General features: G+C 37.7%; 1 protein-coding gene across 1 annotated transcript; it reads left to right on the forward strand.

The window, feature by feature from the left end:
• Positions 1-28,352: 28,352 nt before the first annotated feature.
• On the forward strand, positions 28,353-53,004 carry NAF1 (nuclear assembly factor 1 ribonucleoprotein). The gene is made up of 8 exons (XM_086890383.1): positions 28,353-34,717; positions 36,358-36,490; positions 38,333-38,426; positions 41,468-41,550; positions 42,475-42,635; positions 46,192-46,243; positions 49,666-49,771; positions 52,284-53,004. The coding sequence occupies exons 1-8, from the start codon at positions 34,029-34,031 to the stop codon at positions 52,715-52,717; spliced, it is 1,752 nt and encodes a 583-aa protein (XP_086746509.1). The 5' UTR covers positions 28,353-34,028; the 3' UTR covers positions 52,718-53,004.
• Positions 53,005-72,089: the final 19,085 nt, after the last annotated feature.

The following is a 72,089-nucleotide window of genomic DNA, read 5'->3' on the forward strand; positions in this document are numbered from 1 at the left end:
CTTTAAACTGGGAGTGATGTGAAATGAAGACCATTGCCAGTAGCCTGTGAGAGAGTGAGGGACAGAGCTGTCTAGCAAAGGCCTAGAGTGGTGTGAGTGAAGGCAAACACAGAAACCACAATAAAGAGCTTAAATGACCTTAAACATTTTCAAGAAGCAAGGAAGTGCCTACAAGACATCCATTTGGGAAAAATTCCCTGATCCTTTCTGGGAAATGACATGTCCAAGTGTCTCTGAAGTGCCTGTACACAAGTGGGTGCAGCATAGGAAATAAATATTAGTAAGCAGAGAAATACATGAGATTGCAGGGCTATGGTCTTGTTGGCACCATGGCAAGGTAGTGGGATGGCTCCCATAACTGCAATAATGCAGTGGAGGGATACAGGTCCTTTAGGAAGGACCCTTCAGGACAGGAAACCAATGGGCTGGAGTTTCCCTTTAGGGGACCCTTTTGGGAGAGAGCAGTTAGAGTATATGGAGCCCTTCTGAAGATGAATGAGGAGCCAGCTGAGAACTTATAGGAGAGGATTAAACAACAAACTAGTATGGATGACACTGCAGGGGGTGTCTGCTACAGGCTGCCTGCTCAGAGAAGCAGGAGATGATGCTAGAAGAAGCCTTGTGTTCACAGACAGGCCCCAATCCTTGTGGTGGACTTTAACCACCTTGATAACTGCAGGGCATGTAGAAATCCAGGAAGTTCCTAGAAAGCACTGATAAAAAATTCCTGATAGAGATGACAGTGAAATCAGTGAGAAGATCTGATAGACCTCATACTTAAAAATAAGGGAGAACTTGTCAGGGATGTGAAGACTGAAGGTTTCAGTGACAGTGGAGCTTAGACACCCAAAAGAATGGAGTGAGGCAAACAGCAAGATCACGGCCATGAACATTAGGAAAGCAGATTTTGGTCTCTTCATGGATCTTCCTGAGAAAGTCCCAGAGGATAAGGCTATGGAAGGAAAAGGGGATCACGCTGGCTGTTTGGTATTCAAAGATCATCTCTTCAAAGCTCAAGAACAGTCCATCCCCATGAGCAGAGGGTTAAGCAACGATACCACAGGGCCTGCATGAATGAACAAGAAGCTCCTAGGAAAACTCAACCATGAAAAGCAAACATACAGAAGGGGGAAAAAGTGATAGGTAACAGGAGAGGAACATAGAAACAATTCTTGAGGATGCAATGATAGGCTTAGGAAGGGCAAAGCTCAACAGTAGCTGAGTCTGGTGAGGGGACAAGGCAACAAGAAAGGCAGCAGGATGGGCTTCTGTAAGTCCATAAGCAGTGAAAGGAAGAGTAGGGAATAGGGGAGTCTGCTGCTAGTGGGGTAGAGGCCCAGTCTCACAGGACATTGAAGATGGTGAGGTATCAAATGCTTTCTTTGTCTTTGTTAGTATGACCAGCCTTCAGAAATCCCAGGACCTGCAAAGAAGAGGGAAAAGCAAGAACAAGACATACCCTTGGCAGAAGAGGATCAGGTTGGGGAATACTTAAACTACTTGAGATAAATAAATCCTATGGATCTGAATGCAGCCTTGCTTCACAGTTATCGAACAACAGATCCTGAAAACTACTGATCTTGAAAACCATTTCCAGGTTCATGAAGGACAGGAAGGTGATGAGGGGTAGTCAGTATGAGTTCTTAAATGGAAAGTCATACTTAACCAACCTGATAGCCTTCTATGATTATGTTACCAAGCAAACTGCTGGCTGGGTATATGAGGAGAGCAGTGGATATTGTCTACCTGGACTTCAGTAAGTTCATATTTAAGTTTGAACAGCAGCCCTGGTCTCTGAAAAAGTGTTTTTACTTTGCAAATGTTTCAATACCAACACATTGTCATGTATTGCTCTTATTAATCCATTAAGATCCAAGTAACCTTTCTTACAGAAGTATTGCCAATTACTGTTGACCCAATTTGGTGTAATAAGCTTTTAGATAGACCTTTTAAGCTATGTTTGAGTTATACAAGCACTGATTATAACAATAGCTTGGTGCAGTTGTACTCTTACAAGTTTGGGGAAGGTTGGGAACTATGCAGGTAAAAACATTTTTATCAATGCCCAAGTAAGGAAAATAATGGAAGAGCCACACTTGCCTACTACGTTTGGCAGCAGCCATCCAGCCACGTTATCAATGCAGAGGGAACAAGTGTGCTCTTAGGTCTGAGCTAGGCAGTGCAACATGGGAAGGAGGACCATGGGCCCCTGCAGTTATGGAACACAACCAAGAGTTGTGGTAATGCACTTTTAGTCTCTATGGAAATATGAGGGGAGAGTTGAGGCAAATTGGGTGGGTTGAAAACAGGCCATGGATACACAGAATCTGAATGTTAACAATTTTGGTATTTAGAATAACCTGTATGATAATTATCAGTTCCTAGGCTAAGTACATGTTTAGTACATGTGTTTGTCAAAGTTTGTGTTTGGGGCATTTTTATTTTTTAAATAAAACAGAATTATTTGAATAGTAAAATCCAGTTTAGCATGGTTCCTGTGTTAGAGAGACAACTTGTATTGAAAGTGCTGACTGTACAAATTATTATTTTTCAGCTCTAAAGCTGGATGAATTTGAAAGAGTTCTATTGCTCTAAAATACTTTGCTTACTAGGTATGATACTTTTTTTAGAAAAAGCCACAAGTGAAGCAATGCTTCTGATGAGGATATATGCCATGCTGCTAGTTTTAAATTAAAGACACAAGTGTTATCCATACATTTTTTTAGCTAAAAATTGTCTTATCACATGTGGTATTACAATTTGATTTCTTGGTTGGTTTTCTTAGAAATGCTTGTACTGTACAAGTACAGTGCAATGCTTGTACTGTACAGTGTGCTGTACTGTTTGTACAATGACTATGATTACAGTTAGGCAAAAAAAAAAAAAAAAAAAGAGCCATACAAAACCTTTATGCCCAAAACATGTATTTTTATATGATTTCTTAAACCATACCCTCTCTCTGTCAAACACCACTCCAACCTGTGTTTACAGTTCAGGGTAGCACAGTTTTGCTGCCTTAAAAATCTCACTGAAAGTTTCTGCCATTAATGACCCAATCTGAAAGCTGTGCTGATTTTTCAGTGCTCTGTGGAAGCAGATCCCTGCTAACAGGAGTATTTAATTATACCTCAAACTATTCTGCTACTGTGCCCTATTAAGTTAGCCAGAGTTAAAGATCAAATGAAGCTGAAGAAGATTAGACAGAAACTGAGAGAAACATGTTCTTTATGCAATGCTATTTAAAAACACCTTTCATACAGTCCTGTTTCCAGAACAACAGGAAGACAAGTTCCAAATGAGCCTGGCTTTAAGGAGCTCAGTCTCTGCCTCCTTTAAGTGATCTGTTTCAGCTCTTTACACTGACCTCCTGTATTTGCATTGTAAGCAGCCACTGCTGGGACCATGACAATGACAATCACACAGACCTCTTGTAGGTATGGTACAGGATTAAGCAATCCCTCTCCCCACCTTTCTCTCTTCCCACACCTACGCATCACAAGCACGCATCAGATCAAAAGGTAAGCTAAGGTGTGGCATAGATCCAGTTTAAGAACAATAAACCTCACAATAAAGAAGGGATTTGAATGGGGGAATTGGTCCCATTTGTCAGCTGGTTACACAAACACTTGTTCTGGTGTGAAGGCAGAGGTTGGGGGAGGAATGAGTGAATGTCTAAAGATGGGAATGCACAGTTCTTGGGCTGGCATGACCATGTAAATATATTAGTCAAACTGCATCCTAACTTTTTAATAGGGAAAATACTTCTTATTGCATCAGTGCTAGCTCTGGCCTGCTATGAGGTCAGCTATTTTGGGTGGCCCCCATTGTGTGAGCTGCTGGATTTGCCAAATAAAAAGGCTTGGTTGGACTTTGTCTAGAGCTCGAGTACTTGATGCTTTAAAGGAGCCTTCTCTTGTTTTAGGATTTAAGCTTTGCATCCTGACAACCATTTTTGCTTTTCCATATAGAAACACCTTTCATGCACACTATGCTGTAGAAGCTATTAACTCTTTTCCAAGAATTATAATAATCATGGAAGTATGCATTCCCTAGTAAACTCTACAACCATGTGCAGTGATCCATGGTGTGAGTCTTTAGATTCCAAAACCTGGTATTTCTGTGTAGTCTTTTTATTTTCTTCACCTGGAAACTGTGTGGAAGAGACAGATTGTTGCAGGGCTACATCCAATGAGAAAAGAAAGAGTTACACAACTGAGTCAAAACCGAATTTGAGAAACTGCTGTGGTCAAGATTCTGTTGATTCTATGTTTCTATGACTAGCAATGTCACTAGCCCTGATATTTGAGCTTTCTCCAAGCATATCCTGATATGCCAGTAGGTTCAAACTGTCTTATTAAAATCAATCACTTTTACGACCAATTACTGTGTTGAATCACTGTGAACTTCAATTTTGAGCTCACTTTCAAAGTTTTAACTTAGAAGGAATTGCCTTGATTCAGCTAAGCTTGATTTATGAAATCATATATGACTCAGCCTGTATCCTCCCTTGTAAAGTGCTCAGAGACTGTGATATGTGATACTCATAAAATGAGAGAGCTTATTTACTGTGTTCACTGAAGCTTGTTTGCGTCAAATATTTACGTTTGAACAGCAGCATTTTTTGAAAGAGAGAAATAGTAACCAAGATCTGAAACGTGAAATTGTTTCAACTGATGTTCAGTCCAGTCCCTAAGATATAGATATGCACTTTCTATTAATATCCAGTCTGGAGATCTTTTAACTGAATGTATTAACAAATAATTGCAAGAACATATATCTGGTTTACACATTACAACTTTTGCATATAAATATGTAATAAATGCATATGAACCCATTCTTAGACATATTGGAAAGATTACTTCAAATAAAGTGACTGAATTAAAAATCTAGAAGTTTTTAGAATACTGTAACTTCTTGACTTTTGCAAACTTTCACAGTAAAACAGAATTTGATTTTGACGTAGTATATTCTGTCACATTTCTAAAAAGAAATGGCTATAGCCTGTTATTTTGACTAACAGCTTTTTTCTCAGTACGTTCACATTCATAAGATGGATATAAAATCTAGGAGATCAAAATGGAGTTACTCTCTGGGCTCCCTATGAATTTTCCAAAGGAAAGGGTAGTAGGAGGTGATGATTTTCCTTTATGTTCCAGGCCTATTGGTATTTTGCTAACACTGGCATATTCCTGGGTGTTCTCATTTTATTCTGTGGAGTTTGTTTCATGATTTTCCTTCTGCTCTGTCCTTTTTTAAAAGTATATTACTCTTTCTGGCCAGCCCTTCAGATGATTTTAGCAGCTCTCTCACTTAAAACATGCAAAGAATTTGATGGCCAGTTTTCTAAAATCTGAGTTTCACTACAGTCATGGAAGGTAACTGTGTCAGAATCATACAGTATATGAAATGAACCAAACATACTATAACATAACTTTTTAATAGAAGAAATTGATTGTCATCACTAGCCATTCATATCATAGTCTTAGGTTTTTCTCTGCTGATCCCCTTTGGCAGCTTGTGGCACTCGGTGCCATGGTCTAGTTGTGGTGTCAGGGCTGGGCTGGACTCAGTGATCTTGGAGGTCTCATCCAACCTTGTGATTCTGTTGAATTCTGCTGTTGAATTTATGATTTGTGATGCTGGGAGTTCTAAATGTAACACGAGGTTACATTTGATCAACTCAGTATTAAATATCAAGGCCCTGCTGCGAGGCCTGTAGAAATCCATAGGAAACAACTTTCATTACAATATAATATGTGAATTCTTTACTGCATTGAACATTCATGGAGCTGCTGCATATGAGCTATGCATTTTCTTGTGTCCTGATTATTTCAGAAAACCTGCTCAGAATTTTGCTACCCCCCCTTCAATGACAATTAGTGCACAGCCCTGCAGACTCCTGGATTCAGGGTTTTGGAAGAAATCTTCGGCTGCCTTCCCCTAGACAAAACTGGGAAGCTGGGAAGGATGAATCTGCTGAGAAAGATAAGAGATAATTCCAACTGCTAAAAAAGCTGCTTAAGCGACTCAAAGGTCTTTCTAACTTGCAGAATTTTATATGTATATTTATATGTGATGTAATGGACAGAACAGTTCTCCAAGGACAGGGTATCTATATAGATAGCCTGCCTTTGAAGTAATGGCTTTTTCAGAAAATCTTTCTTCATGAATCTGAAAGAAATACTTTTATATCCAAGTAAGATGAGTAAGGTCAATCTGCCAGGGTAAGTGCTCAACCCATGAAGTCCCATTACAACAAATCTGTCCAAAGAAGGCAAAAGAAAATCAAAATTTAATGAAGGTGGAAAACAATAAGAAGCTGGTAGAGCACTGATGATAAAAAAAAATTAGCTTTGCCAACAAAGTTACTGATTTAATGCCAATGTTCTTTTTGACTATGGGTTAGAGAGAGAAACAACATTTGCATCTATCTCTCTCCAAGCACCAGATTGCTAAGAGAGGCAACAAAGCTTGCAAATGCTTTGGTAAAGTTCCAGTGTGGTGAATGGATGAGGAAAATGTGTAATAGCTTCACTGAACACTGAAATTAGAGTTGAAATAACAGCATATCTTTTTTTTTTTCAAGATCAAAAAGAGAAGTTAATTCAAGAAAATACATGGTTTGGGCTTTGTAAAAAAAAAAAATGTATGTTGTCCAGGTTTATAAAAAGTTTAAAAACATTTTTTTCTTATACTCTTGATAAAATTTGGTGTAAAATGCTGTTGTGAGATGACAAAATTAGATTCTGCCGTTAAATGTTCAAAATTAGTTGTTTCAGCTTTTTTTCAAATAAAACATAATGTTTTGATGAGACTATGAAATTAAGCACTAAAAAGCATCTAAAAACTGCTCCTCCCCTCTGGGAAAAAACTCCAAAAAACATGTTGGTTGAAAGAAGCCAAATTTTATGAATAACATGGTTCCAAATAAATTATATTTTTGGGGTTTTTTGTACTTTATGAAGATACACTGATAGAACTTCTCCAGTTTTTACATAATCCCATAACATCCTAGATGTTTCATGTGACTTCACAATAAATTACAACCCTCTTTATGTAAATGAACACCATTTTTCTTCTTCCATAATTTTGTAATGTCTCTTTACAATAATTTTACAGAGAATGGGACTGGAGAATTAGAAAAGGATATGTCTGTAACAACTTTTTACCTTGTCTTCCTAAAGAAGGTAGTAACTCAAATGAAAAACTGCATAAATGGAGGCACCACAAAGGAAAAGTAGTAGGGAATCTTTGGAACATAACTTACAGAAGAGATTTGTTTTCAAAACTGTAATAGCATTTGTTGTTTTACAAAGTAAGTTTGCAAATTGCCTAAGATCAATATGACTTCAAAAAAATCAGAAAATATTTCACTTTTTAAAAACATAAGATGAATGTTAGAGAAATTCATTAATCCCTTGCAATTGATACTTCTCTCTTCAGTAAGTTAACTCCTATCTATGTACATTTTTTCCACATTAAGTTCTCACCACACACAGAGGTCACATTCTTTTCTGTTATTTTTCACAAAAACACCAAAGTACAGTATCTACTGTACTTATCCTCTGGTACTATGTGTATTTGAATGTTTATTAGAGGAAGAATAAGCAGAGAGATGTGTGGGTGATAGCTTTGTTATTGTAGAAAGACTAAGCTTGAGAAATAAGCAGTAGTCACTATGGCAATGAACTTAAACTCACCATGTACCGACGTAAGGTTTTTAAAATTCAATTTTTCTTTTTTCCTTTTTTTTTCATTAGATGTAACATACAAACAATGAAGGAACAAGTGAGTGTTAATTCACAGTCCAATTCTTCTAACTACATCAAGCTCAATGCACAGATCCTGGGGTGCTGGAAAATGAAGAAAAAGTGGAACAGAAGGGGCAAGAGAAAAAATTAGATGAAGGAATGAGAAAGAATAAGTGCATAACACTTTATCGGTCTTTCTTAACAATAGTACTGTTAGCTAGGTGTAAGCTTTAAATTAATTATTTTAGCAGATACACAACAACTGACTTTGCAGAAATTAAATGCATTTTTCTACTCATGGCTTAGTTTCAGGCATATGACTAGATGTCATAATTCATCCCCTGAAAGCTGGGACAGTCTGTTCAGACTGTTCATAGGACTGCTGGTAAGCTTTCAGCTATTTAATAGAGAATTCAGTTGGATGAAAGCAACTGACAGGACATACAAGAAACAGGCATGTTCTGTCTTTAAAGCTGAGCTATAGTAATAATGAATTGTTACTGGGAGTAACAATTAATTAATTAATTATATTTTACTAATGGTTAAAATCATTAGTAAAATAAAGGTGATTATATGATTTTATGTATCTGCACGTATGCATTTGTACAAGTGTGTGGATATAGACAGAGATTAGATATAGATATAGGCAGATACACAGACACACAATGCTATAGAAGAGTTTTTCTTGTTTTCTTTTATGTTAATAACCATGAATGCATAACTCTGTAATGCGATGCTGTACACAGATACTCTCTGATTGATTACACTGCCATTGTAAAAATTTCCCAAGATCGATTTCCAAACCATAACAATTCTTATCACTTACTCTTTTAGGAAACTGAATGCACTTAAGATCCAAGGCTCATTGACTGCATCTCATTTAAATTTGACCATACCTATTGCTAGCATTTAGATTTGTTAAACAGTGAAAAAAAATGCAGTATAAGATTCCTAAAAGTGCAGCTTCCCAAGCTGTTTTTCTTTCCTCTTGGCTCTTTTAGGGGCATACAATACTAGAAGAGAACACCTGGGATATCCATTCAAGTCCTCTGCCATAGCAGAGTTGTTCTTTGTTCTACATGTGAGTTTTCCTATTGATTCATAGGAACAAATTTCTGTGGCTGAAATAAATTGAACAGTTTAGGCAGAAGCACTAGAGGTAATCAAAATATCTACAAGATAAAAAATTCCTTCTGTATTACCAACAATTTAATTTCTGTATTGCAGCTGAAAAGGGAAAAAAAAAAAAAACCCCTAGATGAAGCATTGTAGACATTGTAGCTCATTCCAACAAGTGACACAAATCCTCAGTTTTAAAATGCTGGAAGTTCTTCCTCAATTTTTTTAAAGGCGAGAAAGAACCAGACTATGCAGAATATGTATATGTGTGTGGAATGAAATGTAACAGATTGGAGAAAACATGAACTTTTCAGTCCATTCCTGAAATTCTGATGCTGACAAATGGCGATTTGTCTTTGCTCCAAATGCAACTCTTATGACATTCTGCAAGATCAAGCTCTCTAATAAAATATAGCAATTAGCAACCACATTGCCAGTGAGCTGCTGGAAGGCATTTAGATGCCACAGTAATGCTATAATCAGCACCCGGAAAGAACAGCTATAAAGAATGCATAAGTTAGTTAAATTGAGGGAAGTGCATATTTTTATAGTATTACTTTCTGCTTAGACTTAAATGATTATTTATAGAATCAGGACTGTCAGTTACTAAAATAAATAAATGTAGCCAGTCCTTCGTCTCCTTTGTTTCCCTGGCTACTGTGTGTGCAGTGCGTCAGTAAGGACAGTAATATCTGTATGCCCAACCTACTGCTTTCTTCCCTCTTATCTCCTTTATTTGTGGACCCACAGGTGATATTTCCCTTTTTTTTCCCACTGAACTACAGTTTTATCATACTGACAAGATGCCATTAGGTAACAGGGAAGCTGATTGCTGAGTGTGGTGAAAATGATTTGTTACGAGTCCATTGGTCCCCTTTAGGGGAATAATTGTGATTTCTCTGCTTACCTGCAGAATTCAAGCGGCCAATATTTAGGCACTCAATTTTTAAAATTGAAAATAAATTATTGATCTGATTATGATCACCAGGAACTTTTCTGAATTAAAACCCCCCAAGTCAATATTTTGCAGCAGTTATGAGAGAATGATGCAGTTTTTAAAAATCTAAGTAAAATAGCCATTGCTTTCTTTAAAGCTTACAATTCCTGTTTCTTATTGTGTACTATAATGACTTGACTTCCTCACAAATCTTTTATTGCTTAAAGGTACCCACACATCCACAAAGCCCTTTGAACTGAAAGCAACAGGAGCTTCATTGCAGGCTGAGTAACATGAATCCTTTATTGATGATTGTTTTGGGGCAAATAACTCATGACTGATATGGGAAGTAGCAAACTGATAAGTGATCAGGGTTTAAAGAGAAGTTAAGATTTTGATCTAAAAATGCATAGCTTTTCTGTTTTCCCTAATAAAATTAGATTTAACAGGAATTCCAATTGGTTAGAGTACTCAAATGGTAAATGCAAAATCTTAAACTTTAAAATTCATTAATGTATTAACTAATATTCAGATAGTAAAGATTAGGAAATCATGCTCTCAATAATATAATGTGAAAAAAAAAAAAAAACAACAACAAACCATCCCTCACCTCTTCCATGGGGATTTTTTTCCATTCTATGATTTTTCTGAAAGCTTGAATAACTCATAGGAAAGAGCAAAGCAGAATTTATGGGGATAATGTAACTGTCTCACCTGTCTCTTCATAAATAGATTGCATTCATCTTACCTTCCCTCTCCTTGATTACATTTCATATTTGAAATGTTTATTATCCTAAATTATTTCCTGTTTGAAATACAGATTTTTCAATCCAGTCTGGCATGCATCTCACTGAGGTGCCTAATTGCCTTTATACTGGAAGAAATTACTTGAAAAACTTTTGCTTTCTAAACCCAGACTGATTCATACCTAAGGAAACATCTAGACAAGATCATTTTTCAGCATGCAGCACAAGTATGAAAGTGGTACAAGATCTGAAGACTATAGAAACGAAATCCCTCAGCACCTAAAAATCTCATGTTAATCCTGTAGGAAAAGGCTTCTATATCAGGATCTATATCAAAGTATTCAATATTTCAGAAGAAAAAGTAAAGATTTTAGGTGCTCAAAGACTGTGTTTTGCCTGATCAGCCCAACTGGGACTGTAACCAATGCACCTGAAGAGCCCACTGGACAGCAGTCCAAGGAAGTCTGAATAGGAGCTACATGGAAAGGATCACCCTTTGCATGTTCCTATTTTGTGAATAAAAACAAGACTTTGGTCCAGAGCTAAAATACTTTTCAAACCCTTAATTCTTTTACTACTTTCACTCTTCTTCCTATTGCTGAAAACCAACCACTTTCTATTCAAACTAAATATTACAGTAAATCTCAGTACTACTCACTGTCTTTGCTGTTCAGAGCAATCAGTGATAACAGCATAGCAAAATTAAAATATGCAGCACATGCAGCCTTGTCTGTCACGCCCTAGGCTAACATCAGAGAGGGTTAAGGTGCGGCATAAATCAGCCCAGAAGTGGAGTTCTGGAAATTTATGCCTCTGAGGCAACTTTTTTTCTTGTTTCCATATGTGGAAGGATCAAAATAGCCCAAAGGAAAATGAGCCCAGAGCAATACATGTTTGCCTGGCTAAGTCAGTGTATCTCAGAAAAAGAGCAGGCAGCCTTGACACAGATGCATAAGATGCATAATATCCTTGTATTCTCTAGCAAAGTGTCAGTAGTTCCAGGCTCAGTCTTGTGTAAGACCAAGAAAAGTTCTCAGGAAAAATTGCCAAGAAAACTCCAGGTTGTCTTTAACTCCAGTGGGACCTAAATACTTTATTAAACAGTATGTGTTTGTGGAGTCATACAAAACTCCTGATACCTCACTTTTTTTTTAAAAAAAAAAGAAAGGTTTTGTAAGGTTTTGTTTTCTAAGTATGTTTGATTTCCCATCAATAAATATTTTTGCACACTTGCTTTCTTATTAGTGTTTCTACCATCCCAGTGGGAAAAAATACCATAAGATTGTTTTCTTATGCTAAGTTAATAAACTGGTTTTGCAGCCTGGGGGACGTTTTCTCAGCATGGAAACAATTATTCTGAAAACAATGGATTTTTCTTAATGACATCTAAATCTTCCTAAGATACCCAGGGCTTCAAGCCAAACCATCCACAGCATGAGTTTGACTCTCTTTCATCAGTGACTGTGTTGATAACCATGCATTAAAAATGATCCTTATTCTACCAATAGGTGTATAAAGTATAATTAGATGTATCCAAAGGCTAGCACAGTTAGTGTGTTGAAATAAGCCCTCCATGCACAATGCCTGTCTGTGTGCTGGTGGACACGGCATTTCTCAGGGAGAAAGGTTGTGTGGTGCTCTCTTACCTGTTCTAGCAGTTGTGAAGCTTGGCATGGATTAGGGCCGTGTCATCACTTGAACCTTTTTGACTCCATGAGCTGTGCTGTACACCAGGTGAGAAAACAAGTCAGAAATTATCATTCTAGGCAACATGCAACACGTAGCAAAGAGGGACTTTCAATGATTCTTGTCTCAATTTTTGTAAGTGGAAATAAATGATGGAAGTCTGTAATACAGCACTTAGCATTTTCCTGTCTAAGAGCTGCTTTTGATCTCAATCCTGCCTCAGTTATTTAGCTTTAGGATGCTTCAGTGCCATTAACTGAAACGAGATAGGTTACATTAGGCAAAAAGATTGCAGCACTTTTCAGGAAAAAACATGCTAAAATTCCATTAACTTGCCAGAATTGAACTTCTCTGTTGAACTCTAACTCTTGAAAGCTTCCTCTTGATATGCTTTTATAAATGCAAGACTCTGGCTATGGTGTTTTAAATAATACTCATTTAGAGCTTTAGATATAGTTTATAAGTATTTTATTGGGAGTATTTTAATTTATCAGTCATATATTTTGTTGCTTAATATGATTATTTAATTTATTTAATATTTAATTTATTTAAGAGATACTACTGATTATAACTTCTATAAATTCCCTGAACACAGCTGTTTTCATCACTGCTAAAATTCAGTTATTTTTTTACCTCTGAGTTTGATGGCTGTAGCTGCTGGAATTTATGAACAGAAGCAGGAATATTTTAAATCCTAAATTATGACAATCCATTATTGTAAAAACATTTTTCTGTGTGAGATAAGTATTGCATCAATATTTGTTTTCTCAGATCGGGAAAGGTCAGGGAAGAACTTTGGAGACCCTACCTTGCCAGAAGAAATGACTTAATGGTAAAAATAATTTTAATAACAATTCTTATTTTATAGAATCCCAGTGCATTGAACACATCTCCATTTTTATCTACTTTCACCTCCTTAAATAATTCTAATAGATTAGAAAAATGTACTTTTTATTTGGAAAAAAATTAAAAATAACTTTTCATTATTATAAAATTTTACTTGAATTTCCTTATTCTACAAACTTCTGCTTTCTTCACTCAACTCCTTTTTCAAAGAAAGCTCGGGGGACTGTGACTATTAAAAACAGCATATGCAAATCTCTTACTTCAGACTGTATTTTGTGTCAAGACTTTTCTTCAAGTATGGAATTCTATTCTTAAAAGGGTCTAAAGTCAATATTTTGATATTGATATCTCTTAAATGTACTGATTAGTTTATTAAGAAAAAAATTGAGAGTGAGCTAAATTGTTTTTCAGGGGTCTAAATTGCACAAAGAAATCTTATTTAATGTAAAAAATATGTCCTTGAGTACTTTGATTGACAATGCTCAGATAGGAATTGAAGCAGACTATTAATTTAGTTCAGTTTTATGTTATTTTAATCATGCCAAATTGATAAAAAATACAAATAAATTTGAGATTAGTTCTCATTCTTCCATAGTTGCTAAAGTCCACACTTCTCCGATGCAACCAGCACGCAACCAGCACACAGACATGAGATTATTAAGGCATCCAAGTTTTTTTTTTCTTAAATCTGTGAGAGCAAGCTGTTGCTCTTAAAAAAGTTTAGCCTCATAGTTTGTGGAAGTCTGGAGTTTATGTTTAACATGGTTGTGTATCTAGTTAGTTTTGCAAAACTATTTTAACACAGGATGGCATACATTTCTAAGTGGTAGAAAGCAGAAGAGCTTTTAATATTATGTGTAATATATATCTGTATGAAACTGTTAACTGGACTGTACTGATTACTGATTTTATTTCAATGAGGGTTTTTAAGTATCTGTCATCCCTAAAAGTTGTTGATATTCCCGATCCGTGGCTACAGCAAATGAGAATTTTTCAAGACTATGGGATCTTATCCCTTACTCTGCAGTAATTTACTCAAAGAGAATCCACCTTTTAGACCTGGTGAGAAAGTTTGTCTGAAGTCATTTGGAACAGTCTAGGCAAGTGTATACAGCCAAAGGTCCTTAGGAACAGTAATCTCCATACAGAGAAGAACTTTCTGAGATGCAGCTGTCGCATTTCTTGCTGTTCTTTACTCCTATGACAATGATTAAGACACCTCCATGCATATTTCTGCCAAAGTCTAAGTTCCAGATCTGGAACTGATTGTCGCCTATTGAAACTGGTATCTGTCATCCTGTGCCCCAGAAAGTGCCCTCTGTGGTCCTTATCATTATGGTATAAAGTGCAGTAGAAAAACACTGCATATACAATAGAACAACAATTCATAATGTTATCGATATAAAATGTGCGATAAGATCTTTCTCAGGGTTACAAAGTACCCTCTAGACACAGCTTGTGGCTAGCAACATAATTTATCATGCAGAAAAGTTCCTCTTTACCCTTCCTGCCTTTATTCATGTTGTAGATTTTTTCCAAGTTGGGTGTCGGTGTAATATTTGGAAGTATTTGTCTCTTTGTATTACTTTAAATGACTGACAAGTATCGATAGATCCTGGCTGTGGAGGGTTTATTTGTGTGTTTTGTGTTTGTGTTTTATATTTGTTTTGTGTTTTATTTATTTTATGTGGAGGGGAGACCCTGTGGAGGGTTGGGGGGAGGTTGGTTTGTTTGTTTGCTTGCTTGCTTTGCTTTGGTTTGGCTTTTTTCTGTTTTTTATGTATGTTCGTAATTTCACAGCAAGGATGCCTCTGGAAGAGCTGATAATGTACCTGTGGGATTGTGGTCATATAAATCACAAGTGTCAAGCAATGCAATGCTTTTTCTCTAAACAAAACAGAAATGTTGCACGTAGAGTGTTTTCTCCAAACATATCTCTGGGGAGACTCCCCCAGGCTTTGAGATCTTACGTCTCAGCCATACTGAATCCTGTCAAGGAGATCCACTGTGAATGCTAGTGTTTCAAACCTTGCTTGTCCTTACAATATGTCACGCTACTCCTCACAGCACCTGCAGTGCAGCAGTCATCTTCAGCAATTAAAAAATACCCTTGTGTCTGTCTTTTGAGTTCCTCAAGCCTAGAAATTAAAAAGCCTTACTCCATTCTATTTGAAGATAATCAACAGGCTTCAAATCCTGCTTAATTAAGAGATACCACTTTAAATGAGGTTTATCATCTGAAAATAAAAAATATTCTGAAAAGTTATGCTGCTTATGTCTGTCTGGGAAGGGGAACATTTCTCTCCACTAATCCTCCAAAAGGCTTTTCAACTTTGACGCCTGCCGTGTCAAAGTTGCACAAAGATCTCCGCGGGATGCCGCTGATCACCCAGGGATAATGAGACACAAGCTCACTGATATTTGTAAAGTGCTGCTGACTGATCCATGCACAGACTTCTAATAGCTTTATGTGGACACTGTAGGAAAAACTGTCAAAAATAGCTCCAGTTAAGTATCTAAAGATCTGACTTTTGAGGAAGAACAGCTTTTGTCTACCTTTACTTTCAGAAAGGAATGCTGCTGGTCAAACACCACACTGGTATTTCAGCATGCACCTATTCGAAATGTATAATGAATTTCCTTGGTTTTTACTTATTTGCAGGAACAATTGCCATGGTTTGAACTCAGAAACTGAATGATAGGCATTTAATGATTGAATTAAGCATATCTCAGTCTCAAGTATAATGATAAAGGCAGTTTGTGTTAAGATTTATGACACACTGCAAACTTTCCATTGTTAATTATGAAAAAGAACAATTAAATAATTGTAGAACATTTTTATTTGTGTAACAAAGTTCCCATTTTGTCTTTTTAGCATAGCTTTAGAGTGATGATAATTTCTATTCAAAGACTAATTGGATCACATTTAGGTATGGGGGTTTTTTTGTTCAAGCTCTGTGTAAATAATTTTTTGTCATAACACTTGAGACTGATACCACTGATACTGTGAGAAATGGGATAAGATAAAACACATGTCTTTTCATGCAGAAACCTCAAAACTAGGAACATATATTTTAAAGTTTGGTTTTTCTAATTATTGAATTATGGGAAACAATGGTTTCTGCAGAAGTTCCAATATGTCTACATTTATTTAAAATTCAGTTTTAGCTCAGTATTTAATTATCTGAAAAAAACCCAACATTTCCTTCACAGAGTTCTGGTATAAATTTTACAACCCTTGTGAAGAAATAAAATTTTGGATCAGTATTCTCTCAATTTAGGCCATAATAGAACACAGCTTTCTGGAGCAGTTCATGTTATTATTACCATTGGACACAGCCTCATATATCTTCAAAATCTTTTACCCACCTACATTTATTGCCAGCAATTAAAACTGGCAATTTATAAAATATATGTAAGGGAAAAAAACATGCTGCCTTCAAGTATTTCCAAGTCTACAGAAACAAAAAAAGCACAATGGATGACTGCATATACTAAATAGTTGCTAAAACACAATGAAACATTTCTCTAAAAAGTGTTTTACCTTAGCTTAAGTGTATGCAATGTTTCTTTTGTAAAGAAAAGAGCCCCATAATGCTAAATTCTGACATCCATGGCACTCCACAGTCACTTGTCTTTTCCCAGTATCTCTGGTGGCATCCTGCTAGCTTACCTGAATTTTATTTTTCAACCAGAAATAGGACCAGCTGAATAATACAAATCCTGTCACTCCAGTGGAGGCAACAGCCTCCCTCAAGGAGCATGCAGATGAGGAGGACCAGGCCTTCATCTTTTCACAGGTATTTTCACTTTACTACCACATTTCTCTTCCTGATGATAGAAAAAGGTAAAGGGAGCTAGTAAGTGTGCCATGACTTTAAGGGGAACATTGCGAGAAGAAACATCAAGACTATCCTTACTCCTGGCTGTTTGAGCTCCACAATGGGGACAAGGCAGACAGAATATCAGAACAGACAAAAGTCCTTTTCAACCTCATTTTGAAAGAAACTTGAAAATCTGAAAAGTCAAACTAATTAAAGCATTCTGGGAGAGGCTGCTGAACCAACATTTCCAGATATGTTATCATTAGGATCCAATTTAGTTTATGGGTTATAGTATGATACTGTATGCTATATTACAAACTGATACTACAATCTGTCTATATAATATCATATTATTGGATATAATACTTTCCATAAATTTCAGGCTTCACCTAAGTGTTTGAAGTATGACTCCACATCTATGTGTAATTTAGCAATTCATTATGTCCAGTGTCTTCCGCTGACATGAAATATCAGTGTCACCAGTTCTTAGAATAACACATATATCTATGTTTTCAAGGCTTTGTTTAATCATTTGTTTCATTAGAAAAACCAATATTCTCTTTCACAATGCCAAAGATCAGTCATTTTCTCAAGGGCTTTCCACAAGTCATTCTACTCAGGAATAATTTCTCCAGTATCTAAAATGTCACTCATTTCTTCTTATCTCTGATTTGACCATAAGTAAATGACTACAGACTGTCTGTGCACTGTGCAGTGTTAAAAATGTTATCAAAACATTTTTCATCTTGAACAATGTGATTCTCTCAGGACCCAGCTCCATCAGCAAGGTCTGTTTATAGCCTTGGGTGTTCGAAATTTCACAATGAGAGGCAAAGGGCAAGGCTCAGTCGTATGTTGTGGCAACTGCATGGAAACCATCAGGTTATATACTGTTTCCAGGAATGAGAGGAAGGACAGAGAATATGTCAAAATTGTACCAACAGCAATGGATTATTATCTCAGAATTCATGGGACTCTACTTTCCCTTGCACTAATGGAAAACTAGGATGTGAAAACACGTACATGGTGAGGCTTAACTTCTCGAATACAGGCTGACGTACAAGACTGAATTCTAAGTTTCTGTTGATGAGTATTATAGGAACCAAGATATTACTCCCTTTTCATACTCAAAAAAGAGGAGCAGAGCTCTGTCTATCTAAAATGTCTCTAACCTTCCACTTTCCATATTGCTTTAGGCCATTGTATACATCTCTCTTTGCAAATGCACAGTTAAACCAGTGCAAAATGGAAACCTTAGGAGACAAACATCCCCAACTGTTTCAAATTAGACTTTACATGCAAGCTCACCATAGGTGTTTCAAACAGGACACCACCCTTGTGCACCTCCTCCCTTCTACCACTTTCCAAACACCTCCTCTCTCCCTATTAAATAAATTTTAATATCAAAATAAAGAAAAACACACACATTTGATTTTTTAATGATTTGTGCAAAGGCATGAAAGAAACTTTCTGAATGTAAAGCATCTCTTACATAAAGTAAATTAGGACATAAGGGATTACAGTAAGGTTTTCTCAGGTCATGAAAAGGAGGTTTATTCCATTTTCACAGTAGTTCTACAAGAAAAAATGCAGCACACCTGTAAACTTAGAACAAATAATCTCTCTGAATTTGGATTAGCTTCAAATAACATAACAAAAATGAAATACTTTTATTTGCTAATTCACCCTACTTTCTTTTTTCTTTTACTTTTTTTTTCTTTTACTTTTGACAGTTTGTGAAATATACAAGTAGCATGTTTATTCTAGTGAGCTCTAGTCAAGGGAGAATTTGCAATTTTTTAAACAGAAGTTAGGGCTCACAACTGGATTTTTCTGCAATTGCTGTAACTTTATGTATTCATTTAAATTGAAGCTTGCTGAGGTTCACTGTAGTACCTTCAGTTACATGTTGCTCTTCTCAGCCCCTCAGTTAGGCAGAGGAAAAAGGGCTGAAGTTGCTGATAAGATATTAACTGTCTCAGCAACTTCCAAAATTCACACATATTAACTTTCCATATCAGTCAGGTTGCACCATACATCTCAGCTTTGCCCCTATGCTGCTCTCAAGTGTCCTCTACAAAACTCTATGATTTTTACCTGTTCACACTATACTTTGCACATTGCAACTATTTTATATTAAGATGAGCTGTTTAAAATTCTGATAAAAACCACCACTCTTACAGAAATAAACTCCACTGACAGAAAATCCCTGAACAACAACAACAAAAAAATTCCAAAGTTGTGCTAGAAACAAACTACTAACTGGTGACTTCCAAAAGAAGACAAAGAAACCTTAAACCTACAGCAGGCAAAAAATGCTAATAGTGGGGAAAAATTAAATGCAAATGTGAAGTGCAGTTTTGATGGCATGAGTTAAAGGAGAGTTGCAAATTGCTTTGCCATTTGCTGAGGAATGAGTGTTCTTCTTGAAAAAGGTAGGCACAAAGGCCATTTTCCTGTATTTAACATTAATGGCAATCTCTGGTACATCTATTGAATGGGAAATATATATATTGGTTCTTTTAACTTCCAATACTGAAAGAATGAGACAATACAAACAAGGAATTTTAGTTTCAATTTCTATCATGATGAAGGAACCCTGATAAGGGTAGACAGCCAGCCTAGCACAACCAGCCTTTGTACACAGAGGGCTAATGCTGTCCCAAAGTGAGCAGGAACAAGTCTGAATGCTCCTTGGTGCTGGACAGAAGGCACAACTGACCTGCAGGCATACATGAGGTTTGTACTCCAGGCCTGGGATGCCAAACTAATCTATACTGCAGTGATTTTAATAAAAAAAAATCAAACAAAAAACCCACAGACACACCACAGGCAGACTACACTCACAAGTATAAACAAGAGAGGGAATTCCAGGAGATAGAGACCAACCTGGGCAGCCCGAGATGTAGGTCCAAGCCTCCCAGAGAGGCTGATGGAGGCCAGAGTTCTCAACATATTGTCTCAAGAGGCTGCAGCTGGGATAAGTCCTGATTATTGGGCCTATCACACTGGCTATGGGAGGACAGCTGGCAGAAAGCTGGCAGGTGAACAGTGCCCTCCTCTACAGGAACAAGGCCTTGGGGTGAGCTCAGGTTCCCCCTCAAGTGAGAGGAGAGGGACTCTCTCCCTCCTTACAAAGCCATCACTCCCCACATAGCCAAAGGAGCAATGTGGCAAATGGGCCCCCAACCTCAGTCCTCATCTTGTTTTCAGGGAGATCACCCAGGTCTGAGCAAGAAAATTGACCCTTCAAGGGGATGCTCATATAGGACTGAAGCCCTATGCCCAGAGCACCTCTCCTCTTCTGCCCTTCTCCACTCTCTCTTAGCTACTCTTCTTCCCTCACTCTCTTCCCTCAGTCTTCCCAGTCCTTCTTCCTTCTTTTTTCTACTCCACAGCCTGCACCTTTCTTCCCCTGCTTCCTGCACTCCCTTCCTTGGCAGTGACCCCTTTAGGGTCCCACCTCCCTTGAAGACATGAACAGGGACAAGCAGAACCTCTGTGCAGAACTTTGCTAGGGTGTTTCACTATGTAATTTTTTCCCCCACCCAAGGACTGTGTGGGTTTTTGGTTTTGTTTTTTTCATAGTTCCATTAAGATGTAGATTATTTAGTTATCATATGCACTATATATTATATTCCAACAACTTTTCCTGCTTCAAAAATTGTTTAAAATGTAAAAATCCTTATCTTAAGGAATGTGTGACTGTCATTGAATTTTGTTTTTATAACCTATTCCAAACCTGCATTCATGATTCTCCATTGACTTGTATGGCAGCTTTTCATGTTGAGCAAAAATAATTCCTAAAGCAAGGAGTGTTTTCAAGTATTTCCTGCTAAAATAGTCATTTTTTACATCTACTTCAGGATATTGTTGCATAAGATTGTTTCTTCACTTACTATTGTGTGGAAAGACTCACTCCACTCTCTAGCTGGTTCTTATCTCAGCTTTTCCCACCTAATCTCTACTCATTCTTTGTACCTTTCTCTTGTCCTCTTATAGTGAGTCAATCTGCTTTCCCTATGGAACCCCTGAGGATGAAATGAGTCTTTTTGAAGGCTCTTTCAGGGTTTTTTTTTCAGAACACTTCCAATTTCCCAGTAAATTCTCACTCTCCTTGTCACAGTAGCCATCCTGGGAACTCAGCTACATTTCAGTATTAGGTGTTAGCCTACTTCTTTCTTTTTTTTTTTTTTTTAAAAAAAAAATAGTGTACTGATTCCCAAATCAGACTTCTTTCTTGCTGGGAGCAACTGTATATAGGGAACCCTGCCCTTTCCCACCCAAACCCCACTGTTACCACTTCTAAAGTACTTCTACACACCTAACTGAAACCCTTCTATGCCCATATGAGGGTAAACCTCTTTTTGCTCCTGAAATCCTCAAAAGTTCACATCTCAGATACCTCAGCATTTCCCAATAGAAATCTGCTGTCCCTCAGATGAACTTTGATGCATCCAATCTGAGACTTAATAACCTCTCCCATGAATTAACTCATGTTAATTCATTCTTCTTTCTGAGTCACATTATCACTTCTAATCAAATCCTACACTGTTCCTTCAGGTATTTGGGTATGCTTACCCCACTCCTAAATTCCACTCTCTCCTTGGGGCATCTCAGCATTTCCTGTGTGCAGAACTGTTACAAATTCTGAGAAGCACTGGAGGAAAATGTTCCACTGAAGAAACTTAATCTATAAATTACTCTGGAAGAAAATAGACCTATAGATTAACAAAAACCCAAACCAATAAAACCCATCTTCTATTAAGAAATAGCAAACTCATTGTTATGATCTGATCATTATGATTATTAGAGAGATGCCTCTGCCAGAATTAAGGTGCAAATGACTCCAAAGTCAACAGTAAATGTGAGGTAGAGAGAGAGAGAAAGAAATAGAAAAGAGAGTGGGGGGGAGAGATAAAGAGAGTGAGAGAATCACCACCCCTGAGGATCCAGTGGTATCCTGTGAGTTCTCTTCTGATATTATTGGTGGGAGGGGGTCTGTCCCTCAGACCACAGAGTTCAATGGATTCATCCAGGTTCATGTGGGAACCCTGCTGGGGAAGTTTGCTACTGTCTTTTGCAAGAGACTCTAGATCTGTTGCAACACTTGTGGATCATGTGCAGTCCTCTCCTGGAAGGCCTCAAAAATGAGTCTGGGGGAACTTGGAGGGTCTTTGATAGTTTATGACCCTTTGTAAGACATGACAGCTGCCTCTTATGTGACTGTCCTGTGTGAATGTCACCTTCCTGAGGCAGGGGAGTTTTGCAGCTGAGCCAACTGAGTTTGTTGAGTTTGTTAAGGGAGGATTCTCTGCAGGGTCTGCTCCTTATCTGGTCCCTAGCCTCCAGTGATGGGTGTCTGCCCCTTCTGTCTTATGCAAACCAGAGGTTTCACCACCACAGATCCAAAAACTCTCCTCCTCTTTTGTACCTAGTCTCTCCTAGGTTTGTACCTAGTCTCTCCTAGGTTTGTACCTAGTCTCAGCAAATGAGTTGCTGGGCTATGGCCAGCCCCAGCTGGACTCAGCCAGAGAGAACTTTCAGCACAGCTGCTAGGTTTGGCTTTCCTTGTGGCTACATTTTTCTCCTCCAGCTTTATTTACTCCTCCTTAGACTTGAGGTAATTGGACAATATCTTATCTCAAGTTCCTATATCAGGAAGCATATTCATGGGGAGGGAGGTGGTTTCAGTGGTCACAGAAGATCAGTTCTTTCTTTGCACAGTTTCCTACAGTGGGCAAAACCCTTCAGTGATTTTAACAATGTTTCTGAGCCATTAACCGTTTCAGTCTCTCCCACTCCTGAAAGAGAAATTAAGAAGTATGGGGCTAAGCAAGTGCCTTTGATGCATATCAACACTTGTGATGGCAAACAGATCAAAAAACTTATTTATGGAGGTCAAAATGCTGATTGCATTCTTTGAGGGCTCAGAATGTGAAATATTAGAAGTAGATATTAATGTTCTTGGTCTAACCCATTTTCTGGGACATGGCATTGAGGAACATTGAACTTAGAAACAAAATAGTTTCTTACTGTAACACACAGAAAAACTGGTACAGATATCAGTGAATATAACATTTTACTGATCTGTTTCTGTGGAAATTTCTAGTATTGATGTTTAGCCTAAGTATGAGTTTTCTGTAGAAAAACAGATCAATCATTAGGACTAATGAATCCCCCCATGCCAGTGTAGAACATCCAGAAGGATTTGGATCTCCTTTTCATATCAGTGCTCAGGAGGCAACTGAATCTCCAGTCCACAACTGATTGAAAACTCCATGATGGGCTGTAAGCAGACTAGGAATTGCTTGCTAACTTCCTTACTCCTTGGTCTTTTATTTCAGCTGAATGTCAGTGAATATGTGACTGAAGTACATATTTTGATTTAACAGACACTGAGAAGATTCTCGGCAAGCTTTTGTACCTCTCAACAGGAACCACAGTATTAGAAAAATCTGAGAAGTGTATTAATATATAAATAAATCTTAAAAAGGTGGATAACTGGTAAAAATTAGTCTAGGATATATTTAAGATAAATTAAAAACTTTATCTGTGAAATATTTTAATCAGAACAAATAACTGTAATTGGTGGACTTGTCTCCTGAACATGCTTCAGATAGGACTGTACCATCTGGAGTTACCAGCAATTTGATGAAGTGCCAAATTTCTAGTTTTGAATTCACTGATACTACTGTAATCTATTTGATATATTCTTTATTTTGGATTCATGACTAACATCACAATGTGCTTTTTGAAGAACAAAAACTGCCTAACAAAAACACCTAGCTATTTCTATTTCTAGTATTTCTATCTTATGATTATGAAGCATCTAGGAATATCAAGCAGAGTAATCACTGCATTATCTAAACAAACTCTCCTGCAACATGGTATTTTGTTAATATTATTAACAATCTTGGTCAGCATCACAAAGGACACCAGCCCCCAGAAATAGTTTAGTTAACACATAATTCAAATAGACAAACAAGGACAAATCATGGAGTAGTTGTACTATGTTGTGTAACAACAGGTGAAAAGTAAGGAATTGAGTGAAGATTATATGAAAAATATGTAAAAATAAAGTATTTTACTTTATGTAAAAATAAAGTAGTAAAGCAAAGAAAAGGCATATTTTTTTGGTTTAGAAAATGTCTTTCCAAGCACCTTTGTGTTTGATTTTCTTGTTTATGTACAAGTTGCTGAGGAAAAAATAAAAATATATAATGTATATGTGATATAAAAATAGATTTTAATAAGATGAAAAAATAAAAGATAATCACTCAAATAGTCTAGTTGCAAAATTTATGCTTATATTCTTAGTCAAAATTTACTCAGTCTTGTCGGTAGCTTTGATTTTTAAAAATTGTCAATATTATGGCTGTGTGAACCACTAAAAAATATTCTACTACTTGATCATTACCTCCCTAAATACTCTAATATTTCTCCATTCTGCTTCTGTATATTATCTTTTCCCAAATAATTTGTTAGGTAGCTTAAAGTTAGTTTGTCCAAAAATTGGAGTTTCATGTATCCTTGTGACATACATCATAATGTCATGGTATAAATTCCCTTCCCTTTCACAATTACTGCTTCTCTTTCAGCCTTTACCAGTAGCAAGATTTTCCCCTTGTTTCCATGGGCACTGTCTTGTTCTGCTCTTTGATGTCCTAGAATCCCAAGTCCAATGTTTTTCTCTATGGATGTAATTGCCCTTTCACTCTCCCCTTTATCACAATAATTTTAGGTAGAAGATACAAGGAAGCAAGTGAGGAAATGGCTTCATTTATAAACTTCCCATTATGAATTTTCTCTTCTTTTTCATCTGTAACTGAAAATCCTTCCTCTACTCTGACACTGAGCAAACAGGGTGGTTACCTAAGAAGGCTGAAGAGCAGGGACAGGCAGCTGCCTTTCCTCCGTTTATGTCCATATATTTGGTGTATTCAGCTTTGTGGGATTAAGGAGCTAAATCATTCACAATAAAGAGGCAGACCCAGATGATTGGAAGACAATTGAGCACCTGTAGAATGTATTTCCTTAATTGATATTATATCTATAACTATATATCGTACGTATAATGTGGTACATTTTTTATCTATACATATGATATGTAATTGATATTAATATCAATTGAGCTGTGCAGTAGGCAAATCCAGTCTTCTACCAGGAACAGCCATGACTGTTGAAAGTTCTAGAGTGTCACTTTCTGGCCACAAGCTGAAGAAAGTCTTTCTTCCTGGTGCAATTAAGCACTTATTATTTATCAAGGAGTTAATCACAGGGTTTGAAATTATATGTCCTGTCTCTCTAATGTTTTGCTAATATTTTCTTCTTCTACTCCAACTTCTTTTTTTCTTATAACAGTCTGGTTTTGGATCACCTTTTTATTCACTTCTTTTTCTTCTTGATACCAAAGAAAACAGGGAAAAGTGGTCTAGTTTCTAACATCTGTCAAAGAATGATCTTGAAAAGGGCACTGGTTTGCAGTGAGCTCATTGCTTTTGAGTGGGAGGGACTGGACATCTAGTGGAAAGAAAAAGGTGAAGTTTTGGTTCCTTTTCCACACTCACTCAGAATTGTGTTTCTGATGGAAGTATGCTGGCTCGTACAGAGGGTTTTATCCATAAAATAAGGTAATGATAGTACTGACAACCACGTGGAAGACTAAGTCTTAAAACCTCTACAATCACAATAGCAGTTTGATAGAAAACAGAATCTGTAGAAAAAATTGATGGCCTAACCTTCCAGCTGTAGATTTATTGCATAGTAAATGAGGATAAATCTGTTGAGTTGCAACTTTTGCAGCATATGACCTTTTTTCTTAGCTTAATCAATAAAGCAACCAATACTCCAGTTTTCTCTGAATCAATTTTTTAACAGCAAAATCAATTTTTCTATGGCATATCTCCAAAATTCAAAAAGCTTACCTCAGACACCAATTGACAAGTGGAATTTTGAGATAATTCAATCTAAGCAATAATAATAAAAAAATATTATTAAGGGCTATACAATAATTCCTGAAATAAACTTAAATCAATCTGAATGTACAGTATGATGTGTCTTGTAGCACACTTTCTTTTTTTTTTTTTTTTTGGTGAGAATCATCCACTAATTATCATCATCAAAATACACCAGGGAATGAAAATGTTATATTCCTTTCTTCAATAATCTTTTTTTTTGTGCTTTAAGTGCCATACTGACAATAAAAATAGCCTTTTGACTATGAAAAGTAAACAATTTCTTAAAAGGATTAATTTATTTTTATTTTTTAATAAGGTTCCTAAAGGTCTCTCAGGAAAATTCTGCACATAAAAAAGAGTAAACCCGAGCAGATCAGGAAGAGTTCCTGTGAGGCAGCCATTGCTTCAGGAGTCCTGTATGTTAGGATGTCTCAGGAGAATCAGAAACTACTGCTCTGAGAGAACACAAAACCATCTCTGTTTAGAAAAAAGATGCATCTAGGTGAATACCCTGTCTGCAGAAAAAGATGTCAGTGCTCATCTGAAAGAAAAGCATAATTAACAAAGCTAGCGTAGGTGCTCCTAGTCTGCAGCAATCTGTGGGCCAGGAAATTTCTGCAGGCTGTGATGTTATCTTTAAAATTATTAAAACACTTCTGGTATCCAAAACATTCTGTGGGGAGAAGTCCCATAGCTCAATCTTACATGTTGTGTGAAGAACCATCTTTCTTTTCTTTTTTTCTTTTCATTTTGACCTGCCACATGAAGGTTTTAATGGTTTAATGTCATTGTTTTAAGCCTCTTGTCATTGACAAGCGTTGTTTCCTATTCATATTCCTCCTAAATCTTTCTGACAGTACATCTGGATTGTCTTTTAGCAGACTGAAGAAGGCTGTCTGTTTAGTACAGAATCTTCCCCATGTTTGTTCCAGTTCTACTGTATCCGTTCTGACAGAAGGAACTGCATACGGTATTCAAGATACAGAAGCACAGTCAATTTATTCTGCAGCACAATGTTTTTTTTCTGTTTTGTTCTCTGTTTATTTTTCTTTCTTCTCCTGTCTTTGTCTTTCTCTTTTTTCCTTTTTATTTGGATTCTTACTGAGTGCTTAGCTAATGCTTTCATAGACCTATTTATTATAATTGTAAGGTGTTTTTCAAGATCTGTAGTAAACATCTAAGAATCGATTTTAGTATCTGTAAATTTAGGACTGTTGTCTCGTGTGTTTGATTTTATAAATTTTGTTTCTGAAATTTTCCTGCCTTCTATTATCCAACTATTCAATCTTTCAATGTTCATCTGCAATTCTTCACAGTCAGCCTTATGTTTAATACTGTCATTTGTGTAGAGGTTAGCAAATTTTACCACCTTATTGCTTTCCAGATCTCTTGTGACAATAGATAAAACAAAGTTTTCATATAAAGTTTGTCCATGTCCATGTATGTCCATCCTCATTTGAGCCAAGAAGTATCAAAGGCAGAGGAAGGGAAGGGAAGGGAAGGGAAGGGAAGGGAAGGGAAGGGAAGGGAAGGGAAGGGAAGGGAAGGGAAGGGAAGGGAAGGGAAGGGAAGGGAAGGGAAGGGAAGGGAAGGGAAGGGAAGGGAAGGGAAGGGAAGGGAAGGGAAGGGAAGGGAAGGGAAGGGAAGGGAAGGGAAGGGAAGGGAAGGGAAGGGAAGGGAAGGGAAGGGAAGGGAAGGGAAGGGAAGGGAAGGGAAGGGAAGGGAAGGGAAGGGAAGGGAAGGGAAGGGAAGGGAAGGGAAGGGAAGGGAAGGGAAGGGAAGGGAAGGGAAGGGAAGGGAACTCCTGGTACAGATGGAGGGGCAGCACAAGACACTAATTCCCTGAACACTAAACTGGAATGTAGGAGAAAAAGCAGAGGCAAAGAATTTAGAAAAGTCCCGTGCAATATATATATATATATATATATATATATATATATATATATATATATATATATATATATATATATATATATATATATATAAAAAAAAAACTGTATTTACCTTCTCTTTCCACTTTCTTTAGATAATTTTGGCACTTTGGGTACAACTTGTGTATGTGGTGTGAAATGTTCTTGCTTTTTCTGATGACTTTTTCAGAATAATCGCTGAGTAAGTGATTTCAACTGTGTTTGTGCCTTATTTGTGATGTTATGAGAAGATTCCATCTACAAGATTTTCCATTTTGTCTGAAAACATTGAGCTCATAGGTACTGTAATTTCTCTCAAGAATAAGATAATATTTAATCAGACAGGTTTTCAAACTACCTTTTTCTACAGACACAGTTTTACTTGCGAGGTTTGGAACTGACTTGCAGCTCTCATGAGGGACAGCATGATACAGATATTAGTTATCAGTGAAGAATCAGTAACAAGAGTTGAGCACCAAGGCAATGTTCTTTCAGTAGCTATTTTTGCTAGGCAGACATGCTTGCATTTCCTGTAGCATTTTTATTTCTTGCAAGTTTTAGGGGTACTTTTTTTCTTGCTTGATTTTTTGAGAGTATAGAGAATTATAATTAAGCCAAAAGCTTAATTAATTCTCTGTGATTCAGTCTGAATGCAATGGAAAGATGAAACCTGTGTATTTTGTGGAAGGAACTCCCTGAGTACCAAATGCAATATGAAGGCCAAATGAGCATACATAAAATTCTTGAGGACATAATGATTTCCCAAAAGCCATTCAACAAATCTAGATCACAATGTTCTCACCTGCTCATCTCCTGTATCATCTTCTTATCCTATTGGCTATTTTCTTCAAACTCCAAAACTCCAAAGAAGTGCCTGCTTATGGTTTTCCATGCAAACCAGTTTTTGTTTCAAAGGGACTTTTTAGTATTTTTCATTCTTCTGTTATTCTGTTTCTTAACACTTATCTTTCACAAAAAAAAAAAAAAAAATCCAACCCAAACCAACTAATTCTTCCTCATGAGTATGAGGAGGTAAAACTTTCAGTTTTTCTCATGTCTGCAAGGACAGAAATGCTGGCACAATGGAAGAGACAGAAAATGAGAACTGGAAGAAAGAGTAAAACCTCCTGTTTTACTGGCAGTGCCAGTTTATGCTGCACTGAAATTATCCAAATACAACATAAAAAATACAGTCTGAGATGTGAAGTGTGCAGAAATCTACAGCAAAACATCTGAATAAAGCGAGAAATATTTTAGATTCAATTATGACAAAAGTGGATTAAAAATTACAATCTTTAATTTGTTCACTGATTTCATGCTCGATGTCTGTCATATATTGACACTTTAATGAGTGCCTGTCTACCCAAACATTACTGCAAGCATGGAAAGAATGCTAGGCAGTGCAGAGAAGATGAGATGGATTTGTTAAGAGTGTATGTCAGGACAGAAAGAGAGGTCTTCCAGGCTCAGGACTTGGTGAAGTCCTCTGAGAGCTACACAAAAGCTTGTGGAAGACATGCCTGAACCATAATGATCAGATAAAAACTCAGTTCACTGAAACTTTTTCTGTTTCTTATATAGAGGTCATTACAGGGGAGCCACACTCAAATTCACTTGAGTTATTCTCTCCAAATGTGAATCCCTACAAACTCCAATACACTGACTATGCAGACAGTTGAAATTTCTGAGCTGTTTATACATATCAGAATAAATCACATTTATAGATGCAGCTTGGATCCAGTTGGTTTTGTAACTATTCAAATTATGGTTATATTTGTATAATTCAAAATATTGACTGAAACAAAGTAGAAAAAGAATGCAGTAGACTCCAATGATAATCAGATGTCATTGATAAATGAACTGTACAAATTCTTAGAATAAGTGGAAGTGAACTCGTCCTTTGTTCTGTGAAGGGATTTGGAATGTGACTGTTGAAATTGGCTATGGGCAGCTCAGTCATGGAAAGTCAGCAATGGGAAGATTACTGGCTGTTACTGATAAATAAAATTGTATGTTTTTTCCATATTTAAAAATGTATTTTTGGGAAAAATAATTTCCTTAGAAGTTCTATTTTTTTTTCTTTCCATCTAGTTATAAGCTGCAGAACTCTTTATATGAAGAAAGAACTAAGAAATTTGTATAATTTAACTCTGTACAATACTTTAAAGCTTTGAAATGAGTAAAACATTCTGTACTGTAGCTATTTTAATCTCATTTCTGTACTAGATATCTCAGCTGTGCAAGCTACAATATTGATTCATCGGGGTGGAATGAAATGTGACTAGCAACAGGGATACAGAAAATTCTGTTGATCTGATTTCCTTTCCCTGCCACTGCTCCTGACCATGAATACTTAAGCCTCTAATATATTAGCCAAAGTGTGAAAAAAAAAAAGGCTCTGGGATCGGAGCAGTAGCTTCAAAACTGTTTCAAATTTAAGCTCATGGTTTCCCTACTGGGGTGGTACAACTCCCTTTCCTCCTCTATGCCACTCTAGAATCTCACAGAATCACAAAACAACCCAAGTTGGAAGGAACCCACAAACTTCATCAAATCCAACTCCTGGCCCTGCACAGGGCATCCCCAAGAGTCACACCTGTGCCCGAGACCATTGTCTAAATGCTTCTTAAACTCTGCCAGGCTGGTGCTGTGACCACTTCCCTGAGGAGCTTGTTCCAGTGCCCAGCCACCCTCGGGGTGAGGAATCTCTTCCAAACCTAAAATCCAACCTAAACCTGCCCCAACACAGCCCCATGCCATTCCCTTGGGTGCTGTCACTGATCACCAGAGAGAAGAGATCAGTACCTGCTCCTCTGCCTTCTGCTTGTGAGGAAGCTGTAAACCATTATGAGGTCCCCTCTCAGGCTTCTCCAGGCTCAGACCAAGTGACATCAGCTGCTCCTCATACAGCTTCACCTCCAGACTGTCCACCACCTTCGCTGCCCTCCTTTGGATGCGCTCCAGTTGCTTTATATCCTTCCTATATTGTGGCACCCAAAACTGCCCCCAGCACTCCAGGTGAGGCCACCGCAGAGCAGAGCAGAGCAGAGCAGAGCAGAGCAGAGCAGAGCAGAGCAGAGCAGAGCAGAACAATCCCCTCCCTTGCCCAGCTGGCCATGCTGTGCCTGATGCCCCCAGGATACGCTTGGCCCTCCCAGCTGCCAGGGCACAATGACTCATGTTCAGCTTGCCATCAACCCAGACCACTAAATCCCTTTCCACGGTGCTGCCTTCCAGCCTCTTGCTCCCCAGTCTGTACGTACATACAAGGGTTTTCCCATCCCAGGTGCAGAATCCAAAAGTAGTGTTTCTTAAACTTCATACACTTGGTGATTGCCCAGCCCTCTTAGTTTGTCTGTGTCTGTCTGCAGGACCTCTCTGACTATGAGGGACTCTATGGGAGTTCCTCCCATTTTAGTGGGATAAAGTGATATCACTGTATATAGTCATGTATATAGTCATTAGAATATAGAAGCATAAAATATATAAATTATAAACATCTCTGTAAATGGTGTTTCCTTTCATATTTAAAATACATAAACATGACTTCCTTTCTTATTCGTACAAGACATAGTAAGCAGCACACTGAAATCTCCATCCTATTTTCCACATTCAAGTCCAGGAGAGGTATCATGATGAAACTATTATTTTTTTCAACAGACTCCTTTATTGCATCCAAAGAAATTCAATAAAACATTGTAATAATAGTTTGAGTGCCATCACTTTAGCTTTAAAAGTGTGATGGGAACAATTATGCACACCTGTCTTAGCAGCAAGGATGAAGAAATAAATGTAGGAAACAGCACCTCCAGAGAGCTTCATCAAAGACTTGGCAGCAGAAAACAGGGCTCACAGTACCTTTTATCCCAGCCTTGACAGATGACGTCAGATTCCAGTCCCAGCAGTGACATTTCAGACCTTGAAAACATGCGTTGGAACTACTGTGATTCAAGTGCTCATCTCTGAAATGTTTCTTTTCCTAGAACATCTCTGATCATCCTGTTACGTTGCAGATTATTTACTGCACGCCTTCGCTGAGTGGATGACGATGTTTACTCTGCATCAAGCCTTTCAATATCCTCATTCTAAGAGCAATACTATCTTACATGTTAAGGGCTAAGCGGCAGCATTCAGATAAAATAAAGTATCTTTTTTGTTTGAAAGATGCTGCCAGTTCTGCACAAACACAGAAGAAACTGTCATAACACAATCTATGTGCCAGAGTAAAGCTATAAAACACTTACTAAAATACTTTAAAAAGCAGGAAAGACATAGTTCATAAGACAGCTGAAGTATTTTACTTACATAAATGCAACATATAGAGACCTGAGTATCTCTTTACATTTATAAAAGATGTGTGCTTAGCAAACAAAATTAATTTTCATTCAACTATTTTCATCCTACATAATGGCATTAATTATTTTACCATTTATTAGGAAAGGTTTTGGCTAATACAAGGGCTTTGTCTGCTTTGGGGAAATTATTCCCTTCCAGTCACACTGTTCAACGTTTTCACATGAACCCACACATCTTGCATTATTGTCTATTTTAGATACATCTGACAAAATAAATGAATAAATTAAAAAAAAACCACAAAAAAAACCCCAGACTAATAATAAACTGTCCTTGCTTAGTTTTAAATGAAACCTGGTTTTGCAGATTGGATTTTAGCAGGATTCTGCCTCTATTCATTGTTTAATTGGATATATATTTAATTTCTGTCACTTCCTTAGGGATTAAAATATATTTGTCAATGAGATCCAATAGAAAGCCTTTTTACAGTTGCTATTGTTTTATAGTTGTTCAATATTTAATCTCCAAGCAATTGACAACTAATTGTTGTTGACATTTAATTGCATGATTTTCTAAAGATCTCTTTTGTTAAAGAGCTTGCAGTACAGGTCAGTAATGTTCAGAACATGCTTCCCAGGTACACTCATCTTAGGATCCCAATGAAGGTAGAGATGATTCCTACCCTAGGTGTTTTGAGTAATTGTGCAGTGAGAGTTTACTGCTGCTGTTTACACATACAGCCTATACAGGCTCCTTGCTTATGACAGTGCAAAACTATCAAATGTCCATAATGTACCTGTTCTGTTTGACCTATACATAATTGTAGGCAAGTGAATAAAGTACTGATGAATTAAACTATATACAAATTTGGGCACGTATGACTTTCCTACTAAATAAAATTCTGCTGGTTGCATCTGCTGTGTCATACTGGAGAGTGGAACTATCAGGAAATTAATCTTCTGCTTTCAGATGCTCCCTTCAGCCCATGTGGGGTACTAGTGAAGCACTCTTGTGTCAGTGGGTTCAGTCTAGCCTGGATGTTCTGGACAAGAATAAAATTTTTTTGGGTGCCATTTGAGCTGTGGGGCACAGAGTTCTCTCAGAGCTGGAGGGGAAGGTTATTACATGGAAAACATATCATTCTCTGCTCTTATCAGATACTCAAGTACCAGTCCTCTCTGGCACTTCCAGAATTATCACATGCAACTTTTTCAAGTATTTATCTATTTTTCTCTATCCTCCTCAGGCCTATACTCCGTTGCCTGGTAAGGAAGACCATTTGGAATCCTGTCCAAGATAGTGTGATGTGGTCAGGGACACATAGCATTGGCCCAGGAGCAATGGTTAAATGGAGGCTGGGTTAAAGGGACTTGTCACCCTAACAGTGACCTCCGACACCGAGTCTTTGGCACATCATTGTGTTTAAGAGAAAACACAGTGCTTTTCCTGCTATGTTACCTTCGTGAGGAAAAGCTTTATCTGTGTGACACCAGTCACACAGAGGGTGGTCAGGGTGAGCTGGAGTCTGTTCTCCCCTACGGGCCAGGGACACCACACATAACCAGATCCCGGGATGCCGAGAGTGCTCCCCCCACACCACCGAGCTGTGTCTGACACACACCACAAAAACCCTCAAGCTCCAAAACCCTAAGTATATATGGTGATCCCAGAACATAAATAAACATTTCTGTTTAGGAGAGCCTGGCATTATTATACAGTCAGTATCATTATGGGGTCACTACGCCAGAGTACTACAAATTACTATCAGTATAGTAATTTGATATTATACAGCCTTTTCTTTTTATTATTGTTAATTTTAATTACATGATTCTGCGCGCTGTCAGCACATTTATAAAACAGAAAAACTAATCTCTCCCAGCAGGTCCTCAGTAACAGCAGCCGTGAGCTTTAGATTTGTGTTCCAAGCGGGCGCCACAGACACCGAGCCCGGGTGCGATGTTTACACCACCTGAAGCAGCCGGGGCGCCGCGCCGGCCCCTCACCCTCCATGGCCGGACCCTCCCCCGCCATAGCCCCTCCCGCCGCCTTTCGGCGCACGCGCCCGGGGGCGGCTCGGGGCGACCGGAAGTGACGTTCCGGGGGCGGGGCCGGGGGTCGCGTGGCGCGGGAATGGAGGAGCAAGAGGAGGTGGTGAAGCTGCTGCAGAGCATGGGCGTGCGGCCGGGGGGACAGCGGACGGCCGAGCGGGAAAAGGTGCTGGACGGACAGCTGGTGGCTGAGCTCGACAAGGTGCCGGACGGGCAGCGGGCGGCCGAGCACGAGAAACTCGTCATGCCGGACGGGCAGCTGGTGGCCGAGGAGGAGGAGGAGGGGGTGCTGGACGGGCGGCTGGTGGCCGAGCAGGAGAAGGTGCTGGACGGGCGGCTGGTGGCCGAGCAGGAGAAGGTGCTGGACGGGCGGCTGGTGGTCGAGCAGGAGAAGGTGCTGGACGGGCAGCCGGAGGCCGAGCAGGAGAAGGTGCTGGACGGGCGGCTGGTGGCCGAGCAGGAGAAGGTGCCGGGCCCTACGGAGAGCGGTGGGGAAGCCCAGGTCCCTCTGTCCCCAGCCGTGGGACCGCGCCGCTCGCCGCCGCCCGCTTGGCCCGGCGCGATCGCTGCCGCCCTGCCCTCGTCGGACTCGGACAGGTGGGTTCGGCCCCGGCGCTCCCCCCGGGTCGCCCCTTGGTCGCCGGGGCCTCGGGGCGCTGTGGCTGAGCGGCCGAGAGCCCGGTGTGCCTGGCCGCCGCCTCCTCCCGCCCCGGTGTTTCACCCTCTGGAGCTTGCTCCTTCCCGTCAAAGGTGTAATTTTCAGTTACATTTTGCCTGGAGTCTGTTAAATTAGGTCTCCATAGCGGTGCCTGTAGGGGTGTAGGATTTAACGAAAGCATGAGTTTGGTGGTTGCGGCCTGGAGAGCCTGTTGGGCCACCCCACCGGCTTGACTGGTCCTCACACAATGCGCTTGCAGCTCTTGGGGCAGGACACCCGCGGAATTACTGCTGAAAATCCTGAGTGTATGAGTGTAGGATATTGGTATCTCAGTGAAAAAGCTCATTCTCAACTTCTTTTTTTTTTTTTTTTTTAGTAAGAGGTTCCGTCTTTTACTTGCTGCATCTGTGCTTTGATGTTCAGTATAGTTGGTGACAGGTAACTGGTTAAATGTGGGCTCTGTTGCGGTATTAGAAGTCTGCACACTTTGGTTGTTGCAGTAAGTCTTGTGTTTTCTTATCCGGCTGGTGCAGCAAGATGGCCATGTGCTTCTCCTGACTAGAGGAGACTAAAATAAAACTTAACAATCTCCTCTTAAAGATACAAAGCTTCGTTAATGGATAACTGATTAAAGTTTGACTTCAGAAGTACTTTTGTTGGTTCAGAGTTTTCCTTGACTATCATAAAGTGATGGAGAGTGGAATTCCTGACTTCCAGGGGCTTCCCCTGTGTCTAGTGTTTTTTACTTCAAAAATCTGTTGTGTTGATGAATCCTAAATATGAAATTTTAATAACTTCAACTAAATTATCTGTCTTGTATCTCAGTCTTCCTTTTGTTTTGTTTAACTCCTTCCACTGGTTGGCCTTTTAGTCTTGATTTTTTATTTTTTTTTTCTTTCTGGTGTATTGATGTTGTTCCAAGAAGTCCACGTTTGACTTTATCAAACAGTTCATTTGGAGAGGTGCTCTTAATTCTTGTCCTTACAATGAACATTTGTTGGAATAATGAAAGGAGCAATAGAAAGCCATCCATTTACTTAGGAAGGAGACTGTGTGATATTACAAAAATCTAGAAAGGAGTGTTTGGGTTATTTTTTTTTGTTTTTTTATTCAGGAAAGAAAGGCTATTTTGCATAAGTTTGCTTATCTCAGTGTAGTTCTTGTGTAAGGTTTGTATTGTGGTTTTTCAGTTACTAGGATCAGTTGCTCCACATTTTTTTCTTCCACCAGCCCTTGAAGGATTTAGACCTTAGCTAAAGTGAGCATGTTAACATGAGTAGGGACTAGTTCCTTACTTCACTCTTCACTTGAACATGACAGTAAACATCTCTTACAAGTGTTAGTGAGAAATATTGAGTTACTCTGTGAGAATATTTACTGGGGGATTTGGACAGGACATAAATTATGGAACTAATCACTTCTATTTGCAAAAATTAGAATTTTTTCATCCTTCATTGTGCAAGATGCATTGCTTGGATTAAGTATTTTCTTAACTTTCACTCAGCTAGTGTTGGGATTTTACAAGAACAGTGACTGAGAAGGCAGTATTGTAACTCCCATGTTTGTTTTTTTTATTCAGTGATACAGATTCAGATAGTTCATCAACTACACTCTCCTCGTCATCTTCAGCAGTATCAGAAGAAGATGATCGTCTAAATGAGAAGGATAATAGAGCACCCTGTATTAGGACAAAGGATGAGTTGCCTATTGATGTAAGTACAATGTGGTATTTTTAAAACCCTTTCCTACTAACCCAGCTAAAAATTTATATTTTAACTCAGTCCTCCTGTGTCAAGATGGGGCTAGAATCAGAACAGTAAAAGAGAAGCTCCAAGGCTGAGCTAGACACAGTTTAGTAGGTAAAGCAAAAGCCACCTGCAGAAGCAAAGCAAACCCAGAAATTAATTTATCACTTTGCATGGGCAGGCAGGTGTTCTGCCATCCCCAGGAAAGCTGGGCTCCATCATGTGTAAGCATTGCTTGGGCATGCAAACACCATCACTCCAAATGTCCCTTGTTCTCCTTTTTCACCCAGCTTTGTATGCTGAGCATGATGTTACCTGGTATGGAATGTTCCTTTGGTCTGTGCAGGTCACCTGTTCTGGCTGTGCCCCTCCCAACTCCTTTTGCATCTCCTCACTGATGGGGTGGCATGAGAGGCAGAAAAGGCCTTGGGTCTGTGTAAGTCCCACTCAGCAATAATAAAAACATCTCTGTTATCAGTAATGTTTCCAGCACAGATCCAAAATGCAACCTCATAACAGCCACTCTGAAGAAAATTGACTTTTCTGCAGTGAAACCCACCACAGTTAATAACACAGAAGGTTATGTTTTTCAGGTATACATATTAAAGAATGTTAGTGGAAATGTTTTAGAAACCTCTTGCTTTGAAGCAAGGATTGACACATACTGTCTAGTGTGGCAGAAGGTGCCCTTTTCAGATACAGGCTCAGAATTTTGCCTTCCTGCTGGTCTTTGGCCTTTGAATTGCTCTTACAAAAGTGACTTAGTTAAGTCTTAGCAGTGAACTTGATTTAATATTGGAAAAATCACGGGCCGGTAGAAGGATGTGGTGTTTTTACCTGAATTCAGGTTTGCATTTAATGGTATAACATTTGGGAAAGTCTTGGCCTTTTTGATCTTTGTGTTGGTATCTAAGCCTTTGCCAAACACTTTTGTTAGACTGAAGATTATCAGGTGATGTGTTGATAAACCAGGATAAGATTCTTCTGTTTGTGTGGGATTTTATTTCTAGTTGTGGCCTTTAAAAGTGCAGTTCAGTGCTAAGATTTGAACTCTCAGAATTCACAGGGTGTTGAATTTGAAGATGATGCTTATTCTAGTTGCCTTGTGTTTAATAAAGCCTTTACTGAATTCCCAGCAGCATAGTATATACATGGAAATATCAGTTTATGAGTAAATTGGAGGTAGATGATAAACTTGATAATCAGTCTTTGATAGTAGATTCTGAGCCTTATATTTGAGGAAAAAAAACCTAATTTGAATATTGTATAGTACTCATTTTTGTATCTGAAGTTTGGCTTTTTGAGTTCTTTCTGATCTCTAGTTGTCCTCTTGTACCAAATGCAACTTCCAGCTAATAAAAATTTTCTTTGTATAGGTTGTTGCAATGTTTACATCTTCTGTAATGATCCAAGTCATGATATAAATGGACAGACTCCATTTTGTTAAATCAGATGATACACATCCGGTGTATTTTATGTTCTATTACCTCTTGCTGTGTATATTTTTCTTCTAGCATGCATGGAATGTTATTGCAAGTGGTCTTATTTTTTGATTTCTGATTAATTACTGAGTTGTGATGGAAATATGTAGAATAGTGTCTCTTTAGGAGAGATGTCCTCAAAAGTGGTGGTCCCCCAAGATGAGTTCATTTAGGATGATTCTGAAAGAGGCAGATGAAACCAGATTTTTAGAAAATCAAAACTTAAAAATGCCAAGGGATTTTTACAAACTGTCAAATTTCTGCAGTGACAAAGTGGTAAGTGCCTTCGTGTGATATTACATTCTAAACATTGACTTGATGTTTGCAGAAATTGCCTCCTGTTGAAGACTTATCAATAATTCTTCCAGATGATGTTGAGCTGAAGCTCTTTGGGACAGTTTCCAGCATCGTTGAGCAGCTAGGTAGGCAAGATACATTTGCTTTGTTTTCAATTACTGTAATTTCTGTGTATCTCTGCATGAATTGTGTTCTTAGCAGTTCCTTCGAAGTGTCAGTCCTGCAGCATCGTGTTTCTGGGAGTAACAGGGTGCTGAATTAGAATTTGGACTAATAGATGACATTTGTGTTGAATGTTCCTTTATTTGTGTTCCTTTTATTTGGCTTCCATGCATGTATTTTCTAACTTCTGTGTTTAATTAAACATTAATTAAAACCCTTTTTTTCTTCTACTGTGTATTATAGTTTTTATATTGATGCTGGCCGCAGTTATTGTATTTTAAGTATTTTAAGAAAACCTTCCACTTGCAAGTGATCTTTTTGAATAATCCCTGAATATATAAGATCTGTATAACTAAAAGCACAGATGAAGTACAATGCAGTCCTGAGCGCTTGCTTGTTAATATATGAGGACAGGAAAAAGTGTTTCTTCAACAGTGCAAGTTCATTTATTTATTTGTATCTTTATTCGTTCCACTTCTGGCACCGTGAGCAAATGAAAGTTGTCCATGTCAGCAGTCAGAGGATGCTGTGACTAACATGATTTATAGGTAGAGGGTAAGCTTAATGGGATTGAGATATAGAATGGATGTAAGCTTAACTGCAGGCATAGAGATTGAGGGATCGTTTTGGATCTATGTGGGACCTTCAGTATTTGGTAAGTGAAATCAAAGTTTTGCTGAAGCTCATGTTACTAAAATATCCACAGTATGGTTGTATTTAAGCTATTTCAAGTGTTCCATTCTGCTTGATATGCATTCCAGGCAATTTAACTTAAGTTCAATTTTGAAGTTAAAGCATTTATATTGAATGTAGTACAAAATAAAGTGAATATTTTTTCTATTAATTTTTCTTTTTTAAAAGACTTCAGGTAATACAAGCAATTCCTCTACATTATTTTATTGGGGTGAGATTTAATTTCATTCATTTGCAGGAATCAGGGTTGAGGGTGTGGAAGGCAGTAATCTGGTTCCTTTCTACTTTGCCCTTTCTTGCTTATTGATTATAATGGGGTCTTCAAGAAGGCTGCCTTCAGCTAAAATGGTAGTTATTTTAAAACAAGTTTAAAAAAAAAAAGCTAAATAATATCTACTGTTACTCTTATTTTTGGTTTAAAATATGAAGGTATAAACAAAACTGTTTTAAAGACTGCAGTTTTGAAAACCATCCTAAATTCTAATCCTCAGTGGGGAGTATAATCTTTTCAAATACCACTTTACTGGTAGGTGGATTCTTCAGGCTGCGTCCTACTTTATGTAATGCACATGTATAAGGTGTTGAATTAGATTTGTTGCTGAAAGTTAAAGACAAGCTAATAATCATAATGAAATAAAACTGCATGAATGGCATAAACCCCCAGGACATCTGTGATTATTTTTTTGCTTTTACTACCTTGCTTTATGACTTCTCCTTCTCCACATTTTAGTTTCTTTTGGAAAGTTTCTTTCAGCTCTTCTGAAAACAGGCCTCAATTTCAGTTGACTTGTGGCTGTATTAGGCACCTAATTGGGGATTGTGTTTTGATTTTTAAGCAAATTGATACCTCTGTACAGCAGTTTACATCTCGTCTGAGAGGAGTTGATTCCTCATTTGGAAGCCACAAATACTATTCTGATACAACAATCAGTATTCTTTTTCTGTCCCTTTGATGTCCCTCAGAATTTCTGCTGTTCTCTGTAGCAAGCTTCTAAGTTCATCAGTCTGCAGTGAGTGAGTGATACTTAAAAGTGGATATTTCATCCTGTGAGGTACATTTGAGGCCAGAACAGTGTAGGTTCATGCTTGCTGTGCAGTAGCTAAAAGAAAAATGTCAGTACTTTCTGTGAAGTTCTGCTCAGTGTATCAGAATTTAACAAAACTTCTGCTGTGTTTTGCTTCAAGGTACTTAAAGAGAAGAGAAAAAAATCACTGTGTGGGTTGGGGCCTGGAAAGTAAACAGCTTGGGTGTATATGAGAAACTTTCCCTGGGGCTGTACTTTTTGCCTGCAAGAGCAGAAGCTGGTAATTTAGGCTGCGTTGGGGTAGGGGAAGCTCTAAGTCAAATAGACTGGAGGTGGTAATATTTCTCCTAAGTTTCATGGGACTGGTGCATTGTACATTCTCAGAATATATTTTCCTTAGCCTACTGCAGGCTGGGGGCTACATGTGGTGAATCAAGTTGAGAACATTATCTGAGAGTTTTTATGTGTTGTTTTTTGTCAGTTTTTTTTTTATTTTTTTGTTCAGATGTTTGGGGGTTTTTGTCTTTTTTTTTTACTAAGGTATATTTCTCATGAGGTTTGAACAACGCATTGTGTACTTTCACTGTATATTTTATCTTAAAGGTAGGCACAAAAGAAATTGATTTCAAAAGTTCTCTTGAAATCCAGTGAACTCTTAAGCCTGTAGAATTGTCATACCTTTGTTTGGCATGTTAAGGTTTTTGCAGATTGCAGTAGTAGCAGTAATGTTTAGTTTGGTGACATGTTGATTGCTGAAAGTCCTTTAATGTAAGTTTAGCAATGATGATCTTGAGCTTTTGTTGGAGTATGAATGACACTGTGTACTTGAGTGGCTTTATTTGCTGATGGAAGGCATTGAGAATGCTTAATTGAGCATTCTGTTGTTTTACAGGTAGAGAAGTTTAATCATCATTAGGCCCAAATGTGAGATTTCTATGGCATTAAATTGCAAAATGTATAAGAGATTGTGTATATGCGTATATAAATGCCATCAGTTGCTACTGTGACTGAACTGCCAGGCAGCTTTTGTGTTCTGGTGTGATTCTTAGGCCTTTCTCTCATTACCCCAGAGAACAATAACTTTGTAAGCAATGTAAGTATTAGCATTTGTATATCATTGGAGAGGGTGTGTGTGATTCTAAGTACTTTTATGTAGGTGCAAGAATACTTGGTTGCAGCTCTGCAAACTTAAGTAGATGAGTAGTGGTGTGCTTTAAGTTTTACTGCAATTAACTACATGCTGTTGAAATACAAAATTCTAATTTAATTTTTTCTTTCCATTTTAGTAATAATCGAATCACTGAAGGGCCTACCTCCGATAAATGAGGAAAGCATAATTTTTAAAGAAGATCGGCAAGTAGCAGGAAAGGTGTGTGTAAATTAAAAACTTGTTATTCTGGTATAAAATTGGAAGTATTCTTTAGCACTCCAGAAAGTAGAGTTGAAGTCGACTAAATGAAAGATAATGTTTCCTTGATAGATAGTTTTTCTTTGCCTTTGACTCTTGCTGTATTCATCTGTTTTTTAATTGCAAGAATTCCTATTAATTGCATCCTTACAGAATTACAATATCTGCTGAGTTTCTAGTGTTTGATGAGAGTGCTTGTGGAGAGGAACAGATTGCTTTCAGATGTATGATGTTTTGGAGTAATAGGCTGTGTACTCTTTTACTGCTAGATAGAGGAAGTGGTTAGAGTGAAATATTACAAAAAATGGGGTATGTTTTCTTCTGTGCTGTTCTGATTTAAGGCCAGTGAGGAATGTTTGCTGAGAGGGTTGTTGCATTGAATTTTTTGTAGAAGGGAAGCCATCATCCACAATGGTAACTACTGAAATATCTTTGAATGCTAAATGTTTTACAGAATAAATTTAGCCTGAATTACATATGTTCTGTAAAACATGGAAAAATTCTCTGCTCTCCATGAAACTGGGGAACAAGTGGTAACTGCTATGAAGACATCTCGTTAAGATGAACTTTGAGGAAAAAAATGATCAGGAGATTGTTCTAAGTGTTACGAGACTTGAAAGCATAACAGACACAGTAAAATAGAGATTTGACAAAAGGAAGGAATATGAAGCATGTGAGAACTTACTTTTCCATATAACAACAAACAGTAGTTGGAGAAATATATTGTCAAACAAAATTTGGTAATAAAGCTAAAGTGTGAAAGGAACTTTCGATGCTGCATTTTGAAAATATGTCTGTCTTCTTAAATATCATTGTCTACAATGAAATTAGCCTCTAGTAATTTACTTGCAGTGTATTTAAACATTTTAATTTTATTCCTTTCAGATATTTGAGATATTTGGTCCTGTTTCACATCCTTTTTATGTGATGAGATTTAACAGCTCTGAGCATATCAAAGAGAGAGGTATTAATGTGCAAGATAGCATGTATTTTGCTCCATCAGTTAAGGACTTCACCCAGTATATATTTGCAGAGAAACTAAAACAGTAAGTCTGATTTCTTTTCTAATCTGGTTATAATTGTTTTTTTATATAGCTAAAAATGTTGGATTGAAGTTGAGTCTTCAGTGAGAAATTATAGTACTAAGCTTAACACTAAACTTCATATTTCCTTTAGATAGTCTCAACTATGTTGTAATAATAAGGCCCTGTACTATTTTGCCTTGGAGAACAGTAAAAAGTAATTGTAAACTGTGAGCTTTTAAAGTGCCGTAATTACTAAAGTTTAGCTTCTTATTCTGCTTAATATACTAAGCTTGCTTGCTTTTTGTGCTGCTAACTAAAATACCACATCCAGAAAAGTTCATTGATACTTCTCCACGCCCTCTGGCACTCATATACACGAGTATAAAAAAAAGACAATTTTTCAAGCTGAACTTTCCAGATTTTGTTGTTCTTTAGATTCTTGTATAGTTTCAGAACTGATAATAAACTTGTTTGCATTCTGAACAAGTCTGTATTAATTTACTATTTTTATTTCTTATTACAAGGCTGGAATTGAAATGTAATTATCAATAAATCTTATACGCAGTTGGAGGATGACAATTCTAGATAAAAATTACCCTCTAAATTTGCAAGAGGAGAGGGATTTGAGTGACAATGCTAGTATGATGTTCAGAAACTTCTCAGTAGTGTTTGTGTATCCCAGTCTGAGGAAAGTAGCATGCATAAATAAGTAGTACTTGATGCCATTTAGAGGGAAATCTACTCAAAGACACAGACTAAGAAATAAAACGTAATAAATGACAGCTAGATACTAATGTTCTAATTATTGATGAGCAATCATCTGAAATAACTATAGGTTAGATATCTTTTGTTATACAAGTGACTTAGTTTCTGTTTATTAGGATTAGTTCTCAGGGGTTGCTTAATTGTCTGCATTCATTACAGCTGTGCCACTATTCATACTGAATAGTTCTTTTCTTTAGTCAAAAGTGTAGTTAGACCTGCAGGAGTCCTTTTTTTTATTATTTCTTTTTAACTTCCTCATTTCTGTGCAAGCAACAAGCATATTTTCTTCCCTTCAGTAAGGACCAAAATAGATCACTTGCTTGCTCTGCTGCTTGTTTGTTTTTCTGCAGCATTTTGATGCCAGCTGGTCTTTGATTTGCGCTATTAAACTTTGTTGCTTAGCACAGTAAGTGCACAGACTTTAATCATCTGCTTGTTGCATCAATAACCGTGTGCTGTACTCAGCATCTGAGATGGGAGACTTGTGTTTTACTTTGTTTCATGCTTTGGAAATAGTTTGAGGAACCATTTTTCATTTGGTAGTACTTCACTATCATAGGTGGTAACTGAAACCTAGGCTAGATACTTCAGGCTTCCATGGCTTACCAGCACAGCTGAACATGCTTCAGACATTGCTTCTTGTCTCAATTAGGATGAGTAGTGTGACTTAAGTTATAGCACATTGAAACAGTATTTTATTTCTGGGTCTTGGCAGTACAGTTTCTTAAGCTTGTGTGAGGCATTTGGTGCTATCAGTTGAAGCTGCTTTCTCAGTAAATACGTTTTGTTACAAATGGATTTAGAATTTCTCATTTCTGACTTATGCTGTAATGCTACATGAAGAAACCTTAATGCTATGTGAATGGTTTGTAGAAAAGTCAAGCTTTGGTCAATGATCCACTAGAAGACTTTTGGACATTAGTAGATAGCAAATTTGATAACCAATAATTTTTATTTTCTGCATTTTTTTTTTAGTTTGACTATGTGCAGACCAGATTGTAGAGTATTACAGGGTTAAAGTTTTAAAACTGCTGTTCAAAACTGTGATGGTTCTTTGAAAATGAAAGGAATCAAGATTAAGATCTGGAAGAAACACTGAGTTTAAAGCTTTTTCTGAAATCTGAAATGCAATCTGCTTACATTGTACAAAGTTGCAGTGCTTTGAATAAGCCTTACACTTTATAGAAAAATAAGTGAAAGTGTAGTGCAAAACTTTCTGAATGCAAAGTAATTTGTTGCTAAAGATAGGCTTGTGTTGTATTGCCTGAAACCCGGTTCTAAAAAAGCTCATGTATTTTCATGATTCCTCTGAATTACCTTTTGTTAGACTTCAAGATCTTGCAGTATGACTTCACAAATCAAAGAATTACTATATTGTTCTTTGCAGAAGATATTAAATATTTGGGAGCATGAAAAGCGGTTTTTGTTTGCTGAAATGAGGAAGGCTGCTTTGGGAGAGGGAGATAAGCTGCCTGACTTTGAAAGATTTAAAGCTTGCAGTCAGTGATGTTACGTATTGCTGAATGACCACAGGTCTTAGGGGTTCTTGTGTGCTCTGGTATTTCTGGAAGGCATGTGTTGCTGCAGAATAACAAGATGAAGGGAAGAAACAGTTCAGTTCATAATAATAAAAAGCTTTCTGCAGCTGAGAAATTACTTTTATATAGTCCTTATCGTATGTTGCTCTTTGTAATGTTTTCTTCTAATTGAGCTTTAAAATGTCTTCTTTGCCTTCCTCTTTACCTCATAATCTCAAAAGGACATGTAGAAGTTTTATGGTTAGGGATTGAGGCACTATGTACCTCCAGATGACTTACCAGTGCTCTTATGGGTGTCACTAACGACCTCTGAATCCAGGTTTTATAGTTTTTTGTAGTTACTGCTACTTGATTCTTGCTGCCTTGTTGAATACATAAAAGACTCTTGGTTATTAGAGTACCAGCTGAAGGCATTTCACACTGACATACTGATGTTTTTTAACTCTGTCATTCCATTTTACAAGTAAGTATTTTCAGTATTGCACTGTTTTATACAGTTTTTTTACATAGATAAGGCTTGTATGTTGATGTTTCAGACCAAAACACATAAAATTTGAGAGCAACCTGAAAAAAACCTTCAACAGACTACTGGCAGTGTAATTTAAATCTATTTCACAAATTCTTTGCTAATCAAAGAAATTACTTGATTTTTAGTGAAGGACTTCACAGTGAATTAAATAAATTAGACTAATCCAAATTTATTTTGGTGCTTGTCAGGCAAGAAGATTGAGGTTTTGCTTCTTTAAATGTCTTTTGCCTTGCAATTTGATTTTATATTTACAACAAAATAAAAGGTGAAACCTAGTCATCTAACTAACACTGTCTCAATAAGATTGTAAGCCAAGTGCTGAGGTTTTAGGATTTGGAATTTACTTTGCTGTAGTTATACTGGAAGCCTGTGCTCTACTGAATGAGTTCATTGTTCTTTTTAACTGAAGATACATGTCCTGAAACCAGAAGAATAAGAATGCTTGTGATTGTAGTCAACAGCATAAGAAAGTTGCAGTGAACTACCTCAGTTCAGGTTCAAATCAATTAAGGTTCTAAAGGATTTGTTTTGAGAATATTGACCAAAACTTAGTATTAAACTAGATTTTTCAAGTGTAGTGAAGCCCTGAATTGATCTTAACATTACTGTTTGCTTTTGAACAATATTAAAAACCAAGTAACTCTTTGAAAAGAGGAAGCTCGTGTTCTAGGAGACTTTATCGTGTTCTAGCTTTCCTTTATCGGATTGTCTAATTTGTGTTTTTGTTGTCTGTTTTTTCTTTTAGGGAAAAAGGTTCAGATGCATCTTGGAAGAACGACCAAGAACCACCACCTGAAGTAACTATTGGGTTTTTTTTTTTGTTTATTGTTTTTGATTACACAAGTCATTTGTGGAAAAAATTCTGTGCAGAGCAGCTAATTAGCAAGATATCTTTTTATGGAGACAAGAATTGAATGTACCCCTTCATTGAAGGAAAGGATCATGCTTTTCTTGGAGAGGTCTCATAGTGAATGTAGGCAGTACTACCTGTCTCTCTGCTTGCTTTTCGCAGTTAGCAAGATGTGTATCTTCAGTTCCTCTACTCCTTCAAGAACGTATTTGACAACCTGAATATTTAACTTAGGGTTGCAGTGCTTTTACCTTCCCTAATAATTTTGCTTCTGTGAGGCAGATTTTGTCCCTGTCATTCTTTCACTGCAGCTTTGTTTTCAATTGGCCACAAGCAATTGTTTGTTTTTGAAGGCTTACTAGTACTCTGCAAACTTACTACTTGGACATTTAAGCTGTCTGCTCTTCAGAATTACCTTGACATCTCTGTTGCATCCTTTGAATGTCTTAGTAAGCTTTCTCTACAGTTTGCTGTTATAAAACAGTAGTTCCATGAGAGGAGACTGGCTTCTTCCGCAAAAAAGGCTGACATGCAGAGTTATGTAGAATGAGGAGCTCCCTGTGACCATTGACATCATTTGCTATAGGATCTGTAAATACTTCTTCAGTGACTTTCTCTTAATGGTCTTTAACTCCACTTCAGCTATGCATTTTGTGAGTATTCAGTAAGAATCACAAGGCTGGTCATTTTATTGAGATTTGTTTTACGTCACAGCAGTTGAGTCACTTTTCCTTGCAATTCCTACTTTAAGCATACCTTATCCAAAGTAGATGAAACTACTACAAGCCTTATGTCTACCATATTATTCTAAAGAGATCTGTGTGCTTGTTTTCAGTCTTCCAAATGCTTGCCTTTTTAGCATAATTCTATGCTATGTAATATATGCTTCTCACTCTATAATTTGGTAGAAAAGGTGTATTTTGTGGGGCTTGGGGGTTTTTCTTTTTGGGGTGGTGGTGTTTGGTTTTGTTTCTCCAGTGTTCTGACTGATTTTTAGGATGGAATAGACTGTTTCAGTTGGAAGAAACCTACAGCAGTCAGGACCGGCAAGTTCAGGGCTGATGCTGAAGCATAAGCTGAAGCATGTTGTGAAAAGCATTGTCCAAATGTCTCTGAAATACTGACAGGCTCTGGGTTTCAGCCACCTCTTGAAGAAGTCTCTTCCACTGTTTGACCACCATCTCAGTAAAGAAATTCTTTATTTCCAGTCTGAACCTCCCTGGTACAGTTTCGGACCTTCCTACTCATCCTATTACTGCATAGCACGTAGAAGAGATCATCACCTCTCCCTCCCCTTTGTTAGGAAGCTATAGAGAGCAGTGAGGTTGTCTCAGCCTCCTTTCCACCATATGAGGCAAGTCCAGAATCCTTGTGTGCTTTTCACAGGACATGCCTTACAGTGCTTCACCAGCTTTGTTTCTCTCCTCTGGATGCAGCATAGCCAAGGACTTTGGTGTTCTTGACATGTGGGGCCCAGAACTGCACAGAGCACTCAGGGTGAGGCCCCCCAAGGCTGAATGCAGCAGGACAGTCACCTCTGTTGGTTGTCTGCTCGTGCTGAGCTTGATGCACCCCAGGATGGGGTTTTGCCCTCTGGGTCCCAGGGCAGCCCCTGCTGACCCACACTGAGCTGCTGCTGACCAGCACCCCTGGATTTGTCTTGGCAGAGCTGCTCTCCAGCCACTCCTCTCTCAGTTTAGACTTGAGCCTGGTGTTACTTCATCCTAGGTGTGCAGCATTTGGGCTCATTAGATTTCATCCCATTAATCACTCTTCGGGGCCTCAAACTGTCTAGATCCTTCTGCAAGGCCTCCTGTCCCTCAAGAGAGTCGATGGCAGTTTGGTATCATCAGCAGACTTGCTCATGGTGCTTTTAAATGCTGCATCCAGATCATTGATAAATACATTGAACAGAACTCTCCCTGGAACTGAGCCCTGAAGAACTACACCCTTCAGGCAGTTCTTCACCCATTGCACCATGAACTTGCCCATCCCACTGCTGGACAACTTGTACAGAAGGATGCTATTAGAGACATTGTTAAATTTTGCATTCACAGTCCTTATCCCAGGATGGTTATTCTGGCTTGAAGGAGAGATGTTGTGACATGATCTTTATTGTGCTCAAAGATAGGTCCTGTAATGGTGTATCAGTCTCTCAACTTGGAATGTTGCTTTTTCCACCGTAGTGAGTGAAGATGATGCATTTTGAAATACTGATTTTGTTTCCTGTAAATGAAACTGAGCTGTGTGGTACTAACTTCTCTAAAATAATTCTTGACTGTCAGTTCTGGCTGTAAATTGCCTTCCTTTCTTGTAGACATAATCTCACAGAGAATCATAATTTGAGAATTAGAAATGTTGTATAAGGATTGGACTGTAGGTATGTTACCCATAGAGCATTGAAAAACTTAGAGACTTCTGACTAGTCTTAACTAGCTTTAATTTAGCAGTTTTCTCGTGATGATGATACCAAATGGGCTTATTGGCTAATTGTGAGCTCTTCTGTTTTTTAGTCATGTTTTAAAAGTTGTCCAGGAGATAAACTAGATATGTAATTTCAGTTTGTAGGAACTCATGAAATTTTATTGGCCAAGTACAGGCAGTCAGATCTGCAGATACAGATCCATTGCCTTTTCCAAAGATTTTTTTCTTAAATATTTTTCTTCATTTAAGTTTGCTGTACCTCACTAAAGAAAGGAACAAAGGAAGCTTGAAAAAAGTCAGTGATGACACGAGTGTGCAGTCTTCTGACTGTGTGATCTGTCTGTGTGCTCTGTTTTGGAAAAAAACACGTCTAATATCTTGTAATCCTCAATTAGAATAATCTTTGGTTATTTCTAGCAGTTAGAGTTTATACCATGCTGTCCCAAGCTGTCACAGCTGATGAGCTGATAGAAAGTAGTTTTTGCTGTGAAGGTAATAGCTGTTTACAGGGGTGCAGATTAAATTTTATGCTATTGATGCTTGAAATTGTCTCTTACAGCCAGACCCTTTACAAGACCTCAGATTGCAGCTGATTTCTGGGCAGCCCCTGTAGTAAACTGTATGCAGTTGTTGGAGTCACTTCTTTTTGATGTGTGAGGCTTCATTTTTGTACTAATTAATCCATGGTAGGCCTTTCTTACTTGCTGCTTTTAGTTATATGGTAGGCATTCCTTTTTTGGCAGGCTCTTAACTAGCCCAGCTTATTTGTAGAGCCACTAATACAATCTCTTCTAGCTTTGTTCTTGGGGTCAGAGGATGACAGAGTTGCTCTTTTCAGGAAAATTAGAAAGGATACTGAGTCATGCATCAATTGTGTTATGATAAATTTTTGGAGTGTTAACTTTTTTCTTGTGCTGAAAGCCATCTGATTTTTGTTTAAACCAGGTTTTGGAGTTCAGTGATGATGAGAAAGAAAAGGAGGCAAAACAGAAGAAAAAGAAGCCTCACAGTCAAGGAAGAAAGAAAGTCAGATCAGAAACACTTCCATCAAGTGAGTGAATGCTATGTCAATGCTTTTGTGTGTTACTCTAAGTTTGTAATGGCCTTTTATAACTATCTTAGTAATTGAGTTTTTATACAGTTAATAGTAATTCTGTACTTTTCAAATTTGTTTGAATTTGTGGCTACATTCTGTATTTATTATTTTAGAAGAAAAATAAAGTTGTATTCTCTTGAAATGGAAACCCTGTGGAAGGGAAGTGACACAGCAGCAGAGCAGTTGTCAGAGGAGAGTCAAAGGCTCTTAGAACAGTGTTGGGTGACACACAGTGAGGATTCTGAACAGATGCCACCATTTGGATGGAGTTCAGCTAAAGCCTTTGAGTGCTGGGAGAAGACAGAGGAAGGCCATATGCAATTTTTGGAAACCCACTTCTTTGGCATTCAAGGGAGGAGAGACAGGTCTTAGATGGAGAATTTATTCCTCTGTCTAAAAGGAAGCTTTTCCTCATTTCTTCTAAATAACTCTAAATGGTGTAGCCTGCTGAGAACCTCTCTGTTTACCTAATGCAGCCATTGGATGAACGAAGCTGTATATAGATTTTCTTAATATGAATAGCTTTCTTTACTCTCCTTTCTTCTGCTGTTGTATCTCCTCCAGGTGCATGCTTGCAGCTGTGCTCTGTTTACCATAACCAGATTTTCTCTTCTCTCGTGCCTCTTTACTGACAAATCTTTGATTTTTGATTGCGATTTTGGTTGAATAATTCATACTGCATCCCTTGTTTTCTGTTCTCACTGGTCTGCTTTGGCTGCATGTTTTTTATACCTCTCCCTTTAAATATGACTATCATCCCTTACCCTCTTCTGCTGCTTACTTAGCAGATTGCTTCAGCTATCTGCAGCATGGTGCTTCCCCCACTAAATTTCTCAGACTCCCATGAGTTTGCTGCTCTTCCTTTGTAAAGCTGGTAGACATTGTGCCCTGCTTGAAACCCTTTTCTCTTGATCTGTGGGAGATCAATAGCTGTCCTTTAATATTTCTTGTACAGTACAGTCCTCCCTTATATCAGTCAAATAAAGCCACGGTCTTTCTTTGACTGGCTTTTGCCCTATGGTTTTGACAGGTTTTTTTTCCCTTAAGAGATAGATCTGAATTGTGCTGTACTTTCTCTTCATTAATGATGGTTATTTTCTCCTGGTTTCTGTTAATCTAGCATATGTGTGTTTTCCACCACATCCTTTTCCTGCCAGCTTATTGCAGGCCTGCCTTTGCCTAGGGCTTCCTGAAGCTGTTACTGAATTATGTTCCATAACTGAGAACACAACAGGAGGAACTGCTGCACTCTGTCAAGCCAGATAGATTTTGATTTGCTGTGGTTTTGGGTTTTTTTTATTGTAAATAACATGGCACAAATTGGTGTGCAGTTTTGGTTGTAGAATTCAACAGCAATGATACGTCACAAATAGAGGAACAAGGTTGGTCTCAGATGAAAGTTTACATGAGCATATTAAAATTGTTTGTTACAGTATTTGAAAGAATGAACAAAAATACTCAATACTTTACTTAAATGCTTGCAAGAGGCCTGGTTGTACCAAAGGAATCTTAACTCTTAATCCCCCATGAAAATGAGTAGGCATTCTGGCATCCCAACTACCTTTCCAGACTTAAAAACATTTTCAGCTTTGAAAAGCCATGGAGTCTAATGCCAAGGATGAGATTCACACGGGTTTTTAAATTTCAGTGATTTTATGCGTTGTTATATTCCTGAATACCTTGTTGCTCCCAGCCATAAAATCCTTCTGATGGTTTAAGTTCTGCAGCTTTTTGAATCTCTTAACAGCTCTTTGGAGCATCTTCAGCATTTTAGTACTTTTCGTTTTATAGTTCTAATCCCATTAAAACTCCTATGATATTTATATAAAGGGGCAGTATATTTGCTATGAACATTAAATATATGCTTAGAGTGAGCTGTACAGGGAAAAATTTGTCTTTGAAAGATGAATGCTGAAAGTGAATTGGCTAGAGGTACAGATTGTCCTTCTTCTGATAGAGTAAGTTAATTTTATTAATTTGAGCTTGAATAATTTCTTGTGTCCTGTGTCTATGCTGTTATACCAATTTGGAACTGAAGGCTGGATACCCCTTCAGTGTAATGCTGTGTTGATTTATCTTTAGTTTAAAAATGTGTTGTTTTTAATCTTGTTTCAAAAGCTTCCAAAATACAGATAATACACAAAATTCGTGTGTTCCTGACACATTTAGACAAATGGAAAGTCTGTAGGGAAAGAAGATGAAATTTCTTTTTTAAAGACTAAATTTGCAACTCTCAGGATCATCCTTTTTGTATTACTCCAATCAATCAAGATTAATTACTAAACAGTAGGTTTGCTGGTATTATTTTATTCTTCATGTACTACTTGCCAGTATTATTTCTTGATAAGATTTGTTTTTAGATTTCCTTGACTTCACCTTGAAAGATTTGTGAAGACTAAACTTGATCTTTCCAAAATAATATCACAGCTGTGTGTATGTGGGTTTCTTATATTTGCTTATTCTTTAGGTGAGAATAAAGAATTTCATCAGTCAGTGCAACAGCCTGCTTCAAGTTACGCAAGAGGATACCACGGCAGAGGGTTCTTCAGGGATGTGTGTCCTCCTCCATCAGGCCCTCGAGGGTTTTTCAGGCCCCAAGTAAGACCACCACAGCTGTACTCTTCAGACAGGAGGATATACCAGGAATCACCAGTGTTTCCACCACCTTATAGAAAAGAATATCCAATGATGCAACAGTATGCCTTTCCTCCTCCAGATTTTGGTTATGTCAGTGATGGGTATCAATTCCACCCTCCACCTTCAAACATGAATATGATGTGGACAGGCCCAAACATGTACAATTCATCCTACTCATTTCTGTCACTGCCACCACCACCACCGCCACCACCACCGCCGCCACCTCCTCCAGACTGCCACTCTCCTCAGTTCAGGCCTTACTAAGATTCCATGTGTGTCCATGTAGAGCCCTGCAGTTTACAGGAGGAAAGAACAGCCTGCCAGGACTGCATTCCCTTATTCTGGAGATGGTTTCTTTTACTGCAGCAGTAGAACAAATGCAGAGTTTTGTGCTTTGTGGGACATCTGTAGAAAATTATTTTTTTCTGTATATGTTACCTGTTTCCAAAAAGAAATTTATATGATAAAAGTAACTGAATATTAAGTAATGGTTTATTTTTATAGTATCTGCTACTTAAAGATGATAAATAAAAGCCTTTTGGACACTGGTATGTAGTGGTGGAAATCTATTTTGTAATAAATGTAAGAGGTTATATAACTACTGTTAAGTAGCAAAGAGAGTAATTTCACATAGACAATATTCTCATATTTTTAGAATGGCGGTATATTGCTATGCTAAAACATTTTTCTCAATTTCTGCAAATTTTGAAACCTACATGGGACCTGAAAATCTGTCCTCTATATTTTGAGCTAGGTTTTCCACTATATATAAGGCATAAACCACTATCCAGCTTTCAATACTTTACTAATTCCATATTAGCTAAAAGACTAATAATAATAATACTGGTTTTGTGTGCACTTGTCTGATTTCTAGGCTTTGGGCTGTGGTTGGTCAAATGTTAAGTATTTTCTAGTAGAGAAAGTAGAGGAAATAAGAGTATTTCCTTGTAGTTGAAAATATCTTTATTTCTGACTCCTGTTGATCTATTTTCACATTCAGCCTGGAAAGCTGCAATAGAGCTCTGTCACTTCTGTAATATTTTTAGTTATTCCCCCTTTTTGGGGCATTTCTTCATGGACTGCTTGGAAGAGAAAAGTTAAGGCATGGGATGGAGCGGAGAGACTTGAGGAAAAGAGGCTTTTAGGGGAAGAAATGCTACGATTTTTCAAGGGGCTTAAATTTACAAATAGATGTGTGGATGTGGTAAACTATGGGACTGTATAAATATCGTGGCTGATAATATGGGAAATGGAAAATGTAATTGCACATTTGACAACATTCCTCTTAAATTTATAAACAAAAGCAGTACTTTTGCTAGCCTTTAATTTAGACAAGAGTCAGCAGCAGGAAGGGGTGAACTCATCTTGAAGGTGAACAGCAAAAGGACAAAAAGATTTCTTACAGGAAAATTGTGACAAGTGGTGTGGCAATCAGGGGAGCCCCTGCTGCCTTAGATTGCTTGGAGAGATGGTGGAATCTCCAGTCTTGGAGGGATTCAGAATTTGACTTTGGACAATGGCCTGTGGGATGTCATGTCCAAGTTAGCCTTTCTTTGAGTGGAGAGGTGGACCAGCTGGTCTGTGAAATCCATTCAAGCCCAAACTTCTTTTCATTACTGTCATTGTTCTGGAGTTTTGTCTTCTCACCAGAGGCTTTTTTTGTCTCTAGATGCTAGGAGGCATGAACAGCCTAGCCTGAATTACTGTTTTTTGGGAAGCCTAGCTTTTGATTTCTGCTACTGTAATTTTTTATTGTACCTCAGATTTTTCATAAACAAAATAATGATCCTGTTCTAAAAGTTGGACTTGCTGCAGAAGATAATGAGTGCTTCCATTTCACTGGATGTAAGATGAATTGAAGAATTGTTCCTTTATTAGTTGTTTGGAAACTAATGCTAATGAGAGTCTTGGTTGCTGTCGTTTTTTCCTTTGGGAGTAAAGCATTTTGTATTGTATAATTTATTTTGAGAATGTTATCAAGAAATAACTACTCAATTTTTTTTTTCTTTTTGAATACAACAGAAAAAAAACCCTGAGAATTATTTTTAACCAATGTTCTCTGAAGTAGGGATTTTTTTGCCTTAGAAGAGACCTTTTTAATAATGCAAGGCATTCATGTCAGGATGCATATGGGTGACATACAGATGAAAATAAGAAATAAAGAGGTTTTTTTGTAGGTTATATTTAGATGTTTCCAAGTTCCATTTTCTATTTCTTTGCAGCTCAAAGGTATAGACAGTTATTTTTGTCTAGTGAATTTAGTGATGCACATAATCTGATTTAAAGGATTGATGAATCTGCACAAAACAGCTGGTAATAAATTTGTTACGGTGACAGGTGAAAAAATGAAAAACACAGCCAGTGATGACAAGGCTTTTACAGAACAGTTTACCTGTCAGGGCAAATACATAATTTTGGAAAGCATGAATAATGATTTTTATCTCAATCACTGTAAGGCTTACTCAGAGTTACTGAACATGGGGTAGCCTTCACTTGCCATAAATGAAATCTGTTGGAACTATGGAAGAATAATATTGTCAATTTTCCTGTGAATCTGATGCTCTGCATTTTTTAGGCAATGTTTTGCGAAATTGCTTTATTAGAATTTGCTGTTTGGCTGCTGAGGTTTGAAATGGATGGAAATTGTGGATGACAGAATGGTTTGGATTGGAAGGAGTCCTAATGACCATCTGGGTCCAGCCCATCTGCAGTGGGCAGGGACACCTTCCAGTAGATGAGAGCCCCTTCCAGTCTGGTCTTGCTTAGTGCAAGGTGCTTGCTATTTATTAGTAGAAAGCCAGCCAGTGATACAGAGGGACAGGAGTGAGCAACTGTCACATACCGCAGCTTTGAACTTGGGCACAGAATCTTCTCTCTGACTCTTCTGTGCCCACCTGAGCAGTTGTGAGTACATGGGCAGAAAATAACTTGCTCCACAAAATGCTGAAACTACTATAGAAGCAATTATAGTTATGAAGTGTCTAAGTTTGCATATATTAAGTCTCAAAGACTATTGTTTGCATTCTAAGTGGAAAGATTTCACTCTCTGAGTTTACTGTGGAAAGTAGGAAACAAAAATCTAGGAACTTCTTAATCATCAAGAATGAAACTGCTGCTTGATACCAAAATTAGTTGTTATGAAGGTCTGTCTTTTGGAACAAGTGGTACAGCTAATATTTTCTTTAAAGAGAAGAAGAATATTACCTATATCCATTTAATACTATTTTCTCATTTTTTTAATACATACATTAGGTGGTCTCAAATCTGTTTTCTGAGAATTTCATGCAAGACCTGTAAAAAAAAGAGTACTTTCTTCATCATAGACCCAAGAAAAGAGAGTCTTTTTTGTGAGATTCCTTTATGTGAATGTTTAACCTCAGGGAGGCTTTCAGTTTGCAATTGAAAATTATTCCTGGACTATAAAGACTTGTTAAATCTGTCTGCTGGATCTTCACATTCTCGATTCCATCTTTCCTGGGTTGTCCTGTGTAACACTATGCCCCTTTTATACACAAACAAACCTAAATGACGTTTTTGGAGCACTTTTTGCTGAAATCGTGGTCTGCATTTAGTTTCTTGGTTATACTCTTCACTGGGATGTGTTTAATTCACAGTTTTACATTTATTTATGATATCCTGCAGTCTCCACAGCTTGGCTTTGCCACAGAGTGATGCACTTGATCTTTTGTCTCGGTCAATGATTTCTGCAGTGAGGAGAACACAATATATTTTTTCCAATGTTTTGACCCTGCAACACTCATTTCTGCCATTGTTATATCCCAAAGAGGTACAGTACCACGTGCATTGATACTCTGCTTTTGGTGACTGCCTGTTTGGTATTCCCCTTGCAATGTAGCATATTTACACATTATACTCTCTTTATGTATATTATACTTTAAAAGTACCTCATTTTTGCTCTCAGTGCCATTCTGACACTGAAATTGCTTGGACATGAACCATTTCCATCCCTCCAGCATAAGATGATGAAGTGATATCAGAGTTTGAGATGGAAACAGTAACTGTACCTTAGAGAAAAATACAGCCTTGGGTAAGTTATGTAGGTCATGATGCTCCTTTGTCTGGGAACAGAGAATCCTGTTTGCTGTTTCATTTTGTAATTCCAGTGGAAGAAGACTTACTGACCTTAGCAGGAAGAGGGTTATCATACCCTCCAAAACCGAGGTATGTCTGGATGTGGCAATGTAGAGCATTCAGATTATTTATTTGCCACCATGAGTCTCAAGAAAATCAGCCATTTCTTGCACGGGAGAAAGCAGTGGGGGGAAAACTAGTTAAAAAGCTATAGCATTTATAAAGATACTAATTTCTCAGCAAAGTATTTCTTAGTTTGAAGTAAATTTTGGTGGGATATGTAGCACACTATGATGAGTTTATTATAATTAATCATAGAGGATTGTTCTTTTAGAGAAGAGACAATTCTGGTTAGGCACAAGTTAGGTCAGTGTCTCCTGTGCTCTGTAACTGGTTCGGAGATTCGTTTTAAAAGGGAATTTTGGGCAGAATTAATTCCTCTAATATGGATGTCTGGAAAACACTGAGCTTTGGATCCTGAGAAGAATTCAGTTTCCATTTCAGAGAGAACTCGGGATCAGACATTAGGCTTCTCCTATCAAAGGTTCATGAGTAAACCAGTTAAGAAACTTTAAAAGTCCCATTTTTACACTTCTGTGTGATGCAAGGATATCACAGAAAGGAGCATAAAATGCTTTTACTTAGTGGGAATTTTTTTTCTTGTGGTTTTATTTTTTAATCTTTTTTTTTCCCTTTTGAGCCAAGCCCCTGCACAAGTGGCTGCCTTCTTATGGATGATCAATAGCTAATCCAGTTAGGTTGTGATGTTCTTTATTCTCAGAGGACAAGAGTAAACAGTAATGACTGACTCTGAGCTAGCTTATAATGTAATATAAGAGGAGACAAAGAAAATCTTTGAAGCTATGTTTTATGTCTTGTTTACATTTAAAGTAGTAATCTTGGGAAGCAAATCTTTTAATCAAGGAAGATTTTTTTTTTTAGTGTGTTAATTATCATCTAATATTTTATTTCCAGACAGCAGTTGAAGTATAATATAAAGCTATATATATAAATATATTTAAAAAATATCTATAAAATATATAAATATAAAGTGTACATATATATGTAATATAGCAATTTATGGTATATGCACTTGATAAATATTGAAGTATCATTAATAATCATATATATGAGTATTTACTTATAAGTATTTGTTATTCTGAACTACTATAATTTTACCTGCTTCACACTAGCTTGGCAACAGACAGAAAATTGTTGAGTTAGTGTTGCCTAGGCAGTTACATGAAGGCTGCTGAATCAAAGCAATTGAGCTTGTTAATGCTCTTATTCCATTGCATTGCATTAAGTAAAATATTAATTTAAAGTATCTCTTGAGACAGAGGAAACACGTATTTCTTTGGGAGAATCTGTTATTTTCCTTGCTTTACCTGTGCTGCTAGGATGGCTGTACCCTGTGTTTTCCCTGTGCAGGTGACAGATGGAGGGATCCATAGTCATGTAAAGTCACTTTCTGAGGTAATTCATTGTCTGCTCCATGTGATGATGTCACTTAAGGAATTTACTGTCACACAGGAGGTCAGCCTGATTGCATTCTAATTTAATTTTATTTTAGTTTTCAGGATATGTTGAATGAGTGGTTAAGTGGATGTAAAAATGCACTGAGAAGGTGGTTGTTACCGCTCTGCTATGTTACTGTATTCTAAAAACAAATGGTCATGTTTCAATGGGATCAGTTTTTTTAACTCAGCTGAAAAGCAAACTTGGTTTTAAGACAAAAGGTCTTGAGAGGATCTGGATGATAATGATAATTCCCGTAGTGTGTTGAAAGGCAAGGACCTGTTGGGACTGGGTCCAGAGGAGAAGACAAAGATGTTTAGAGGGCTCGAGCACCTCTGAAGACAGGGTGAGACACTTCGAGTAGTTCAGCCTGGAGCAGACAAGGTTCCAGGGTAACATTATTGCAGCCTTTCAGCACCTAAAGGAGTCTTAAAAGAAAGATGAAGAAAGACTATTTAATAGGGCCTTTAGCAATAGGCCAAGGGCTAAAGGTTTTAAACTAAAAGAGGGTAGATTCAGACTAAATGTAAAGATGGAATACTTTATGATGAGGATGCTGAGACACTGGAATGGGTTGTCCAGACAAGCTGTGGGTGCCCCATGCTTGGAAACATTCAAGGCCAGTTTGGATGGGGCTTGAGAAAAACTTAGAAAAAGGCTCTGAGAAACTGAATCTTGTTGAAGATGTCCTTGCTCGTGGCATGGGAGTTGGACTAGGTGACCTTTAAAGGTGCCTTCCAACCCAAACCATTTTATGATTCTGTGAAAGTGGATGGTGTTACTGTTTTAGAAGTTTTCAAAATTCACACGTCTTTATGATGAAACTACAGTTTCATTGTACTAGATTTTTCACTTTATTAGCACTGTCAAATGTCAGTGATTAAAAAATAACAATCTGGAGCTTTAACCCTACTGCTACACCTTTAAAGTGATTTGTTTAATTTCTCTATCATAATTTGTTTCCTATATTCAATTATTTTGGCATGTATATGGGCATTACAAATTCCATTTGATTTGATTATAAAAGAGTTGTTTTTTTAAACTCAAGAAGCAATAACTTTCAGGTGTAATTACATTATGATGATCTTGATGATCAAGTAATCTTAATTTTTAAAAGCACGAGTTATTAAGTATTTTCTTATCTTCACTTGCAAAATCATGCAGAAGCCAAAGACAGTAAGTTAAACATGTACTTTGTTATGCAAGTAATACACTTCAAAATTTCAAAAAACCCATTCCTGATGTTGCTCATTATTTAGCATGAAATTTTGTGTCCCTTAATTTTTATTAGAATTTTCTTTGTATGCAACAGAGTCAGAATCAAACTTCAGTGTCTTTTTCTTTAAAGAAGTCCTTCCTCGCTCCTCTGGAATGGAAATAATTTTCTGAAAAAATAGTATATGAGATAAAAAGACAAACCAAAGGGATCTCTACATGCATCCAGTCCAAAAGAATTAACAGATTTTCTCTACAGGTTTTCTGAACAAGGCCTAGGGAAGTTGAATATGACTGAGAGATCGGATACTTGTACTGCTTTGAAAAAAATAGAAAGCAGCTGACAGCACATACCTGTGAGTAATCTTTATTTGCTAGTACCTCTTGAATTCTTATTTGTGTAGGCTAATAAATACAAATGACAGATTACACTACAAATAGTTTTGTATGCAGATGTCTTACATCTTGTGCAGAAGACAAGAAAGTGGAAATGGACTTCGAGTGGAGTGCATTAAAGAGCTTGTTAGTCAGCTGTAAGCACAATAATCATCAGCCAACACTGAGGTTTTAAATTTCTGTTTACACTCACAAATTGTCCAAGTACTAATAGGATCTAGCTCTTAGGGCTTAATGCTGAGCAGTTTTGATGTGGCTAAAACAGAAAGCAGTGTGATTTGTTAGAGCATAATGACAGACTACTATCTTTGATAGCCTTTAAATACAATGGCTACAGATCACCTTCATCTCTCAAAGGTGAAAATTGGAAGCATCATCATTATCTGAGCATTATGAATAAATGCTTCAGAATACACTTGAGCTGAAAAATGATGCATAGAAAATTGGTCATATGGTTTACTATTCTAAAAAATACTCATCCGTTTTTCATTTATTTCAGGCCTTGTATTTCTTGTAAACCCTTTCATTTATGTTTCCCCATCTCTGCTATTTGCTTTTTAGTGGGATGAATAATTATGTATGAGGTGCCTTTTGGTTCAGAATCAGAAGAAATGACCCTTTCAAAAGGGAAAAGCTTGCAAAGCCTTACCAGAGTTCTGCAACATGCTGAAAAAATACTGCAATCCATTTTAAATATTGTAATATCTCAGTGTGAACCACTATTTTCCTGTAATGACAAAACTAGGAACTAGTAATAATATCTAGAAGTGTGTTTTCTGGAAGTAGACAGATGCTTGTACTAGGGAGATATTTGGTTTTAGATTGAGAACCTCAGTAGTCCTGTTTATGACTTAGGACTTCTGTGGACATGAGAAGTCATAAGTACAGGCCAGAACCAGAGGGATGAGCAAGATCACCTCAAGATGGTTTAAAGGCCTGTCTTCTGACTAGATTTATGCTGAGTAGCACTTTCTGATTTGCAAGGATGGCAAAATTTGTTTTTAGATAAAGGAAACATTTCTCTATACCAAAAATAAGTGTATATATGTCTTGGATACATTTTATAGACATCTATGTAATAAGCATCTACATATAATAATATATCTCTGTATAAAATATATCTAACAAAATGTATAAATCGTTACATTTAAAATATGTATTTAAAAGTGGAGATTGCTGTTGAGTAGCTGAAAATACCAATCTGTCAAAATAGATGCATCTGTTGAAAAAGTATCATTTGGAGAAATTCCTGGGACAGTATTCTGGAAGAGTTTGGAATCTCTGTGTACTGCTCAGAGTTTTTGTGGCCAAGGAAGGGGCAGAGGAGGTGGCAGGCCCTGAGGCAGCTGTGTGGCAAAGTTACCTGGCTCCATCAGAGGCCTCCTGGAACTTCATGCGGAGATTTTCAGTGTTGACACTTGGAAAACTCTGGTTGAGAAATTTTTTTTAAAATCTTCTGCAGTGTTCTGCCTATTAGTTCAACAGGCTTTGTGTGTTCTGGATTTGTGTGAAGTTCCCTCTGTGTGTGACTGCTCTCCTCTTTCTTGCCAGCACTGGCACTTAGTTACATGGGAGAAGAGTTCTTTCTCGCTGAAAAAGACAGCAGCAGCACTGTGGCCAGACTGACTTAGAAATGGTCTACACTGTGTGCTGTGATTAAATTCAGCTGGATGTTCAGGAGTGGATTACAGTTTGTATGAACTTCATAACAAATTCCCATTTCATCCTAGGCAGAAGAAGCACTTTTTTTATAAGGGCTTGAGATACCTGAGAAACAGATACCCCCAGCTCCCTGATAGTTTTGGTTGAAGTTGTTTGGTGCTACACATGTGCAATGTGATGTTGTCTTAGCTCTATTTCTGAAAATTATTAAAATGTGAATTATGTTAATCCTGGAAGAATGAAAGAGGAAGAACACTGATAAGAAAAGTTATTAAATACTAAGAGAAAAGCAGGGAATTAGTACTTGATGACTCGGTAAGATTGAGGATTATCCCATTCTGAGTCGTTTTCCAGTGAATGATGACTGCCACGAGAATGGAGAGAAAATTAACTTCTAGATACTGCTTCTTACACCTTGGCATCTCTTGTGTGTATTTGTAAATAAAAAATTGCTGTGTTCTTATGAACTGTGTATATCCAGATTTGTGAAGTCTCTTGGCACTTGGTAGAAGTTGCTGAACAAAGTGACCTAGAGAAGGAGGATTAAAGTGCTAACAACTGAAAAAAGAAGACCCTCAAAGTATAGGTAAGCTTGAAAATGCCATGGGCATGATTTTGGTCTAAACAAAATTAAAGTTAAAATAAATGAAAGAAAAACCTCAAAGCAACACAGAAAATCATAAAACCAAAATAAATGAAACAACCTACCAAAAAAATGAACAAACCAACCAGAAACCAAAGAAATCTCAAAAAGAAACCCTTCAGGCATTCTAGGATGAAATTTGGCCTATAGCTTTTCAGGGGAAAGTCCAATCTAGTATTGTGTGCTATTTTGCACTGCTAGGCATGTTTTTTGGCTTCCTTAGTTCCCCAGTCTAACTCCTGCCTAAGTGTATCAATGCTTGTGCTGGCCTAGCACAGAGCAAGGAATAAATCAGAAAAGCATTAATGCATGTAAGGTTAGAGCTAGAGAAACCATAGAGCACCAGGAGAGGAGGTAACAAGTAATGAAAACAGACCAGATTTTTTATCTTGACATACAGTTCTCTGGAGTGGCAGCTTTGGGGATTTCTGTACACAGAACTGCATCTTTGATTGTAGATATGGGCTTTTGGGAAATAAGATTGAATGCATTGTTATTATTGTTATTATTCCTCATGGAAGAAGAAGCATTGTGATCTTATTTTTATCTTATTTAGAATTAAAATTATACTGTGCAATATGCCTGACTCAACATGTACTTTTGCTTTCTTCTGTAAAGGAACTGGGCTTGCATATTAACTCTGTGATCTATAGGGGATAATATAGCTGAAAATCTACTAGGTGTAGTAGAAAAGGTGTTAAATCTGCTGCTTCATACAGAAAAAATTGCGAACAACATAGCTTCAGGTATTAGTAAGAGAAGAAAAACAGGATTAAAGAAAAAAAATCTCCAAATATATGTTGAAATCTATTGTGCCTATTGTATTCAGTAATTATATCCAAAAGCAAGTATCTGTGAGGGAGAACCAAATCACCAGACTGGGAGGTAGATACTGAGATCTTGAGGTAAACAAAATAAACTACTGTTTTCAGCTTGCTTAAATACCTTTTGAGTTTTTGTGCAATATTCAAGACTTGTTACCTTATCATAATGCTCTAAGCAGTTGCAATATATGCTGTAAATCAGTCTCTTCAAAATACAAACTTTTGTTTACTGTTACTACTCTTTGATGAAGTCACATGGCCATTAGCTATGAGTGCAGTCATAACTGCCTGATGTAAGAGACGTCAATTTGGGTTTTGTTGAGAATGGTCAGTGCTCTGATGGTTTTGAAGTGTGTTAAGTCAGTTTTCTTAGTCAAAGTGAAATCTGAAAATAGGCATATTTTATGTTTACTCACCTTTGTAAGCCAAGTGAAAGTAAAAGAGTAATATTTTTATTTAATCATTTGGAAGTGGTGCCATTTACTGTGGTGCAATGCATAGATTGGTAATCTCAGGTAAAGTCTTGGTCAGGTAAACCAGAGGTGGGGAAAAATCCTCCACACACACACAGAAATCCTCCTGCCTTTGAAACACACCTGTAGATCTAAAACAAAAGATCAAAGGGATGAAGCAGAGCAGAAGGCTGAACAATGCTCTTTAAGGGAAAAAATAATAGAATCCTTATCTGAGAAGACAGGGATTTGAAATGCAGAAAGTCACTGTAATGTGCCTTAGTTACAGAGACAAAACTGAAAAGGTAAGGAAAAATAATTTCATACTTTGGACTGGTGCAAAGAGATGTTAGAATAATTAAAAAAAAAATAAAAAAATCTCTGTTACTAAGTAAGATGTTCCTGGGCATTTGCAGAAGAGGATCTGTGGACCATTTTATGTATCTGATGAAGCTGTACAAATAACAACTAAATATAATCCTGTGCCAGCTACCTTTCAGAAGACAATGATACCTTAAAAAGTTATTAAAGAAATAATTTTAAGGACTAACCATAAATATTGTACCTGTAAAACGGCTTTCATTATAGTGATCAAGTCTTGGGACTTTGCCAGAACAAAGTGGCTTTCTGATGAGATGATTTAAAAAAATAATCAATGTTAATAGGAAATTAGAGCCATAAAGGACTTGAAAAAAGTTAGTAATATTGGATATATTTTTCTCAGACAAATTTTTAATCTTACTGAGGTAATTCCTGCCCCACCCTTTCCAAGGTGTTATGAGCTTTTCTTCTCTGAACTTCTTAATCTGTGATTTCTGTGTCTTTGTTTTAATCATACTTGCCATGCAAATAACACCCTGCTATGCAAGTTTATCTGTAAGTTTATGAACTGAAACTTTGTGTATATATGTGTTTTACTGTGCTACCTCTCTGGGCCTAGATAGATGGCCATGTGTTTGGGTGGACTCCTGTAAAAAAAAATCAGCGGTAATTAGACTGATGCTGTCTTGCTGAAAATTATCTCCCTCTTTATAGTTCATGCCAAGAGAATCACTGTTCACCTAATCTAGGCCAAATTTACTTCTGCTTTTTTGCGCCTTTGGACTGTAACTACCATGTAGTATGTTGTGCTTGTTTTCCAAAATATGTAGCTCAGTTTTCCTTTCTGAGTGTGTTTGCAATATAGGAGACATTGGAGTCTATATGATGAGAAACATTCCATGATGACTACTGTGTAGATCATGAAGATCTGGCAAAAGAAGGATTTTCTATGAGATTAGTTTCTCACAGATGACTGTGAAAAAAATGTGTGAAATCATATGATGTCATTTCTGTTCAGGAGCTCCCTGTGACTTCATGAGTATGATAAATGCAGGAGTATCGCTCTGTCCTGTACATGTTTGAGCTGAATTCTTCCACGGCCTTGCAGGGCCTCAAGATGTAGATGTAGTGTCAGAGGGTCAGTTTGCTCTTTAAATATGGTTGCCTTTTTCCATGGGATGTTCGTGAAATTGTCTTCACAGAATGGGTAAGGCTGGAAGGGACTACAGTGGTCAGGCAGGGTCATCTCAGAGCCCGTGGCACAGGATTGCATCCAGACGCTTCCGGAGTATCTCCAGAGGGAGAGGCCACAGCCTCTCTGGACAATCTGTTCCAGTGTGTGGTCACTTGCATAGTAGTGAAGTTCCTCCTCATGTTCAGCTGGAACTTCCCTGTGCATCAGTTCCTGCCTGCTTTTCTAGTCCTATAGCTCGGCAGCTCTGAGGAGAGCCTGGCTCCCTCCTCCCTTGTGAGTCTATTGTGCTTGATCAATAGCCTGTGTATTTGGTAAGATGTTATTTCTTGGCTGCTTGTGTGAATTTAGCACTGTTCTAACAGCACCTAGATTGTGTGTTCAGTGCTGGAAGCTAAAACTGTAGATTTTGGATTACCTTTATCTGATTTTTCTAGCAATTAACTTACTACTTGTTTGGAGGCTTAGATGATTCCAAATAGTTTTTATTGGCAAGCCTTAGTGAATTTTTTCCTGCTTTTCTTCTATAATTCGGAATGCATAGTCTCATTTTGAGACATGCTGCCATCCAGGTGGTTAGATTTATTAGTCCTTTCACGGTTTTTTTTTCTAAGGCAATTTCTTGTTTATATCACTTGGACTCCTAAGTGGAATGAAGATGTTGTTTAAAGGACTACAACAATAGCAGTCCCATCTCTCTGAAGACAGAATACAGTACACTTGCTGTTGCAGTTAGATGTAGCGTTGCAGCACTTGGGCTGGTAGCAGCTACTGACTTTCATTATATTGCAAGAAGTGACCTATTCTCTTGTTAGAGCACAGCTTCAGTTCGAGAGAGGGTCCACAGCATGGGGCTGAGAGGTGACTGAATTATTCAGGGCTGCTCAGCAGGTCAGACGGTGTGAGAAGCATCCTGATACTGCTGGGAAGATGAGCCTTTGAACAATTTACTTCTCCAGAAGCCACACTACTCTGTTCTTTGATTTTTGGTGAGCTTTCATTTCAATAGGGCTATGATTTAACTCATCATATTTACAAAAGAGGCATTATGATGTAGTTCTGAAGTGCCTGTCACTGTGATATTTTGGTTCCCACATAGTTGATTCACTGGGATTTGATCTCTTTTACAAGAGGCAATGACATTATTCATACACTGCTTGTTCGTAAGCGCTGAATTCCCAAAGGATGCTTTCTTTAAGTGATACCAGCAAGTTGCAGTTATGATTTTCAAAGTGTTTGTGAGTTGAATTCTTTCGGCTCGAGCTGGTGGCTTTCTCACAACACCAGAATCTCTAGCTCTGTCAGCAATAGCAGCCCTTTTCAAGAAAGAGCTCTTCATTTCATCATCTTTATCCTTGAAAGGGCAACCACAGAGGAAAAAGAGAGGTTTCTACTCACGAACTGGATAAGATTTTGAGTAATTTAGGGAAGAGTGCAGAGAAAGAAACTATTCTGACCTTTCTCTCCACTACCCCTCCGAGTTCAGCTTCTGCTCTTCTCTCTTCCCATTCTTTCTCATGGATGCCAGATCTGGAAGGGGGCTGTCTTTTAAGCAGATGGACAGAAAAAATTTCCTTCAGACAACTTTTACTCACAGCTGAGCAAAAATGTGCAAAATTGTAATGTTAGGAATTTGTAGACTGAAAAAGTATTGTTATTAAAATGAAACATTATTAAAAGATATAATGAAAGCAAGTGCAAGTGATAGTCATAAGATTGAAGTTAAATTTATGGACATTTTAACATACCACCTCTTCATGTGTAAGTGTAATTGCATGCTGTAATGCAGTATTAATGCCATTCAAAATTCAGCAACAACATTCATTGCACAATGTTATTTTTAACCTTTTCCCAATACATTTGGTCTCTAGAGTATTTGCACTTTCTTAACCACTTCCTAGAATTCATAAACCATAGAATCATAGAATTCTGGGCTGGAAGTGACATTAAGGATTATCTACTTTCAATCCCCTGCCATGGGCAGGGACACCTTCCCCTTGACCAGGTTGCTCAGAGCTCCAACCTGGCCTTGAACACTTCCAGATATTGGGGCATCCATGACTTTTCTGGGCCACATGTTCCTGTGCCCCGCCACCTAAAGAACTTCCCAATATCTAATCTAAACCTGCCCTCTTTCAGTTTGAAGCCATTCCCTCTTCTCCTGTCACTACAGGCCATTGTAAATTGTCTCTCTCCATCTTTCTTGTAGGCTCCCTTCAGGTACTGGAAGGCTGAAATTAGGTCAGCTTTAAGCCTTTTTTTCCATGCTGAACAAACAAAATTCTCTCAGCCTTTTCTCACAGGAGAGATATTCCATCCCTCTAGTCAACCTGGGGCCTTCCTCTGGACTTGCTCTAACAGGTCAATGTTCTTCCTGAGCTGGGGACCCCAGAGCTGGATGTTCCAGGCAGGGTCTCACCAGAGTGGGGCAGAGGGGAGAATCCCCTCCCTGGCCCTGCTGCCCACACTGCTTTGGATGCAGCCCAGGACTGATTCTGAGCTGCAAGTGCACATTGCTGGCTCGTGTCTTTCAGGGAGTGGAAACAAGGACAGGTGGCCTGGGAGGAATACCATGAAATTATATGGGAAGCTGTGGATAGGTTAGGGAAGCCAAGGCTCAGTTAGAATTGAGTCTGGCCAGAGATAATAAGGGTAACTAGAAGGGCTTTTATAGGTTATGTCGCAAGCAAAAGAATGACTAGGGATGATGTCCTAAGGATAATTTCCTTCCTCTTCAGAAGGAAATGGGAGACTTGGACAAAGGGAAGGCTGAGGTCCTTAATGACTTCTGTGCCTCAGTCTTCAATGGCAAGTGCTGCAGGCACCACCTAAGTCCTTCTCAGCAGGGCTGCTCTCGATCTGTTCATCCCCAGCCTGTTTTGATATCAGAGGCTGCCCGACCCAGGTGCAGCACCTTACACCTGGTCTTGTTAAACCTCATGAGATTCCCATTGGCCCAATTCTTGAGCTTTTCCAGGTCCTTGTTGGTGGTGTTCCATCCTTCAGGAGTGTCATCTGCACCCCTCAGAGCCTGGTGCCATCTGCAGATTTTCTGACTGTATTTGATCCCTTCCTCTATGTCATTAATGAAGATGTTAAATACCACTGGTCCCATTTTGGACCCCTAAGGGGCATCACTTGTCACTGGTGTCCAATGAGCACTGTTGATACAGTTGACTGTGTTTATAAATGGTGATTCACTGTATCTAGCGTGTTATAAACCATCCTATTCATAGATGTTATCAATTTTTTAAGTGTATATGTTATTGGACTTGGAAATTAACTTCAGAAATCAAAATCAAGCTGTTTTCTCAAACTGTGTTTTTTTGTTTGTTTTGGTTTTTTAATTTACCATTCTACTGAAATGCCAGTGTTTAAAGGAAATGGTAAAAGAATTTGAACCTATCCTGAACTAAAGCTAGAATTCAGCAGTGGAGTGCTGTAGGAATAATCTCTTCTAGGGTCTTCTAAGTGACAAGTATTCAGTGCTAACATTCAAATCTAATTAATCATCACAACAACTGAAAAGCAATATTTTTTCAGAAGTTCTCTACAGTTTTTAATAATTCTGAATTTTTTTATTACGTCTTTATATTGAACAGGGACTGTAGATTCTGTGCTATCATTTTTATCAGCACCTTCAGCTCACTAAGAGTTCTCTCCCTGAAGATTTAAATGGATGAAATTTTAAAGATTACTTTCACCACTGTTACCAAGGTACCTGACTCCTTTACACTTGCTGTCTGGAACTGTAAGTGCCAGTATTTCCCCCCTTGCTGTTGCTGTGCAAGTGTTGATTCAGCATAGTTAGATATTATTGTTTGAAACATAAAACCCAATATGTTAAAGCTGAGGTATGGTTGGGATTTTTTTTTTTAACTTCACTTATGGTTTTACAGGCACTTTTGCTGGGGCAGAAAATGGAATTTTCCAGCTTTGTGGGTGCATCATTCATTACCCTTTGTTATTCTCTGGCAAATACGGCAGTGTTTAGTTCAAAATGTACATTACTGAACCATGCTCTTTTTCATGAAGGAATGTGTGTTATTTCTTAACTAGTCATTAATACTGATCAAAGTGTCTGAGAACAGTTTAACCATTGTGCCACAACTCTAATTAATCCTGTGACAACTTTTGCTACTTGTCTGGTAAATTTTATCATCTTTTTCACCAAAACTGGCATATATTTGGTATTTATTCAGCACATAGAATAGTGAATCTCAATTTACATATTGTGATATTGTGAATGGCACTAAATCCAAGTGAGCAGGAACAAGCATTCTAATATACTATCTATGTTGAGCCGGAAGAAAAACCAACTGCTTCAGTTTGAGACACTTGATATTTTATCTATAGCATAAGGCAGAACCCAGTAAGTTCAATCACTCAATTATTGGACAAGAATTTGCCTTTGGAAGGTGACAGCTCAATTGTTCTTATTTTTGCAGGTGAACATGTTTGCATAGGTTGTTTTGAATGTTTTCTTAACCCTGTGATCTCACAGGATGGAAAAGTAAATAGTGAAACCCAAAGCATTTTTGATCTCCTTACAAAACGTTTCCCTTTTATTCCTGAAAAGGAGAAGTTTAGTACTCACACATTTTGCAAAAGAACTTCAGTCTTTCAGTAAACATCACTTCAGTATTCTAAGCCTTTTACTCATAAAGCTCCCATCAGCTTATTTTGGACAGTCTGAGATGTAGAAGAGTGAATCTGATTTCATGAACCCTTAGACACAGGTCATGAATCACAATATAAAATTTTTGTACACGTTTTACCTCTGATTCAGCTGCAGAGGGCAGTTCAACACTATTAAAAATAGTTAGCAGTTAAGCCATTTATCATTTAAGAGCAAAGAGAAATCATATAGAAAATGAAACGCTTTTCGTGAGGAAAGATGTGACAAGCTTTGTTTTTGTAGGTGATTCCATAATTTTTCTAGGAATAATGTTTTCTAGGAATCCATTTTGAGTTTCGAGGTGGCTGCAGACAAGAAGCAAGATTGAAGATGATCACTGTGAGATTCAAGTGCCACCAAAATTTATTTTGTCCTTTTTTTTTTTTAAGAGCAGACCTGAATGCCTTCAAACAGTTCAGGAGCACATCTGAAATGCTTATAGTTTTGTTTAGTTCCCAGAAGTATGACATCACCAGCATTGATGGGACTTGCTGGAATGCATCCCAGGATGGAGAGCTGGCATGGAGGCAGCAGGCATGGCAGGCTGGGCAGGTGAGGCACATTTGGGAGCAGCACTGTGTGCTGGGGAGAAGTTTGGTTGTGCAGCCTTTGCAGTCAGTGCTGGTGTGTGTGGGTGACCTGCTTGCATGCATGCTAAAGGAGTTACAAAACACAGCCCAAGCAAATTCTTTCCTTTTTTAGTACAGAGCCTTGAAACAAAAATGATGGGATTGCAGACGCACTGAGTGCTTGCCATAGGGGGTAATATTTCTGTCATGATCCATGTTTCCAAACTCCACTGCAGTGCATATCAGCACTTGCACTGGCAGTGTGACCAGGAACTGTGCAGAAATATGTGTTTCTGTGCTTGGAAATGTTTTAGGTAGTAAAATAAAGGGGTGCTGAGAGCGAGTCCATCCTGAGCTGTTTTTCCTGTTCCCTTTAGGACTCCTCATGGAGCTCAGTGGACACCACCTTGTTCTTTACAAGCCTTTTCAGAACCAGAGTCTGAACAGAAATCTGTCTTTTGCAAATATAAGGTGCTTTCAGGAAGAAGCATAACTTCACATTAAAAATGTTAAATTATTTGCTAAAGTTAAATTCATACTGAAATAAATCCAGCAACTGAGGATTCTGTTGTAACGCTTGTTTGCAGCTTGCAGTTGGTATCAGTAGACGTGACCATATCTTTAAACTATCTCTTCATGAGAGCAAAAACATAGTTCTTTAAACATGTTACCTGAAACTTAATTGATTTAAATTTTGTGTATGTTATACCCCTGTCATCCTCATGGAATTAAAATGAGAAACTTCTTAAAAACGTCACACTCTTTAGAGGCTCAGCACATACCTGAATCATGAGTCTGATCTAAAGCTATTTAAGATTAATGTAAGTAGCTTTCTCTCTTTGAAGTCTATGAATTGGCTTCTTAATCTCCTTGGTTTTTGAAATAACTACTTATTAATTTTAATTTGCAATAACTTTTTCTGATGGAAATATCAAAACTGAGTCTGAAGCTTTCAGGAAGTGACCATCCCATAGTTGGGGTCATACAAAAATTCATAAAGTGAAGAAACACTGATTTAAATACCAATTTTTATTGTTAAGTGTAGAAGAGCATTAGTATGTCATCAACATGAGATCTGAGATCCTAAGCTAGCTGGTGTGAATGAACTGAAAACATAACAGACACACTTCGTATTTCTAGTAATCAAAGGGTTTATTTATGGCAAGCTAAGTGTGTTGTTGATAAACTTGAATTTAACATTTGTTTTCATCCTAAGTAGAACCAGTCCATTATTGCTTGAATTGCACTGATAGAAGAAAATCACAATACTCTCATGAAATGAGAAAGAGATGGAAATAATTTATCTATAGAAAATAAACAAAGTAATTTTTTGGGACTACAGATCACTTAATTTGGAATTTTGTCATTTAAAAAAAAAAGATATTTAGAGTGATGAAGTCATATTCTTTGTGTGAGAAATAATAAATAATTGAGTACCTTTCTTTAAAAAGAATTAGTTAAGATTTTATGTTGCACAATTAAATCAAGGTGCTTTGAAACACTAAATGCCTGTTCTAGATTCTGCTGTGATTTTTAGCATCATGCAGTGCAGAACAATTTTTCAAAGAATTTCCATATGCACTTACAATAACTATAAGCTTTGACACATATATAATATCTGGTTTTGATGCAAAAATCTCAGGTAATGAAGAATTAGTACCCCAATACTTGCTTCTGTGTGAAATTACCTTAATTTTAACATGTGCTTTGTCCTTGCTATCCAAGTAATTTTTGGTGGTATATTTTGGTTAGAACATTTTGTCAAAAGTAGGTTTGTGTTAAAAAAAAAAATCTGATTAAAATATAATAATAGTATTGGTCTCTTTGGGACACAAACCCAAGCTTTCATATGTTGAGGAAAATGTAAAATGCTCTGATGCACAAAGATTAGCTAAGTGGCAGATGTTCCCCTTGGCTGGAGCCTCCACTTTCTCCATCCTCTGATTGCCCTGCCCTGCCTTGGGGACCTGCTGAAGTATCCCATGACTTCTGATTCAGGATTTTCACATGAGAAATCTATTGTGCTTGGGAGAATTTGTTATTCCATATGTTGTCCTCATACACTGTTCAGACA

The sequence above is a fragment of the Cyanistes caeruleus genome, chromosome 5 (assembly GCF_971803275.1).
Source record: "Cyanistes caeruleus chromosome 5, bCyaCae1.hap1.1, whole genome shotgun sequence".
Taxonomy (NCBI): domain Eukaryota; kingdom Metazoa; phylum Chordata; class Aves; order Passeriformes; family Paridae; genus Cyanistes; species Cyanistes caeruleus.

Coding starts and splice junctions, on each gene's coding strand:
- NAF1 (XM_086890383.1), top strand. CDS start 34,029: ATGTTTACACCACCTGAAGCAGCCGGGGCGCCGCGCCGGCCCCTCACC. Junction 38,427..41,467: donor CAGCATCGTTGAGCAGCTAG/GTAGGCAAGATA, acceptor TTTCCATTTTAG/TAATAATCGAATCACTGAAG. Junction 42,636..46,191: donor TTTGCAGAGAAACTAAAACA/GTAAGTCTGATT, acceptor TTTTTCTTTTAG/GGAAAAAGGTTCAGATGCAT.